This window comes from Propithecus coquereli, unplaced genomic scaffold, assembly GCF_000956105.1.
Source record: "Propithecus coquereli isolate 6110/MARCELLA unplaced genomic scaffold, Pcoq_1.0 Scaffold590, whole genome shotgun sequence".
Classification (NCBI taxonomy): Eukaryota; Metazoa; Chordata; class Mammalia; order Primates; family Indriidae; genus Propithecus; species Propithecus coquereli.
The window spans coordinates 70,897-142,350 of NW_012151841.1; the positions used below are offsets into that span (position 1 = coordinate 70,897).

Consider the following 71,454-nt stretch of genomic DNA (forward strand, 5'->3'; position numbering starts at 1 on the left):
CACCCATAAAAGGAGACGGCAGCCCTGTCTCGCAGGGTGAAAGTAGAGCATGTACGCGAACACGCCAGGGGCGGACAGCGACGCTCAAGTAGGTGTCCGCATTGGGGATGTGACCCCGTAACAGGGGGTGAGGGAGGGCTTCCCCGGAGAAGTGATTCTTGTGATGAAACCTAAAGGATGACCCTCTGGCGAAGAGGTTCAGTGACAGAGAATGTTCCATGTACCTCCCAAGCCTGCCAAGGCAAGGGGCATTTTGGCCATTTGAGACCCGCTAGTGGGAGGGGTCCAGAATGACCCGGGCTGCTCACAGCTGCCAGACTTAGCTTGGAGTGAGCCCAGGGCCTCAGCCCTCCCCACCTTCATCTCTGCAAGTACACGGTGCAAGGAGTTCAGCCTCTGTGTCCTGTTGCCGCTCCAGTTCCTCCTGGCGCTCCCCCCAGCCACTTCCCGGGAGGTAAATTTGTGTCTTCCTTGGTAGCTGTGATTATTTAGAAATGAGGTCAAAATAAAAAGGTGGCTCGTTTTTCCCTAGCATTTGCTGGTGTCTCTGACGCTCCAGCAGCCTCTCCATCCGTGTCTCTCAGGGCTCTGTCCTAACTCTCCCCACGCTGCCTCTTCCCTCACCTGGGTCTGGCCACCTGGGAGGGGAGGACAGAGGTCATCAGAGTCCTAGAGGGAACAGGAATCCGAGCTCTGGGGCAGGGACTCCCACATAAGGGCAGCCTGAGAGCTCCCGAGTCAGGAGATCTGGGGTCTAGGAGTCTTATTTACCGAAACGCCAGGGTGACACTGAGGCTGCGCCAAGTTTGGGAGCCTTAACCTTTGCGTTCAGGGCCACAGCTCACCCACACGGGCGGGGGTGTGGAGGGAGGGCGGGACTCCGTCCGGGAATCCCTTAAATCCTTCCACCCTCCCATCCTGCTTTTCTCCCCCGCTTCCCACGTTGGCAAAAGGCACTTCCAACTACCCAATTTTTCCTGGTGTCACCCTGGATTCCTCCCTGTCCCTTGCCTCACGTCTAACAGCAAGACCCGTCAACCTTACATTTAAACACACCCAGAACCCACCACCCCCACAGCTACCACCCAAGTCTGAGCCGCCAGCACCTCTCCCCCGAATAGTGGCAACGGCTTCCTCTCTGGTCTTTGGGCTTCCACTCATGCCAAGCCCACTCCCCACCCAGCAGCCGGAAGGAACTCTTAAAAATATGAGTCCGATCATTTTCCCTGTCCTGCGTCACCCTTTCCACTCGCCGCGCCTGTGTGCGGCTGGCTCCGTCTCGTCCTCCAGCTCCTGGTTTAAATGCTGTCTCATCACAGGCACCTCCTCTGACAGCCGCGGCTAAAGGCGGCCTCCCCTTCTCACTTAGCCTTTACGTCTGCACTTTCTTGGTTTCCTTCGCAGCATCTAATCACAATTTGTAATTATTTGCTTGTTTGTTGTTTGCTTGTTTGACAGTCTGTCTCCTCCCTCTGGATGCTGGGGTCTCTGGGGTCAGAGCCTCGTTTGTCTGTTTACTGATGTCTCCCCAGCACCCAGCGCAAAGCTGGCACAGAGTGGGCAGTCGACATGAATTCCTAGAAGACCAGGAGGGCAATATTTGATTGGCTCAATTCATCATTTCGAGTCAGGCTGCTTAGGTAATGAAAATGCGTGCCCTTGGCCCAGATGACCATGCCATTGTCGGGGTGAGCAGGTCCAGGAGCCAGCCGAATCTGGAAGTGGTTGTGTCTGGACAGTGCAAGGATGGTGTCCCCAGGACACTGGTCCAGCCACCTCCTAAGCCTCTGGCCTGAGCTAGGATGAAGCAGCAAAACAGGGAGAGAACTGGACCTGCCTATTCCCTATGCCCCCATTTTACAGATGAATAAACGCCTCCCCTCCCTTCCCCCACTTCGGGCAAGTCCCCCCAGCCTTGCCCTGCAGACCTCACCCCTAGGCTCGCAGACTTCCCTGCAGCTAATGAAGGTCTCTGAGGGGACTGAGAGGTCATTGAGTCCATCCACCTGCCTCTGAGCAAGTCTGATAACCCAGTTAGAGAACGTACTCCCACCGTGTTTCCTAGAGACCCCACCCTCTCTCCCCACCCCCAGGTCTAGAGAGAGGTTTGGTGAGGAGGAATTTGGGACTTGGACACTTGGACTTAGGAGGTCTGAATAACCTCCCTTCGCCTCCCGGGGCCTCAGTTTCCCTTTCTGAACAACCGCAGGGACCTGGAGGCTCTGGGGGCTCTCAGCGGCCCGCACGGTCTCTCTGGCCCCTCCGCGGAGCGCCGGCGCCCCCTGCTGGATCGAGGCGGGCGCGCAGGCCGCGCTCTCCGCCCCGCGTTTCCGTTCTCTGCACCCACCTCCTGGCGGCGGGCGCCTCTGCAGGCGAAGGGCTGCCCCCGGGGGTCTGCTGGGCCACCCGGCACTGCAGATGGCGGATGCACACACACTCAGAGACACAAACACCCACCGGCCTCAAAGATTCCAGACCCGCCCTAACGCGTGGACAGAGCTTGGATGTGCGGGGCGGGGTGTCCACATGCATGTGTGTCCTGGAGGCCCCTCCTGGGGTGGGAAGGACAAGGAGAGAGGCCGGCTTGCATGGACACTCCATGCAAGGGCAGGCCAGGTCCTAAGGGAGATGAGAGAAGGCGAGGATGCCCTTGCACCATCTCAGCATCGCAGGAAGCCATCAGGGAAAATCTGGGCGTGAGTTAGAGCCCCCTGGTGTGCCCTCCTCGTGCATTCTCCTCTGGTGTGGGCGATCTTCCCCTTTGGGAACCTCAATAGGTTCACAAAAGTGTCCAGGCTCCACTCCCCAGGGACTTCAGCGGGTGCCTGCAGCTCGGGAGGAGGACGGAGACGGACAGCACATCCCTGGCCTGGAGCCCTTCTGCTTGGAAACCAGGCTCGCTGCCTTTTAATTCATTCAGCGCGGACTTGCTGAGCACCTACCACATGCCATGCACTTACTGGGCACTGCGCAACATCCTGTGGCGAGCAGAGTCCCTGTCCTAACTGAGCCTACCTCCCTGGGGAGGCTGGACCAGAGAAAATTAAGCAAATAGGTAACATAATGCCAGTTGATAATCCAGCACTTCCGCTGCCAGGTATCCCAAGAGAGATGAAAACATTATGTCCCTGTGTTGACACTGAGACTCGCACGTGAATATTCACAGCCACTCTAGTCCTAAGAGTTGGAAACTGGAAACAGCCTAGATGTCCATCAACAGGAGGACCGATAAGCAACCCAGCATATTCGTATCGTGGAACACGGTTCAGCAGTAAGATGGGACGAACTACAACACACAGGAACACCTGTAGGAATCTCAGGCACCTTATACTGAGCAAAAGAAGCCAAATGCAAAAGAGAATATGCCCCTAGCACTCTGGCAGGCCAAAGCGGGTGGATCCTTTGAGCTCAGGAGTTTGAGACCAGCCTGAGCAAGAGCGAGACCCCGTCTCTACTAAAAATAGAAAGAAATTTACTGGACAACTAAAAACATATAGAAAAAATTAGCCGGGCATGGTGGCGTGTGCCTGTAGTCCCAGCTACTCGGGAGGCTGAGGCAGGAGGATTGCTTGAGCCCAGGAGTTGGAGGTTGCTGTGAGCTAGGCTGATGCCACGGCACTCTAGCCTGGGAAACAGAGTGAGACTCTGTCTCAAAAAACAAATTATTTCAAGTATGTGAAATTCTAGAAAAGGAAAGCTAAGCTATAGTGCACAAAGCGAATCACCGAGTGCCCAGGGCAGGAGGGAGCCTTCTGACCATGCTGTCTGGGATGACGGAAATGCTGATTGCATGGCGTTTACCAGGGCATAGGTATTTGCCAAAACTCATCAAACCGTATACCTTAAATGAGCATATTTCACAGCATGTAAATTACATCTCAGTAAAGTTGATTTTTAAAAAGATACGATGCTGGAAGCTGTAAAGACAATAGGATGAAGGAGAAGAGGGTATATTTATGATGCCTCTCTGAGGAGGCGATTTTTGAGTTGAGACCTAATGAAAGGAGGGCTCTGGACTTGAGGATATCTCAGGAGAAGCATGCCAGGCAGTGCGAGCAGCAAGTGCAAAGGCCCTGGGGCAAGATGGCCTCTCCCTCCACACCTTGAATAACAGAAACAAAGCTTGTGCTGGCATGTACCCAAGGCTGCCAATTTCTGACTTAACTAAAACAATAAAAAATAGGGCTGTCCCCTCCCTCACCCCAATTGTGGTTTTCTGGTTGTGCTCCCAAAGACTGCTGGAGGTAGTAGGCTACTAGGGCCCACATCAGCTCTGGGTTTCATCTGGACAAGTGATGTCTGCAGCTCCAGAGGAGGCTGGGAAATAGGGGTGACCCCAACATTTCTTGCATCTTTGTCTTGCTTTGGGGTTCCCATGAAAGCAGACCCTGAGGCAAATATTTAGGTGCAGGGGGTTTCTTTGGGAGGTGGTCCCAGGAAGCACAATTTGAGAGTGGGGACACCAGCGAGGGAAGGGAAGGAAGCCTTAATGGGTGGGTTCCTGCTGTGGGCAACCGGGGCTCAATCCAGCTGGGACCCCGCTGGCAGATTGTGCCGAACACACCTCAGAGCTGTCCCACCAAGAGGATGACCTGGGCCGTTGGCCCAACTCCCATCTTCTGCTGGCCCAGGGCGAGTCCTGGGGCAGGTGGAGGCTGAGCTGGCTCTGGCCAGAGAATGCCGTTGGGCAGAGAGATGCATAAAGCTGTTGGTGAGTATGGTGCTATCTGCAGGCCACTTCTAAGATGGGCCAAGGCAGGACACCAGCCACATCTGCTACAGCCTCTGACTGGGGACACAGGAAGGAACCTTTCTGCCACAAGAGGTCTGCAAATTTTGTTTCACTGCAATAAATAAGAACCTGAGTCTTATAAAGAGAGGGGCAACTACTCTAACGTGGCCAGCCCCGGCACCTCCTGGTAAAAGCAGCCTGGTGCCTTTAAGCCCCAAGTGAGGGCTTCCCCCTATTCCTTGCCCACTTCATTCCCACATCCAATCAGACTCCCAGGCCTGTGGATTCTCCCCTCCTCCCTGTCCCACGGGCCCTGGCCTCCTGCCTTCCGGCCAGCACGCCCCAGTCAATCCAGCTGAGCCCAGAGTGGTCCTTCAGAGAGCCAATCTCGCCATGCTCCTCCCTCACTCTGTCGTTGCTGTGGCTCCCACTCCCCTCTGCAGCATTTACCAAACTTCTGCCCTGCTTTCACCTGTATTTATTATTTACTTAATGCGTTTCTTCAAGTTAACTTGCTTTTTCGATTTATATACATTTACCTTTAAAAGGAAACAAAATAATATACTATTTTTAAATCCCTGTGAAATCATGAGTTTGATGTCTCACCTGAAATCATCCAACCAGGCAGTCCCCTCACCTCCAGTGGCACTGACGTCACCCTCAGAATCAACCCAGCCTCCTTAGCTGGGTGTTGAAAACCTTTTGTATCCAGGATTCCACCTGCATCTCCAGATGCACACCCCAGGACTCTACACACACACACACACACACACACACACACACACACACACACACATACACACACGCAGCCAGAGCAGCAGCATTTATCTGCTTCCAAACTCTTCCATATGCTATTATCTCTGCCTGTCATTGTCTTCCCACATTTTTATGTACCCAGAGCACTCCTATTCATCGTTCAAAACCCAGCTCACATGGCACATGCTCTCGAGATTTTATTCCCACTCCGGGCCCCCAAAAGTGTTCATTTCTTCTTTATCTGGCTCCCCACACCCCTCTGCTCACCTATCTGTTACAGCAAAGACCATGTGGTGCCACTAACACCTGCCCAGACGCCCTCCTCCCCTGCTTGGGAGTGCTTGTTTTGGGGGAGTAGGGCCTGGGGTATGTCTTATTCATAAAGCATCTGAAAAACAAATTTATTGAGCACCTTCTATGTGCCAGGCACAGTGAAGGGTCTGGTGAGTACAGCCATGAGCAAAACAGACCCAGTCCCTCTCTCCTAATCTCGCAGCCTGGTGGGGAAGAAAGACTTTAAATGCTTGGACAAACAAATGGGTATACACTTTCCAAATTGTGATCAGTGCTATCAAGAAAGTATTCTGGGTGTTTTGAGAGAGAAGCCTTTTGGATAGAGAGGGGAGAGAAGGACTCTCTCTGAGGAGGTGACATTTGAGCTGAGTCCTGAAGGATGGGAAGGAGCCTGCAAGATGCAAGCCTAGGGACAGTGCTCTGGGCAGAGGAAATAGCCTGTGCAAAGGCCCTGGGGTGGGAAAGTGGTGGGTTCTTCAAAGAGAATGGAGGCCAAAGAGGTGAGGAGAAGAACAGGAGAGATGGCAGTGGCCAGATGACTCAGAGTATAGCAGACACTTGACAATGCCATGGCCATCGGTGATCACATACCCTGATGGCTTCTCATGCCTCTGCCCAAGGGAGTCACCTGCCCACAGCACTGAGCTTGGCTGGATACAGAGCACAAGCCAGGAGAGTTAAACCCCAGGGCTGATCCTCAATCAATGAGGGTCAGAATGTAGAGGTACCCCATCTTCCACTGGGGCCAGGACTAGGGCATAGAAAGGAAGTGCTGAGGGCACAAAATGTGAGGTACTCACTCACACAGTTGTGCAAGCGCAGAATCAGCACCTGAGAAGGAGGGACTTCTTAAATGTTTTTATAACAGCTTTGCTGAGACATAATCCACGTACCTCAAAATCCACCCGTTAAAATATACAATTCAGTGATTTTGAGTATATTCGCAAAGTGGTGCTTTTCTATATATATTTTAGAATAAACTTGTCTATGTCTACAAAAAATTTTTCTGACATTTTTTGCAGGAATTGCACTAAACATACTAAGTGTTCCAAACATGCTAAGTGTTCTAATCCAAGAACGCAATGTCTCTCCATTTAAGTCTTCTTTGAGTTCGCGCATCAGTATTTTGTAATTTTCAGCACACAGATCCTATACGTGTTTTGTAAGTTTGTACCTTAGTATTTCATTTTCTTTAGGGAGATTTTATGTGGTATTGTTTTAATTTGGGACTTTCATGTGTTTGCTGTTAGCGTCTAGAAACAAAACAAAGTTACTTGATCTTAGAAAATTTTTAATGTGAGAGTCCATTTTTGCCCGGGACATTGAAAGTGGCAAGAGGATGGTGAGCTCATCCTAAAAAGGAGAAAAAGACAATTTATCTGTAAAAACATAACTTTTCTGGAGCTCATCAGAGAACTGAGGTCACCAGACAACCAAATGAATTGAGTTCTAAAGGGTAATAGTCCCCTAGAAGAAGAGACAGGACCTGCGGCAAAGCGGGTTCACTGAGCCGGCCGCCACTTCAGCCCCTGCATCTTAGGATGCACTTTAGTGCTCGCTCAGGTCTGGTAAGATACAGCACTGACCGTGGTGTTATGATACATACTAATATAATGTAATATAATGTAGGTTTTTGCCCAGGGTTCCTGGCTCATAAGTCCCATAGCCCTTGTTACCGTCTTTTGTTATTATGTTGGGACAATTTATGCCTCAGGAGCACTAAAGGAAACAGAATCTCTCTCTCTTTCCGTCTCTCTCTGGCATTGTCCTGTCCTCTTTCACCTTGCTCCACCTTGGGCAGGTGAAAGACGACAGGAGACTTACTCTAATCCGACTGTGGGCTAGAAGATCCTCATCGCAGAGAGGGTCCTGCCCAGACGCCGGAGGAAAGCAAGCTGCACAGAGAGGCCACGAGGCATCTAGACAGGCCTTGCTGGGTGTCCTCACTCAGTCTCTCAGTATGAGATCATACCCTTTTTGTCCAATCATGCCTATGTAATGAAGCCGCCATAAAACCCCAAAAGGACTGGGTTCAGAGAGTTTCTGGATAGCTGAACACCTGGAGGTTCCTGGAGGGTGGTGCCCAGGGAGGGTGCAGAAGCTCTGTGCCCCTTCCCTTGTACCTCACCCTGGGCATCTCTGCATCTTTCGCAACATCCTGTATCCTTTGCAACATCCTTTGTAAATAAACCAGTGAGTGAGAGTAAATGTTTCCCTGAGTTCTGTGAGCCGCTCCAGCAAATTAACTGAACTCAAAGAGGGGTTTGTGGGAGCCCCAACTGGAAGCCGGTCAGTCGGGCTTGTGACTGGTGTCTAAGCAGGTAAGGCAGTTTTGGGGACTGAGCCCTCATCATGTGGGATCTGACACTATCTCCAGGCGGATGGTGTCAGAATTGAATTAGAGGACACCCAGCTGGTGTCTGCTGCTTGGCGTGGGGGGAACAAAGACCCACATTTGACCACAGAATTCTTCTTCTGTGTTGATGATTGTTGTAGTTTGAGAGTTTTCCCAACACACACACACACACACATACACACCAAGTTACACGAAGCAGATTTATTACTTACAGGTGGGCAGCAAGGAACAGTAGAAGCCTAGGATTCATGATGAGCCGGTCCTGCAAGGCTCAGGAAATCTGCCCGAGGCAGATGGCGTCTCATCTGTGCCCTCCCCACTTGCACTGCAGCTGAAAGACCCCAGAAAGCAGCTTCCCTGGATTCTATACCCTGGAGGCAATACAACATGTTGGGCTAAAGTATTGAAGGATGTCCTGCTTCTAGAAGGGACTGGAACAGAGCCCAGGCTGTTCCAGCCAGTTCCTTCTTATCTCAGGATGTTGCGTTTCCTGGATATTCTAGTTATTCTTGAGAACTACAGGTGAGAAAAGAGGGAGAACTGGGTAGGTCCAAGGCCACCCAGAGAACTGTTCTGCACCCACAGATGGCTTCACCCTTGGCATAACACAGGAAAAAGAGGCAGCCACCATAAAAGCAAGTGCTATGTTCTGAATATTTGTGTTCCCCCCAAAAATTCATATGTTGAAACCTAATCACCAATGTGATGGTATTAAGAGGTGGTGGCCTTTGGAAAATGATTAGGTCATGAGGATAGATCCCACGTGGATGAGATTAGTGCCCTTATAAAAAAGACCCCAGAAAGCTAACTCGTTCCTTCCACCATGTGAGGACTCATCTAGAAGGCACCATCTATAAACCAGAAATCAGGCCCTTGCCAGACACTGAATCTGCTGGTGCCTTGATCTTGGATTTCCTGGGCTCCAGAATTGTCAGAAATAAATTTCTGTTGTTTATGAGCTACCCAGTCTATGGTATTTTGCTAACAGACTTAGACAGCAAGTAAAAAAAAATGACTAGAATTTTAGGAAATTCTTAAAGGCTGAGTATAGCCTCACGTGACATTCGGAATCCCAGGGCGCTTCAGACACAAAGGGAGTCCGTACTCTTTTGCAGACTCTTCTCCACGGGCCACCATCAGGTACTCATAAAAAAGACTGGAAGTAGGATAGGAGTGGGTCTCCCTTCACAGCACATGGAACATGAAACCCCAGGCACTTTCTGGAATGTTCTCTAGAATCAAGAAAAAGCATTAAGCCACTGGAGGAGGAACGAGAAATCTTTTATTCCCAGGTCCCAGGCAAAGATGCACTGCTTCTGGAGAAAGGGTAAAAACCATCTGACCCCAAGGGAGGCATAGGAAACTTCACTGCCCCTAATCGAAGAAACTGCCATTGAGGGAGAGGTATCTACCCCGGAGGGAGAGGCAGGAATCTCCTCCACTCTCTATTTTTAACACAATTCTTGGGCTAAAGTGAAGGGAAAAGTAAAAGCTGGAGGAGGAATGGGGAAACCTGTTCAGGCCCAGGATTCTGTACTGATACAAAACAGAGATTGCCCACCATTGCTGATGTCCCCTGTAGATGTTTGGCAGATTTTGGCTGCCACGAGGGGAGAGACAGGAATGCTGAGAGAGCCCCACTCATTTCTAGGCTCAAGGACACAGAGTTTGCCTAAGCCTGAGATCAGAGGCAGCAAGTATTCTCCCACGCCCGCTACACGCCCCACGTCGAGTAACAAGCATAGCAGTCCACGGCTGGGAGAAGCGTAAGCACACGGAAAGATATCCTCTTTATGGTGTAGGTGTGCAGGGTCTGCTGAAAGCCGAGTGTGGAATAAGAACGCTGAAAAAAACTCTCTGGCAGTCCAGCTTTACATTAAGCACAAGGTAGTAGCAGCCCACAGCTGGAGGAAGTTGAAGTCTGTGAAACACTGAAGGTAACTATAGCAACAATAAAACCGATACCACAGAAGTGTGCCTATTTCTGGGCATAAATACCATTTGCTTCCGTTTCTCCTGTCGTTTCACTCACAATATCCAGCATTTAATGAAACATTATGAGACACGCACACACAAATGAAAAAAAAAAAAAAACAATGCAATCCCTTTTCAGGAGATAAAGCATTCCACAGAACAAGACGCAGAAATAACCCAGATGTTGGAACTATCAGGGAATTTAAGTACCCACGAGTAATATGTTAAAGGAGCTAGGGTAAAAGGTACACGATCTGCAGGCAAGGACGGGAAATATCACAAGAAAGATTAGAGTAGGGAGAGAGGGAAGTGACCGTGGGACTTTACATTGGGATTCAATGCCAGCCCTGCCACAGTGTAACACAGCACCAGGCAGAACCCTGAAGTCCCTAATTCTGGTCTGTTGCTCCCAGATGGCACTTCTATACTCACCCTAGGCCAGAAGGGAATCTGCCACCCCAGCAGGACACACCCAAGTCCCAGCCAGCTTCACCACTGCCAGACTAAAGTGGCCTCAGGCCTTGAATAAACATCAGCAGTGGTCAGGCAGAGTGGCACACAGGCCTCAGGCAAGCCGTGATACTGTGCCGATCTGGGAGGCTGTGGGTTTCAGGTGCAACTCAGGGCAGTGCCAGCTGCGGTGGCCTCTGGTTGGGTGAAAGAGAGTCACGGCATAACTAGAATTAGGGGGCCCTGCAGTGTTGAAATGGCAGCAGGGACCACAGGCTTAGGGAACTCAATAGTCAGTTCCCTTTGAATTTTTAGAAGGCCCTCTGAAGAGGGACAGGTACAAACAAGGCCAGACTGGAAAGACTGGAATAAATACTTAACTCTTCAATGCCCAGACAGTGACAAACATCCACAAGCATTAAGAAGATTTAGGAAAATATGACCTCACCAAATGGACTAAAGAAGGCACTAGTAACCGACCCTGGAATGACGGAGATGTGTGACGTCTCAGACAGGGGATTCAAAATAGCTATTTCGAGGCAGCTCAATGAACTTCAATAAAACACAGACAAACAATTCAGAATTTTGCCAGAAAAACATAACAAAGAGATTGAAATTTTAAAAAGTCAAACAGAAATCCTGGAGCTGAAAAATACAACTGATGAACTGAAAAATTTGTCAGAGTATCTCAACAGCAGAATTGATCAAGCAAAAGATTCAGTGAGCTAAATGGCAGGCAATTTGAAAATACACAGTGAAAGGAGAAAAAAGAATGAAAAAGAATAAAGAATGCTTGTGAGATCTAGAAAATAGCCTCAAAAGGGTAAATCTAAGAGTCACTGGCCTTAAAGAGGGAGTAGAGAAGGAGATAGAGGTGTTAAAAGAAATAACAGAGAACTTCCAAAACCTAGAGAAAGATATGAATATCCAGGTAAAAGGAAGTCAAAGATCCCCAAACATATTCAACGCAAGGCATATAATAATCAAACTCTCAAAGGTCAAGGACAAAAAGAGGGCTAGGCATGGTGACCTTATCTATCAATCTTTTTGAAAAGATAAACAAAATTCTTAAATCTTTAACTAGACTAAGAAAAAAAGAGAGAGGACCCAAATAAATAAAATCAGAGATGAAAAAGGAAACATTACAACCAATGCCACAGAGATACAAAGGATCATTAGAGACTATTGTGAACAACCATATGCCAACAAATAGGAAAATCTAGAAGAAATGGATAAATTCCTGAAAGCATACAGCCTCCAAAGATTAAAACATGAAGAAAATCTGAATAGACCAACAATAAGTAGTAAGATCAAAACAGTGATAAAAGTCTCCTAATAAAGAAAAGCCCAGCACCTGATGGCTTCACCACTGAATTCTACCAAACATTTAGAGAAGAGCCAGTTCTATTGAAACTATTTTTAAAAATTGAAGAGGTGGGAATACTTCCAAACTCATTATACAAAGCCAGAATTACCTTGATACCAAAACCACACAAGACACAACAAAAAAAGAAAACTACAGGCCAATATCCCTGATGAACATAGATGTGAAAATCCTCGACAAATATTAGCAAACTGAATCCAACAACACATTAAAAGGATCATTCACCATGATCAAGTGAGTTTCGTCCCAGGGATACAAGGATGATTCAACATAAGCAAATCAACAAGTGTGATGTATCACAATAACAGAATCAAGAAAAAAAAGAACATATGATCATTTCAGTAGATGCTGAAAATGCATTTGATAAAATTTAAAATCCTTTTATAATAAAAAACCTCTCAACAAATTGGGTATAGAAGGAACACACCTCAAAACAATAAAAGCCACATATGACAAACCCACAGCTAACATCATACTGGATGGGGAAAACTTGAAAGCCTTTCCTCTAAGATCTGGAACAAGGAAAAGATGCCCACTTTCACCACTTTTATTCAACATAGTACTGGAAGTCTTAGCCAGAGCAATTAGGCAAGAGAAAGAAATAAAATGCATTCAAATTGGAAAGGAAAAAATCAAATTGATCTTGTTTGCAGATGACATAATCTTATATTTAGAAAAACCTAAGGATTCGACCAAAAACAAAAAAATTTAGAACTGATAAATGAATTCAGTAAAGTTGCAGCATATAAAATCAACATACAAAAATCAGAAGCATTTATATATGCCAACAGTGAACAATCTGAAGAAGAAATAGAGAAAGTAATTCCACTTACAATTGCTACAAAAAAAATATACCTAGGAATAAATTTCATCAAAGAAGTGAGAGAGCACTACAATGAAAACTCTAAAGCACTGATGAAAAGAAATTGAAGAGGACATAAAAAAATGGAAAGATATCTCATGTTCATGGATTGGAAGAATTAATATTGTTAAAATTTCTATACTACCCAAAGTGATCTACAGATTCAGTGCAATCCCTACCAAAATATCAATGACAGTCTTCATAGAAATATAAAAAAAATTCCTAAAATTCATATAGAACCACAAAAGACTCTAAATATCCAAAGCAATCCTGATCAAAAAGAACAAAGCTGGAGGCAAAACACTACATGACTTCAAAATACGCTACAAAGCTATGCTAACCACAGCAGCATGATACTGGCATAAAAACAGACACATAGACCAATGGAACAGAATAGATACATCCAGAAGTAAATACACACATGTACAGCCAACTCCTTCTCAACAAAGGCACCAAGAACATACATTGGGGAGAGGGCAGTGTCTTCAACTAATAGTGCTAGGGAAACTGGATATCCATATGCAAAAGAATGAAATTAGACCCCTATCTCTCATCATATATAAAAATAAAATGAAAATGGATTGAAAACTGACACGTAGACCTGAAACTATCAACTATTAGAGGAAAACATTGGGAAATGCTTCAGGACATTGGGCTGGGAAAATATTTTCTGAGTAGACCTCAAAGGTACGGGCAACGAAAGCAAAAATAGACAAATGGGATCACATCAAGCTAAAAAGCTTCTGCAAAGGAAACAATTAACATAGTGAAAAGACAATGTACAAAATGGGAGAAATGTTTAGAAAATATTTGCAAACTATCTATTCAACAAGAGATTAATAACTAGAATATATAAGAAACTCAAGCAACTCAATAGCAAAACATCAGATAATCTTATTTTACAATGGGCAAAATATTTCAATACACATTTCTCAGAAGACATGCAGCATTTTCTTTCTGGCTGAGAAGGTGGTGGACATTCAGACTGACCACCTTTCAAAATAAGAAGAAGGTTCTGTTGGGAGAAACTGGCAAGGAGAAACTCCTGCAGTACTACAAGAACATCAGTCTGGTCTTCAAGATGCCCAAAAAGGCTATTGAGGACATCTGCATTGACAAGAAATGCCCCTTCACTGGTACCATCTCCATCAAAGGGTGGATCCTGTCTGGCATGGTGACCAATATGGAGATGCAGAAGACCATTGTCATCCACTGGGACTATCTTCACTACATCCACAAGTACAATCACTTTGAGAGGCATCATAAGAACATGCCCCATGCACCTGTCCCCCTGCTTCAGGGACACTCAGATAGGCAACATTGTCTAAGTGGGTGAGTGCCAGCCCCTGAACAAGTTGGTGCACTTCAATGTGCTGAAGGTCTTCAAGGCCACCAGCACCAAGAAGCACTTCCAGAGGTTCTGAGATAGGACATCTACCCACTCCCCAAAATGAAATAATTTTCCCATTCAAAAAAAAAAAAAAGAAGAAGAAGACAACATATAACGGCCAACAGGTATATGAAATATGCTCAACATCCCTAATCATCAGGGAAATGCAAATCAAAACCACAATGAAATATCATCTCACCCCAGTTAAGATGGCTATTTTCAAAAAGACAGAAAATAACAGATGTTGGCAAGGATGCAGAGAAAGGAGAATGCTTGTACATTGTTGGTGGGAATGTATGTTAGTACGGCAACTATGGAAAACAGTATGGAGGCTCCTCAAAAAAATTAAAATTAAAACCAACATATGATACATCCAAAAGAAAGGAAATCAGTATATTGAAGAGATATCTGCACTCCCATGTTTATTGCAGTGTTATTGACAATAGCCAAGATACAGAATTAACCTAAGTGCCCATCAACAGATGAATGGATAAAGAAAATGCAGTTTATATGCATAATGGAATATAATTCAGCCATAAAAAAGAATAAAATCTTGTCATTTGCAGCAACATGGATGGAATTGGAGGACATTGTGTTAAGTGAAATAAGCCAGGCACAGAAAGACAGATTTTCCATGTTCTCACTCATATATATGAGATAAAAAAAAAAATTTGATCTCATGGAGGAGGTAGTGAGTAGAATGGAGGCCGGGAAGGGTAGGGCAGAGGGAGGGAAAAAGGAAGTTTAGTTAAAGGGTGCAAAAATACAGTTAGATAGAAGAAATAAGTTCTAGTGTTCAATAGCACAGTCTGGCACCAATAGTTAACAGAATTTATTGTATATTTCAAAATAGCTAGAAGAGAAGATTTGAAATGTCCCCAATACAAAAATTATAAATGTTTGAGGCCCCCAAATTACCCTTATTTGATCATTACACATTATATGCATGTATCAAAACAACACATGTACCCCATAAATATGTATAATGATTAGGTATCAAAAAAAAAGACTTTTTCAGACACATAGAAGTGAAGAGAATTCATTTCTACCAGACCTCCACTACAAGAAATGTTAAAGGAAGTTCTTCAAGCAGGAGATGTAAAATACCAAATGGATACAAATGCACCTACACACACACACACACACGCACAAAAAGATGAAGAGTGCAGGATATAGTAAGAGGGAAGGTTAATATAACATATGGTTTTATTTTTGATCTTTTCAAAAGATGACTCTCTAAAGCAAAAACTAGTAACAATGCACTGTGAAGTCTATAACATATACACAAATAAAATGTATGGCAACAGTAGTACAAAGGATAAAAGGAAGCAAATGCAAGTAAATTGTTCTGATTATTTCATTACATATGAAGTGATACATTTTTGAAGGTAGACTGTATTAAGTTAAAGATGTACAATCTAAATCCTAGAGCAATCACTAAAAATTTTTAAAGGGAGGTATATATAACAAGCTAATAGTGGAGATAAAAAGGAATAATAAAAAATACTCAATTATTTCAACAGCAACCAGAAAAAGAGAAAAAAGAGAAAAGGAAATAGATTGCACTAACAGAAAACAACCAGCAATAGGTTTAAATTCAGCCATATTAATAATTACATTAAATGTAGGTGGTCTAAGTATCCCAATTAAAAGACAGAAATTATCAAAAACTGAACAGAAAAGAAATCCACTTTTAACCTTTTCAAATAGGTTAAAAGTAAAAGGATGGAAAAAGACATATCATGCAAACTCCAATCAAAAGAAAGCTAAAGTGCTATATTATTATTAGGCCAAGTATATTGCAAGACAAGAAAAATTCTTGGGAATAAAGAGGAACATTACATAATGATGAAAAGGTCAACTCATCAAAAAGACAAAATAATCCCAATACCCAACAACGGAATTCAAAATTCATGGAGCAAAAACCAGTAGAATGAAAGAAGAAATAGACAAATCTATACTTACATTTGGAAACTTCGACACTCCTCTCTCAGTAATTTACAGAACAAGTATTCAAAAAATCAGGAGTATTATTAGACCTCAAAAACACTATCAACCAACTTGACCTTATTCACATTTATTGAACACATCTATCCAACAATAGAACACACAATATCTTCAAGTGCCCATGGAACATTCAGCAAAATACATTATGTTTGGGACCATTAAACAAATAGCAATAGGATTAAAATGACTTAAATCATATAAAGTATGTTCTTGTGCCACAAAAAAATTAAACTAGAAATCACTAACAGAAATATATATGGAAAATCACCAGCATTTTGAAAATTAAAAACCTCACCTCTAAATAATTCATGGATCAAAAAGGAAATCATATGGAAAAATAGAAAATATTTTAATTGGAAAATTAAAACACAACATACCAAACTGTGGGAAGCAGCCAAGGCAATACTTACAGTGAAATAAATAGCATTTCATGACTTTATTAGACGAGATTGGGCACATTCAGGGTGGTATGGCCGTAGACTCATTACTTTTTTAGAAAAGAAGAAAGATCTCAAAGCAATAATCTGATCTTTTCCCTTAAGGAATTAGAATGAAGAGCAAATTAAATCTAAAGCAAGCAGAAAGAAGGAAATAATAAAGATAAAACCCGAAATCAATGAAATAGAAAACACAAAACCAGCAAAGAAAATCAGTGAAACCAAAACTGGTTCTTTGAAAAGATCAATAAAATTGATTTTTAAAAAGAAAAGAGACACTCATTAATAATATTAGGAATGAAAGAGGATACGTTAATATAAATTCCAGACAGCAAAAGCATAATAATAGAATATTATGAACAATTTATGCTCATAAATGTAATAACTTAGAAAAAATAGATAAACTATATGAAAGACACAAACTATCAAAGCTCATTCAAAAATAAATAACCTTAGTAGTCCCATTACTATTAAAGACATTGAATTCATAGTTTTAAAAAAACTGCCAACCAAAAAACCTCAGACCTAGATGACTATGCCAGTGAGTTCTACTGAACATTTAATGAAGAACAGCCAAGATGGCAGACCAGAGACACCAGCAGCCAGAGCATCTCATTAAGGAGAAGTTTTAGACGAAAGAGAAAAAAACAAACAGACAAACATAAATCGGATGAGGGTCTGAAGGAAGGGTACTTGAACCTACAGGAGATTCTACGGAAGAGGTTATGGAGCAGAACTGGAAGGGGAAAGGTATTGGTGGAGATTAAGCCATGAGAGTTTTGGAGACCAGTGAGAAGGGTAGGTGGAGTGGTTAACATCCCCCTCCCTCACATCTTGGACTATTGGTGGGCTCCCAAGCCATTGGAGAGACCTTCTGCCCACATGAGCCCAGAGACTGCTGTCACCAGTGAGTGGGGAGCTTCTTGTGGACAGGGCACCAGTCTCCTAGCACCCCCAGGGCGCCTCCCGCCCACAGACCCGAGCCAGACAGCAGGCGCCATACTGCTTCTCTATCCACCGTGGGCCTTCGCACTCCCCAGGGGGCTTCGGCTCCTCAGGTTCTGCCTTCCTCATCCCCACACAGACATTTCCCAATTCCAGCCTAGGCTGCAGGTGCCACAGGGGTCCAGTGGGTCCCAGGAGATCTGCGTGACTCCAGAGCTTGTTCACTCTGGGTGGACTGCCTCCTGTTCAGAGGGTCAGAGATGACCAGAGTACAGAATTTCCTCCACCCTGACTCTTTTTCTCCCCTTCCCTTCCCCTACCCACAGCTGCCAAGAGAAACAATTGAGCCACCACACAGAGGCTTCCACAGGGAGTGGGGCTTAGACCTTTCCTTTGGGGTACTGCAGTGGACTGAGGGGTGCTTGGACTGTGAGCTCCCTGCCCACTGGCCCTCCTTGCTGCTGCTTACCTGGAGGCCCCATCAGAGTGGGACATGCCCCAAGGCAGAGGGACATTGAACCAGCCTGGGCACCCCATAGGTGACTTAGCATCTTTCTCCCTGGCATGGTCAGGGATTGATCTCTGAGGCCCCAGGGACAAGCCTGCAGGCCAGATCCTGTACACCCAGGTTTCAATCACTTGCCCAGGGGCACAGAGGGGATATTTGAGAATTAGTCTCTTGAGGTGTGGGTGCCTGCAGGGGCAGACTGGGGAAAAGCACAGTGTGGGTCCTAGCTGCAATGCACTCATCAGGCACCCCCTCCTCCCATGGGATGGCCACACTCCCTGCTCAGGCTGGGATGCTGGGCAGGGAACTTCCTGGCCCACAGCACAGTAATGGGGAAGGTAGGCTGCCTTGAGGTCCTGCCTGCCAGCAGAGGCCCAAGAGAAACCACAGAATAGGGGAGGATGGGAAGGAGCAAAGCCTGCTCCAGACTGCCACATTGCAGGTCTCAGACAGCCCACATACAGACTTTCTGATTGAGTGGAACGATTTCAGCCCCTCCCTGGCAGCTTTGCCCAAGGCGGGGAACAGACCTTTGACCCCTGCCAAAGCAGATCACTTGCTAGCGTCTGTGGAGCTTGCAGGCAGACTCACTCAACCCAGACCCACCCAGCCTCACTCTCCCACCTGCCTCTGCCGAGGTGGAGAATAAGGACTCACCTGGAAGTTCCAGGGCCCTACCCACCACCTGGGGCATTAGAGTGCTTCTCCTGAGGAACTAGAGCTGGTCACAGGACCCAAAAACAACATCCAGCTTGTTCCTTCCAGCAAGCATGACCTACTGACAGGGAGGTCAATTTGCATACCCTTTTCAGCATTAACTGACTCAATCATACAGGGTGTGGCTGATTCTCACCCACAAGCACCACCTACTGGCTCAGAGATTAAACTAGGCATGTCATTATCTAAACAAAAGAAAATCCAAAAGTAAGAAGTAACAGCTGCACCAGATGAGAAGGAATCAGCAAAAGAACTCCGGAAGTATGAAGAATCAGAGCAAAAGGACACCCCACAAAAGGGAACACCAGCTCTCTAGCAATGGATACCAACCAAAAGCAGAACATTGAAATGACAGATGAAGAATTTCAAATACGGACTTTAAGGAAGCTCAATGAAATGTAAGTGAAAATAGAAACCCAACAGATAGAAACCACAAAAACAATGCAGGAAATAAATGAAAAAATCACTAAAGAAATTGAATTATTAAAGAAAAATCAACCAGAACTTCTGGAAATGAAAAATTTATTCAAGGAATTATAAGATACCACAGAAAGCCTTAAGAATGGGTTAGATCAGTCAGAAGAAAGAATCTAAGATCTTAAAGAAAATACCTTTCAATTAAACAAGTCAGTCACAGAGACAGAGCAGAGAAATAAGAGGAATAAGCAAAGCCTACAAGAAATATGGGATTATGTAAAGAAGCCTAACATAAGAATCATAGGCATCCCTGAGGGTGAAGAAGAAAATACACAAGAGCTATAAAACCTACTTGAGGGAATAATTGAGAAAAACTTCCCTGGCTTTGCCAGAAATCTAGATATCCAGGGTACAAGAAGCTCAAAGGACTCCTGGGAGAGTCATCACAAAGAGGCAAACACCACAACACATAGTCATCAGACTGGACAAAATGAACATAAAAGAGGTCCTCCTATGAACTGTAAGGCAAAAGCAACAGGTAACTTACAAAGGAAACCCCATTAGACTAACTGCAGACTTCTCAACTGAGACCTTACAAGCCAGAAGGGATTGGGGCCCCATTCTCAGTCTTCTCAAACAGAATAATGGCTAGCTTAGAATTTTGTATCCTGAAAAATTAAATTTCATATTTGAGGGGGAAATTAAAACTTTCTCAGACAAGAAAATACTGACAAGACCTGCCCTACAGGAAGAACTCAGAACTGCATTATACACTGATCAGTACAATAGACACCCACCAGTGTAAAATCGCCCAAAAGCTAAAGGTCAAAGGACAGATACCACAATGGCTCAAGAGATAAAGCAACAAAGTTCTACTCAACAGGATGAACAGAAATCCACCTCACTTATCAATTCTTTCAATAAATGTGAATGGCTTAACTCCCCACTGAAGACACATAGGCTGGCTGAATGGACTAAAAAAAAAAAAAATACAAGCCAAGTATCTGATGTCCCCAGGAAAGACATCTAACCCACAGGGACTCATTCAGACTCAAGGTGAAGGGATGGAAAACAATATTCCACACAAATGGAAACCAAAAGAAAGCTGGTGTAGTAGTTCTCATATCAGATAACATAGTCTTCAAATCAACAAAAGTTATGAAAGACAAAAATGGTCATTATATAATAGTAAAGGGAACAACTCAACAAGAAGACATAATAATTCTAAATATTTACACAGCTAACATAGGTGTGCCCAGATTCATAAAGCAAATCCTGCTTGATCTAAATAAAATGATCAACAGTGGCACTGTAACAGCCGGGGATTTCAATACCCCTCTGACAGAACTGGACAGATCCTCCGAACATAAAATAAACAAAGAAACAATGGACTTAAATAGAACTTTAGAACAAATGGGCCTAACAGACATTTACAGAACATTTTACCCAAAAACCACTGCATACATTCTTCTCATTAGCTCACGGGACATTCTCTAAGATCGATCACATCCTAGGCCACAAAATTTGTCTCAACAAATTTTTAAAAGATAGAAATTATACCATGCATCTTCTCAGAACACAGTGGAATAAAATTAGAAATCAACTCTAACAGAAACACTCATCTCTACACAAAGTCATCGAAACTAAACAACCTACTACTGAATGACTATTGGGTCATGGAGGAAATTAAGATGGAAATCAAAAGATTCTTTGAACTAAATGATAAAGGGGCACAAGTTATCAAAATCTGCGTGATACAGCTAAGGCAGACCTGAGAGGAAAATTGACAGCCATAAATGCTTACATCCAAAAGACAGAAAGATCACAAATCAGCAATCTAATGAATCATCTCAAAGAATTGGAAAAGGATAGCAAACCAATCCCAAACCCAGTAGAAGAAAAGAAATAACCAAGATCAGAGCAGAACTATATGGCAATCGATAACAAAAGAACTATACAGAAGATTAATGAAACAAAAAGTTGGTTCTTTGAAAAGATAAACAAAATTGACAGGCTTCTCACTACATTAACCAGAATCAGAAAAGAAAGGATTCCAATAAACTCAATCAGGAATGAAAAAGGAGAAATTACAACTGATACCATGGAAATACAAAATATCATCTCCAAATACTATAAAAATCTCTATGCACATAAACTTGAAAACAGGGAGGAAATGGACAAATTCTAAGAAATACACAGACTCCCTAGGCTTAATCAGGAAGAAATAGAATTCCTGAACAGACTAATACCAAGTACTAAAATTGAAGCAGCAATAAAAATCTCCCCAAAAAAATCCCAGACCAGATGGTTTCACACCCAAATTTTATAAAACTTACAAAGAAGAATTGGTGCCTATCCTGCAGAAATTACTCCACAGCATCAAGAAGGAAGGAATCCTCCCTAGCATGTTTTACGAAGCCAACATCATCACCTTGATACCAAAGACAAAAAGGGACACAACAAAAAAAGATAATTATAGACCAGTATCCCTTATGAATATAGATGCAAAAGCTCTCAATAAAATCCTAGCAAACCAAATTCAGCTGCTCATCAAAAAAATAAGCCATCACAACCAAGTGGGCTTCATCCCAGAGATGCAGGGATGGTTCAATATATGCAAATTTATAAATGTAATTTGTCACACAAATAGAAGTAAAACCAAAGACCATATGATCCTCTCAATAGATGCAGAAAAAGCATTTAACAAAATTCAGCACCCTTTTGTGATAAAAACACTTAACAAAATAGGCATAGACAGGACTTACCTCAAAATGATAAAAGCCATACACGACAAATCCACAGCCAACATCATACTGAATGGGGAATAATTGAAAGCATTCCCACTTAGAACTGGAACCAGATAAGGTTGACCTCTATAACCACTTATATTGAACATAATGCCAGAAGTCCTAGCCAGAGCAATCAGACAAGAGAAGGAAATCAAGAGCATTCAAATAGGGCCAGAAGAGGTCAAACTATCACCCTTTGCCGACAATATTAATATGATCTTATATCTAGAAAACCCTAAAGATTCTGCCAAGAGGCTACTGGAATTGGTAAGTTCAGAAAAGTCTCAGGTTACAAAATGAATGTACACAAATCAGTAGCATTCGTATACACCAACAACAGTCAAACTGAAAACCAAATCAAAGACTCAGTACCTTTCACAATAGCAACAAAGAAAATAAAATACCTAGGAATATATTTAACTAAGGAAGTGAAAGACCTCTACAGGGAGAACTACAAAACAATAAGGAAGGAAATAGCAGAGGACATAAACAGATGGAAAACCATACCATGCTCATGAATGGGCAGAGTCAACATTGTTAAAATATCTATATTACCCAAAGTGATCTACAGATTCAATACAATCCCTATTAAAATACCAACATCATTTTTGCAGATCTAGAAAAAATAATACTATGCTTCATATGGAACCAGAGAAGAGCCTATATAGCTAAAGCAACCTTAAGCAAAAAGAAAAAACCGGGAGGCATTAATTTACAAGACTTCAAGCTATACTACAAGGCTATAGTAACCAAAACAGCATAGTACTGGCACAAGAACAGAGACATAGACCAATGGAACAGGACTGAGAACCCAGATATAAAACCGTCCTCATATAGCCATCTGATCTTTGACAAAGCAGAGAGAAACATACACTGGGGAAAAGAATCCCTATTCAATAAACAGTGCTGGGAAAATTGGACAGCCACATGAAACAGGATCCGCACCTCTCACCTCTCACAAAAATTAACTCATGATGAATAACCGACTTAACCTAAGGCATGAAACCATAAGAATTCTAGAAGAAAATGTTGGAAAAACTCTTATAGACATCAGCCTAGGCAAAGAATTTATGAAGATCCCAAAAGCAATCACAGCAACAACACAAATAAATAAATGGGACCTGATCAAATTAAAAAGCTCCACACAGCCAAAGAAACTATCACTAGAGTGAACAGAAAACATACAGAATGGGAGAAAATATTTTTATGCTATACATCCGCTAAAGGGCTGATAGCTAGAATCTATACAGAATTCAAGAAAATCAGCAAGAAAAAATCAAACAACCCTATTAAAAATGGGCAACAGATATGAACAGAAACTTTTCAAAATAAGATAGACTAATGTCCAAGAAACATGAAAAAATGCTCAACATCTCTAATCATCAGGGAAATGCAAATCAAAACCACAATGAGATATCACTTAACTCCAGTGAAAACAGCTTTTATTAAAAAGTCCCCAAACAACAAATATTGTCATGGATGCAGAGAGATAGGAACACTCATACACTGCTGGTAGGACTGAAAACTAGTGTAACCTCTATGGAAAGTAGTATGGAGATACTAAAAGTAGAACTATTATTGGATCCAGCAATCTCACTACTGGGTATCTACCCAAAGGAAAAAAAGGCATTCTATAAAAAAGACATCTGCACTCTAATGTTCATAGCAGCACAATTCACAATTGCAAAGATGTGGAAAGAACCCAAGTGCCCATCAATACACAAGTGGATTAATAAAATGTGGTATATGTATACCCTGGAGTGCTACTCAGCCATAAAAAAAAAAAAATGGTGAACTACCTCTTGTATTATCCTGGATGGAGCTGGAGCCCATTCTTTGAAATGAAATATCATAAGACTGGAAAAACAAACACCATATGTATTCACCATTAAATTGGCACTAATTGATCAAAACTTACGTGCACATATGGAAGTAACACTCATCGGGTGTCGGGCAGCGGGGAAGGAGGAAGAGGAGTTGGGTAGATTCATACCTAACAGGTGCAGTGCACGCTGTCTGGAGGATGGGCACACTTGTAAGTCTGACTTGGACAGTGCAAAGGCAATTTATGTAACCAAACCATTTGTATCCCTGTAACATTTTGAAATTAAAAAAAAGAAGTAATACCAAGTTGACACAAACTCTTCCAGAAAACCTAAGAGAAGGGAGCACATCCCAACTTATTCTATAAGATCCATATCACCTGGATATAAAGCCAAGGACATTTAAAAAAAGTAAGAATACAATACCCTTTATGAACATAGATGCAAAATCCATAAGAAAATCAAATCTACAAAATATAAAAAGGATAATGCATTATGATCAAGTGAGTTTTATCCTGGGACTGCAAGCCTGGTTCAATCAATGCAAACTAAAATAATAATAATCATCATCATCATCATCTCAATACAATTTCATTTTTGTAAAATTCCATAACGCATATCAGTGATTGCCTGGAGACAGGGCCAAAGGCAAGAATGGATTTACAAAGGGACATGGGGGAACTTTTAAGTGTTGGTGGAAAATTTTATTATCTTTGTTGTAGTGATGGTTTCACAGACATATACGTATACCAAAAATTGAACAATTTGATTATGTGAATGTTATTCTAATTCAATTATACCTCAATAAAGTTCAAAAAATAAAATCATCCAACTGTATTCTTAAAGTGGGTTCATTTATTTTATGTAAAATATACCTCAACAAGTTGATTTTTAAAAATAACACAATTCATCCATGCAATGGAAACCCTAATGCTGCCCCCCCAAAAAGGGGGCGCATCTCTTGCACTGATCTATACTCTTTAGTTTTCGCCAATACCAAACTATCTTGGTTACTGTAGCTTTACAGTAGGTCTTGAAATCAAGTAGAGTAAATCCTTCAACTTTGTTTTTTTTGTTTTGTTGTTTTTTTAGAAACAGTTTGCTCTGTCACCCAGGCTGGAGTGCAGCCCAGGCTGGAGTTCAGTAGCCTAATCATAGCTCACTGAGGCCATGAACTCCTGGCCTCAAGCGATCCTCCTACTCTGGCCTCCCAACGTGCTGGGATTATAGACATGAGCTGCTGCGCCTGGCCTACTTTGTTTTTGTAAAAATTTCTTTGGTTATTTTAGGTCCTTTCCATTTCTGTATAAATTTTAGAATTATTGTATCAACTTCTACAAAAACCTTTTGGAATTTTGCTGGAGATTGTATTTAATTTATAGGTCAATTTGGTGAGAAATAATTTCTTAATGTTGGTTATGCAGTCTATAAACATGGTCTATCTCTCCATTTATTTAGGTCTTCTCTAATTTCTTTCAGCAATGTTTTTAGTGTACAGGTCTTGGACATCTTTTGTTAGATTCATTTCTAATATTTTATTTTTTTGATGCTAGTGTAATGGAATTTCTAAAATTTTATTCCCAATTTTTTGCTGCTGGTATATATGGATTTATTCATTTATTTTTATACAACTTACTTTGTAAATTTAAGAGTATAGCATATTAGAGCATAAGCTTTTCAGTAAGGACAAAGGAACATTTATGATCAATCCAAACATGCCTGTCACCTCAATGCTGCTTAGTTTTGGATGAAGATGAAGTCCTAAGCAAGAAAGTAATAAAATAATTCTAGTTTTTAGATTTTAAAAAAAATCCAGCAATGAGAACCTCTCCTCACATGTATATCCACTCAGAAAGTCCTCGATTCATTCAATAAATATTTACTGAGCACCTATACTATTTCCCCAGGCACTCTGCTAGAAAAAATGGTTACATCAGTGAATGCAACAGGCAAATATCCCAGCCCCCACGGAACTTACGTTGTAGAGGAGAAGACAGACAGTAAACAATAAACACACTAAACTAATTAAATTAATTGCATATGTATTACCAGGCCGTAAGTGCTGCAGGGAAAAAATACAGAGCAGGGTGGGAGGAATCTGAGCGTGGGGGTAGGTCACAGTTTCAAATAGAAGGGTCCAGGTCAGCCGTGTTCAATAGGTCATACTTGAGCAAAGACTTACAAGGTGTGAGGGAGGGAGTCATGCAAATATCTGATGGAAGAGCATTCCAGCAGGGGGAACAGCCAGTGCAAATTCGTAAAGGGGGAGCATGTCTGAAATCTTCAAGGAACAACAGTGAGGCTGGAGTGGTGTAGCGACGAAGTCGGGGGTAGCAGGGAGCCAGCTCCTGGAGAGTTTTATAGGACTTAGGATTTAACTCGGAAGAAGCAGAGGGACATTGAGGATTTTGAGGACAGTATTGACATGATCTAACTTATGTTTAACAAGATTACTCTAGCTGCTGGGTCTTGACCACGGCAGAGCAAGGCTAGAAACAAGGAGGCCAGTAAGGAGGTGTTTGCAATAACCCAGGTGAGAGAGGATGGTACCTTGGACCAGGATATTAGTGGTAGAAACAACGAGAAGTAGCTGGATTCTGAAGATATTTCAAAGGTAGAGTCACAGAGATTGACCAGATGTAGAGAAAGAGGAGTCAGGGATGACTCTAAGGTGTTTCGCCAGAGAAAATGGAAGGATAGCATTGCCATCAACTGACAGGGGAAGGACTTTCAGGTGGAGCAGATTTGGAGGCGGGGGTAAGAGGCAGGGATCAGGATTTCTGTTTTGGATATGTTGGATTTGACATCCAAGCAAAGGTATCCAGTAGGCAGTTGGACATATGAGTCTAGAGTCTAGAAGAGTGATATTAACCCCCTTCTCTGATAGGGGTGGATGCTGAAAACTAATTCCTTATTAAAATGATGCCATGACTTTTGTACAACAAATTTTTGTTTCTGGAAGCCATCAGAAGCAATTTGGAGAATCTGTGCTTCCACAGAGTGTGTCAGGTTATTTGTCAATGTCCAGAAAATGATGGGAGAAAGGTTCTTAGCCAGTCACAGCTGCTTTTCAGCTTGGGAAAATACTTTAAAAGACCTTTTAATTCAATCATTTAAGTGTCTCTTCATTGTGTTCAAAATACTTTCAGTGAGTTCTGCGGTTGAGTTTATAACCTGATCATGAGACCACAAAAAAGGTTTTCAGCGTTTGTCTTATGGTTGACAAAATGTGTGGGATTAGCACTCTTTCTTGTAGGACCCAGGGACTGCGTGGAATCCCAGAGGATGCAAGGGCAGCTACTGCTTCCTGAGTGTTTACTGTGTGCAGTGCCCTGCGTCAATTGCTACATCTGCATAAAAGCAGAGAAGCGTCACAACCATCCCAGGAGGGAAGTAGAAGTATCATGATCAGACCTAGTAGCTGAGGAACCTGATACTCCAAGAGGTAACGTGACTTGTCCAAGGTCACACAGTGCATGCGTGTTGGAGACAGGACCGAAATGTTCTGAAGGACCCCAGAGGTGTCCTTGAATTCAGGCTGCTGAGCTCTGCTGGCTCAATGCAGTGGGGACTGATTCAGAGTTGAGGGGGGTGGAAGCTCCAGCTTCCTACTCTGAGCCTTGGCTGAAGGTTGGGCCATCCAGCACTCCAAGACTTGGAGCCATTCTGGCCTCCTGGGTCTGGCGTCGGGATCCATGTCCCTGCTAGTCTGTAGTCCCCACAGAGCTCAGTGAAGTCGTGGACCCTTTCTGTCTTGCTTACTGCTGTATCTCTAGAGCCTAGCACAGTGCCTGGCTTATGATAGGTGCTCAACGAATGTTTGCTGTAGGGATGGATGAATAAAGGAACGACAGTTGGGACTCTGGAATTTAGGCCTCACAGCTAGTCCTTAGCAGGATCTCATAATCTTCTGGGAAAGACGTTTCTCCCTCCATTCCAAACTCTCCAGTGGAGACAGGGAGGTACTTTACAGATTATCCCAGCACGGGAGTCTGAGGCTCATTTATTCCCCCTAAAATAGCTACAGACTAGAGTTATGTTCTGTATCGGGGCAGGAATATGATTTATCATGCTTTCCCAGGACTCATCCAGAAACCTGGCATAAAAGAATTAAAAAGTCAGACTTCAGGTCCTTGTAGCCTGGGTTCAAATCTGTCTGCTATAAGCTGTGTAGCCTGAGGCAACTGACTCCATCTTTCTGAATTTTTGGTTCCTCTACCATAAAATAAGGATGATAACAGCCTATATTTCATAGGATTACATTAAAATTAGCTAAGACAGTTCATGTAACACTGTCTGGCACATAGTAAGAGCTTAATATATCATTATTTGTATCATTAGTAAATTGATGAAAGATTATTAAGAATAATAAGTTCCCCATATTACCACTAGGTGGCGCCACAGACTTGGCTAAAATAACATTTGCTTTCCCAAATGAAGAAGCCCCAAGAAGTCTGGAACAAAAGGGCCTTAGACTTAGGAAAACTCCCAAGGTCATGAAAGCAGGTCAGAGATTTGAACCCAGTTGTCCTGGAGCTTTATGGGGCATGGTTGGGAGGCGCCTTCCCCACCAGGAGTCCCACAGCACTCCCAGTCCCTTGGATACTTTTATTACCCATTTGTAATAACAAGTAACTATGAGTGCTATGTGACAGGTGCTATTCTAAGCATTTTACAATATGAACTCATTGGCTGGGCACGCTGGGTCACACCTGTAATCCCAGCACTTTGGGAGGCCAAAGCAGGAGGATTGCTTGAGGCCAGGACTTTGAGTCCAGCCTGTGCAACACAGCACACCCTGTCCCTAGAAAAAATTTAAAAATTAGCTGGGTGCGGTGGCACAGTGCTGTAGTCCCAGCTACTCAGGAGGCTGAGGCAAGAGGATCACTGGTGCCCAGGAGTTTGAGGCTGCAGCGAGCTACGATTGTGCCACTGCACTCTAGCCTGACTGTAGAGCAAGATTCTGTCTCAAAAAACAGAACAAAAAAAATGAACTCATTGAATCCCCACAAACAACCATGTGAGGTAGAGTCTAATGTTTTCCCTGCTTTACAGATGGGAAACTGAGGCACAGAGAGGTTTATTAACTTGCTCAAGGACACACAGATAGTAAATGTAGAATAAACCCCAGCACTCTGGCTACAGTCTGTGTTATTCCAGAGCTTACTTCTTTCTTTGATCATGTTGGTAACAATGTTTCTTATTACATTTTAAAACTTTTGATATCACATAGCTTCTTTGGTGTTTTAATAACTAACTACTGGTTCATTACAGGTTGAATTTCCTGAATCTAAGTCTTGGTAAGGAAATAATGCTGATTTTCCAAAAAAAGTAATTGTCAAACAAAGTGATGGTATAGGAAAGTAGGTATTGTGATTTCACAAAACATCGTTCTATTCATAACATAACCATTTCCTGATACTCTATCATTTAGCCCCAAATTTGCCATCCAATTCCAAATGAATTCCATTTGGTTACCAGCTAAATCAGAGGCTTAGGGGACAAATGAGAAAGCTTGGCCTGGCCTTTCAGTCATTCAGTCACCATTCATTTGACAGTTACTGCCTCCGGATTGAACTTTGCCGGTGGAGACAGAAGAGGCCTAAGAGGGATTCAGGAGAAATGAGCAAGATTGGGGGACTGTGGAGCAGGAGAGAGCAGGAGTCATGGGTGACTCTGGGTGTCTGGTGGGTAGGGGCAAGTTGGGGAGGCCTTGGCAGGAAGTTGAGGTCTGCTCAGCAAACGTTTAAGCTAGAAAGACCTTCCAGGTCCCTCAAGTCAGAGCCAGTGTCAGGGTTGTTTCTACCACCTAGAACTGAGCTCGGAGGGCAGAGCAGTCTTGTGGGCAGAGAGAAGCACCAGCGGGGCAGCAGCCGGCTCCATGTGAGTGAGAAGCCCTGGCCTCACCTTCTCCAGCCTTCTGGAGCCCCAAGGGGAAAAGGGTTGGCCACTGAGGTCTTGTCAATGCCCAGACCCGGCATGAAATTACTGGAAGATGATACCCCCCGGCCCCCAAAATGGACTTCCGATCCTTGCTTGGCAGCATACGTCACATGCCATGGGATGATAGGAACCCTTCCTTTCTTTTATATTTCTTGAGGTATAACATAGATAAAGTACATAAAGCCCCCTAGTCTTAAGGCATGGCTTGATGAATTTCTACTCATGTAATCACCAGCCAGATTAAGGTCCAGTCCTTTTCCTGCACCTCAGAAAAGTCCCTCTTTCTCCTTTCTCTACTCCCAACCTGACCCAGGTAATTACTATTTTGATTTCTATCACTATAGAGTAGCTTTGCCTGCCCTTAAACTTCATATGAATGGAATCGCACAGCATGTACTGTTTTCATGTCTGGCTTCTTTTAGTCCACATACCATACGTGAGATTAATTCATAGTGCTACATGTATCCATAGTTCTTTTATATTACTACATGCCACACGGTATTCCATTGGATGAACACGCCACAATTTGTTTATCCATTCTCCTGTTGATGGACATTGAGCTATTTCAAGTTTGAGCTTTGAATAAATCTGCTATGAACATTCTTGCACAAGTCTTGATGTAGACACAGGCACTCATCTCTCTTGGGTAAATTCCTAGGAGGGTAAATTCTAGGTCACAGCACAGGTGTACTGGATTTGGTACTTCCCAATTTATAAATTGCTATTTTCTTAAATAAATTCTTTATGTCTTAAAAAAGTAGCACAGGTGAATGTTTAGATTTAGAAGATACTGCCAGTTTCCCAAAGTGGTTATACCGAGTTCCTGTGCTGTCAGCAGCATGCAAAAATTTTGAGTTGTTCCACATCCTTGCCAGCACTTAGCTCCCTCTCTTTTTCTAAACAAGAGCTTCCACTACAAGACTCCTCTTTCCCTCCAGTGTTAGATACCAGGTGTCCCTAGCATGGATGTGTTGATCCCCTAGTCCGTAAGCAGCAGGATGGTGAGAGGCCACATCCCCAGGCCTGTTTGAGTCTCCGCTAGAGGAGGAATGGACATCTCCTTGACTTGGATGTGACCCCAGGAACTGGGTGGCCATGTTGTGGCCATGAGCATGAAACAAAAAGACAGCAGAGAGATGAAACTAATACGGGTCCTTGACGACATGGCCAAGCCACACCATTCATCTGCCACTGAGTGGCAAGCTACTTATTTTTTAAGCCAATTGATTTAGGGGTTTTGGGTTTTTTTGTTTGTTTGTTTTTTAACTTGCAGCATAGAGTCCACAAACCGTCCTCATTCCCAAACCCAGTGGTGCTCTTCTCCACAGCATCATCCCTGCTGAGCAGTCTACCCCACTGGCCACTGCTTCTCAGTCTCCTTGCCTGGCTCTTCCTCCTCTGCCCACTCTTCTACCATCCCTCCCTTGGGTTCTCATCCGGTGCCATGAGCTGTGTGCTGATGGCACCCACATTTCTATCTCCAGCCCCAGCCTCCCTTCTGAGCTGGGGAGCTCAGCTCATGTAAAACTGTCTATTCGCCCTGTCTGCCTACATGTTGCCCAAGCATGTCAAACTTAACTTCTCAAAGCCAAACTTTTGATCTTCCCTCTCAGTTTGTTCCTCCTTCGGGCTTTCTCATCACCTCGGTCAAGGCCCTTTCACCTCAAAGCTAAATCCCAGCTAGGTGTTATTGCCCATCAGCACTTGCCCAAGTCCAATCTTATGTCCTTTCCTTCTCCACCTCCCCAGGCCACCACCCTGTGTGAGTCACCATGACTTTATGCCTGGACAGCTGTAAAAGCCTCCTAACTAGTCTCCCCACACCCACTGCCAAGTACCTTCCAAGCCATGCAGCCAGGGTGGCCTTTTAAGAAACCCAAATTTGATACCATTGCCCTGATGAAAATGGCTTCCCTTGATTCTTAAGAGAAAAGGCAAATCTATTATGTAGGGCTACCTGCCCTATTCCTTGCTCACCTCTCACCCTCACTCTGCTCCTTCCCACCTCCACATCTGGGACAAGTTGTTCTTTCTGCCTAGAACATTTTCCCTCCTCACTTTTGCCCGGCACAACTCCTAATCGTCCTTGGTTTCTTAGCCTAAATGCCATCTTCCCAGGGAGGCTCCACCTTCACTTCCCACCCCACATTGGGACATCATTAATTTCTCATAACACTCTTTACTGTCCCTCGCAGCCCTTCCCATGATGCATGACTATGTACTGATTTAATTAAAATTATTAGTGATTATTAGACTGGCAGCGCCTTCAGGTCACCCATTCTACTCCCTTGCCTTTAGCACTGCGCTTGCACATAGTAAGCGCCCAAGGAATGTGCTTAATTAGCTAATGAATGAACACGCTGACTCATTCAGTGCCCATAACAACTCAGAGGTCGGCATTTCATCAGACGTCAGGAAGCTGAGAGTAGGGTGGACTTGCTCGCCTAAGGTACAGGGCAAGGGGAGGGGTCAGGATTCTGACCCAAGGCAGGTCCCAAGTTCAGAGCCCCGATCTTTCGCTCCTAGCCTTGGCCCCTTCATGAGAGGGCCAGGGAGGGAGTGGACTTCGAGCCACGGGAAGGTTTTCCCTGCGTTCACGGGCCACCCACGGGACACATCTTGATCCGGGACTCACCGACGCGGGACTAAACTACGCCCGCTCGACTCCCAGTGAGCAAAGATCACAATCTGCTGCATATGCATGAGGGGGTCCATGGGCCCGTGATTCGGGGCTGCCCAGCTGCGCCTGATTAGAAATTATTGGGGTTTGAAGACCTTAGTGCTCCCAGACATTTGTAAAAGTACACAGAAAGTCCTCAGAGGGTCTTCTGTGGCGGATATTAAGGGGCTATAGAGCAAGGGTGACCCTCCCACTTTGGGCTGAGTGATCAGGCGTTGCTGTAGGCAGCCCGATCCCCGAAGGGGTCCTCAGCCGGCTCAACTAGAAGACGAAGGGGGCGTCTCCCCGGCTTCCTGCGGCGTCCGTGGCAAGCAGAGGTGGAGGCAGGCTGCGGCAGCGACGGCTACAGTGGCAGCGGCGCCATGGCAGGGCTCGCAGGTACCGTGGCATCAGCCTGCTGGGGGCGGGATGAGAGGCCCTCAGTGCGGCCGCGCCGCCATGTTGTCCCTTCTGGGTCACCTTAGGCGTCGCCGGGTCCCCACGCTGGGATTTTCCTTCCGCACACACCAGGAGGGGGGAGGGGGAGCACCCCTGTCCGCCGTCAAGTGATTGCCTTGCTTGGCCCTAGCCTGGGCCTTAGGGGTATCTTCCCAGCCCAAGGGGGGGGCACTGGACTCCTAGGTTCTCGCTCCGGCCTCCAAGGTCAGCGCCCTCCCAGAATAAGGCAGGCAGAGCCGGGGGATGCGGGGCTAGGGAGCGCGACCCCCGCCTCTTCGGCCCCGGATCCCATGGCAGGGGACCCACCTTGTGGGAGGCCTGTCGTTGTTGCCACCACTTCAGTTGCATTTTTTAAATCAGAAGGCGTGGGGAAAAGAGTAGAAAAGGGTCTCCCGCCCCGGGTCCCCGCTTCCGTGTCTGGGGTGATAGGTTGACGCTCTGCTTCCAGTCGCGGGCGCTTCTTACTCCCTCTAAGTTTACCTGAAGTCGGGACACCCGTTCCCTTTCCTCCAATATGTGTGGGAAGTGGCCCTCAAGGGCAGCTGAAGGAACGGAATGCCTGGCACACTAATGGCTTGGAAAGGAAGAATGGGGGATGGGGGACGGGGGACAGTAGCTTTTTCCTGCCTTTTCCAAATCTTCCTTAGTTTCCTTCCAGGCCTCCGTGTCCCTTTTCAACGCTAAATGTTGGGAGACTGGGGTCTGTCATAGGAAAGAAACGGCCTTTCTGTTTATAGGTTCGGATCGTCTTTTATCCCCTTCAGGGAACTGGTGTGTTGGGACGGCTTCTCTGCCCTGCCTGACGTGGTCCAACCATCCCGTCAGCCTTCTGGACGGCAACACCAAAGCCGGCAGAAAAAAAAAGTTCCAGCTTAAGTGCCAATGTCAAATGTTAGATCTTGTTTGCTTGTTTGTTTTAAATCAGAGACTAATTAACGTTGAGCAAATCTATTAAAAGATGCCGTCACTGAAATCCTGGTTGGTTTCCAATGACCAGATCAAATCCATATCTGAAATTGGTCTTGTTAGAGTTCCTGCCAAAAACAGTTTAACTTTTATCTGTAATATGTTGTTTGAAAGAGGAATCTGGGTTAGGCTGTTTTTTCTTGTTGCTCTCCTATCTTTGAAACACATGCATTCCATTTCAAGCCTGTCACTGGGTGATATACCAAGGACCATGTGTTGCCTGCCTCTCTGACTTCCTGCTTTGGGAGTGCTCAGGAATCTGGATCCTGCTGGGGTTTGGGCCCTGTGGGAGGGAAAAGGAGGGAAGGGAGGATAAATGAGATCATTCCCAGAGAAGATGGTGACAACATTTCTCTGGGGCATATAGAGGAAGTCAGAGGTCACCAGGGAAAAAGAGACTGTTGTTAGACTACTGTTTTGTGTGTGTGCATGAGTGCACATGTTTAAATCTCTGGGGAAAAAGCTAACTGCAAATTCAGAATCTCCCTTTGGGGTGTTGGCTCCTGAGGAGATACAACGTGTTTTAAAATAGTGAATGGCTCACAGCAAACCTCCCCCATCCAACCCTCCTGTAATAAGCTGTTGCTGGCCCTACAGCTGAAGCTCATGAAACCTGCCTCTACCCCGCCCCAAGAACAGACATCCCTTCCCTCAGTCAAATTCAGATACTCCACAGATAGAGGTAACAGTGTCACATAGCACCCCACCCCTCTGAAGGTTGTGGTACCTAACACCCCACTGCCACCCCTCAACTTAACTTCAATTCTAGGCCAAGAAATTAACATCCTTCTCAGGGATTAGTCCCAAGGTTCTCACCTATTGCTGGATCCCACAAGACCATTCCACGCCCCTCACAAATCATTTGCTCTGTCCTTGGCCTTGTGGAGGCAAAGTCTTGTGAGAGCAGTGGTGGTTTAGGGAAAGGGGACATTTAGTGCTGTGACTAAGGGCTTTGCAATAAAACACTAGTCATTTTCAACACTTCCCATTGCTCTCTTTGAGAATAAAATGTTTTAATGGTATAGCTTGTGGAAAAACTTTATAAACAAGATATGTTTGGACCATTGCACAGGATGGAAAGTGAATGCATGCCTTTTGTCATCTCTGGTGGGTTAAGTTTGTTACCAGAACATGAGGGTTTGGGGGTAGAGGATGAAAGTGGGAAGTGGACATTGCGCATTCAAGCCCAGCCGTGCAAGTGCAGGCCACCAGGGCAGACCTTGCCTGGATTTCTGTCATCTCACCATGCCACACTCAGCCCTGATGGATGGATGGAGGAAAAGGGCTTTGCCAAGATCATCCGAAAAGCTCTGAGACTACCCGCAGCCTGCTGCCTTCTAAGGGGTGGGCACACGGGAAATACCGTGTCCAGAGCACTCAGACTTTCCATGCTGCTTCGGCTGCCTCCTTAAACTCAGCTACCTTGTCACTTGGGCTGATGTTAGAGCATCTGAGGCAGTGGGGCCATGGGCACACCCTTCGAAGGCTCTGAGGGGAGGGTCAGCCTTCATTGAGAACACATGTTGAAATATGTTCACGGTTCTGTGGGTTTAGTGTGGAAAAACCACAGAAACTCCCAGTCTTGAGGCCTGCCAAGATATGGGCTTCAGAAGGGAGGGATTGTGGGCATTGCCTGCTGATGAGTCAGTCTGGGGCAAAAGGAGACCTGCCTCACCTTCAGGCTATGGTAGCAGCTGTAGCCACACAGCCTAAGGAAGATGGAGTCTCAGATTGCACATCCTATCCAAGTCCTGATGAGTCCTGGTTGCCACTTGGACAACAGAGTGTTTCTAGTATGTTGGGGTTCCCTGGGATTCTAGAGGCCCTCTTACCGAGGGGAACTGAAGGTGAGGGGTGGAGGGTGACCTGTCTGGGTTCCTTAAGTTTATTGATGGCAAAACCAAGACCAGAACCAAGATCTGCACCCGTACCCCCATAATTCTCTGATGCTGAACGAAGTTGTAGGTGCCTTCAGGTGCTGGTGACTGGGCTGAGACACTTAAGAGGCTTAAGGGAGGGAAATATGATCGGGCTCAAGGGGGCAAGGTACTTCATGCTCCAGAAGTGTTTGTGACAACTGTGACTAAGGGATTTGAGGAAATGGCAGGAAGAGAGATTTATGGCCCTCCAACTGCCTCCCTTGGTGTTGATCCAGGAACAGGTGCGTAGTGACAGGGACACATAAAGCCAGAGACAAGGCTGAACAGGCGGCAGGGCCATTTGGTGAGAGTCAGCTGACCCCATGTAAGAAGAGCCCCACCTCACTGAGGAGTGGGAGAGGGAAGAGAAGTCTGAAGCCGAGCAGCCAGCCCACCACCCGCCCTGACGTGATGGCAGGGGAGAGCCCAGGGCCAGGGACCTGGTAAGCGTCCGTAAGAATAAGGAGGCTAGTGCTGAGAAAAGCAAGGACCCAGTAATGGGAGAGAGGTTTACGGGGCAGGGTGGGGCCAGGCAGGTTGCCCTTGGAGTGGCTTGATGTGGGCCCTGGAGTGTTAAGGTGGATGGAGGAGGTGCCACACCACACCTCTTATCCCATGCCCATTGTCGAGGCCAGTGTCCACCCTGCCCATTACTCATTTCCTTGGGGCTCTTGGATGGAGACCTGGAGTAAGGCTTTGTGCTCTGAAATCACCCCCTGGGGTCCCTAGTCCTCCATTTTGAGGGCTATTCCCACCATTTTACCTCTCCTCCCATCTTTCCCATGATTATCTGCCGTGTCCCCTATCCCAGGACCACAAGTGAAGGCACCCACCCATTTGGGGAAGGGGAAGTAATCCCTTATTCCGGGACAAGTGAAGTTGTCAGCTTTTCTTTTTGGGGAGGGGGAAATGGTCCTTTATCTCAGGACAGCATTGAGATGGGGCTGGGTGTGTTAGGAGCCCACTTTATTCCAATTCCCCCCCCATTTCCTCCCTCCCCCAAGTAGTGTGCCTACTCCACAATGGGCACATCAGCCCAGTCGTAGAAGTGTGTGTTGATGCCACAAAAGAAGCCACAAGAGACAACTTTTTGGTGCGCCTCCACCACCCCGCAGGGTCCTGGGACACTGTGCGAGATGGGGGAGGTACTTTTTTTTATTTTTTCCAGAGGCGGTCCCTGTCCTCCAGGAGCTTACAGTCTAGCTGGGGAGACACAACTAAAGCACACCTAAACAATTATTACAATTAGCGATTACCACAATATTGACCACAACTGCGTGAGACCAAGGAAAGCAAGATCAGTGAGGGGCCGGGGGCTCGGAGAAGGCGTTTTAGTTTTAGTAAAGATGGGATTCATTTACTGGTTGGATAGGTCCGAATCAAGTGACACATCTCTTTGGGGTGGGGTGGGCTTGGGAAGCAATGAGGGGGATAGGAGGATTGAGGGAGCATAGGCAGCAAGGTTGGAATGCATGTGCTGTAGGCAAGGGACAGTGAGAGGGCCCCACTCCATTTCTTACCCCTCCTCCCCCCTCACCCACGCCCTCCAGTCCCGCCACACAGGCACGCCGTTGGTGTTCTCTGCTGCACCGAGATTCAGGGCTTTGGCTGGCGATGTCGGAATGTCCATTCTGCTGGCTGGTGTGGTGTTTGGATCTCTGTGGTGCGGCCTGCTGGCATGGCCGTGGCTGCCGGGCTGGGATGGTGCTGTCCCGACTTGGTCCAGATCAGAATGTGGTGCCTATGCGCGGATCTCAGGGATTTGCTCCCCCATTCCCCCTCCTCCCCCACCATGCCCCGCAGTGGGATGAGGCAAAGGGGTTGGGAAGGGATCTGGTATTGTCGTCATTGTCGGTACTGCTTCTCCGGAGGCCTACCGGCCCCTCACTGACCTCGCCAAGTGCTCCTCTGGCAAGGGAACACAGGGGACCCCCCATTCCTGTGCGGCACTGGCTCCCATGCTAGCTGAGATACACAGGAGCATCTGATGATGCGGCCGCCCAGGGGTGGGAGCTGGGACCTCAGTTGGGGGCTCGCTGCCTGCGCTCCCCCAACACGTGCCGCCCGGTCCGCGACACGGTGTACGCCAGCTTCTGCAGGGAGTACCTGAACACCTGTGTGAGAAACCCAGGACCCGCCCTTAGTAAAGAGCACCCGCAGCGTGTCTGCGAGCTGCTGTGCCCGCCCCTGCCCCGCCCCCTGCCCCGCCCGCCTGTCCAGCGTGGGCTGGAGAGGCGGGCGCGAGCACAGCTTGTCCACGAGTCAGGGCAGCTGGAGCTTTTCCAACTGTGCTGAGCGCTGCATGGTGGCAAGCTGATTGGACCCACAACTTAGGTATACCTCACTTCTCGCAATGGGCTGTGTCCCTGGAGGATTTCGAAAAGCGAATCCTACCCAGTAAATGCAGCATTCCAGGAACACCTTGAAGGAAATATGCGATTCCTTTGGCAAAGGATTCCTTTAGCAGGGAATTTTTCCTGCAAAGGGAGCTTTTAGGGTAAATGATTTTATGGGCAAAGCGCTTTCTTCTGATTTCTTTTTACACAAAGCGCTTTTGCTTCTATTTGATTTTGCTTTACCATAAAGCGATTTTTCCTTTTTTGGAAGCGCTTTTTTCCCCTTCCATTTTTCCTGTGAAGGGCTTTTTCCTCTAATTGTTTTCTTCAAAGTGTTTTTCTCCAATTCATTTTTTTAGGTCCTTTGTCTAATTTTTTCCTGCAATGCGCTTTTTATTTAATGCGTTTTTCTACCAAGTGCTTTTGTCTGATTTATTTTCCTGCAATGCGCATTTTTCTTTTTATTAATTTTTCCTCTAATTCGTTGTGGGGTTTGAGAAGTGATTTTTATTTTTTTCTGAGAAGTGCCTTTTTCGAACTTATTTTTTGCCCCACCCCCGCAAGCATTTTATATATATATATATATATATGTATATTTTTTAAGAAAATTTCCCCGCAATGCGCAATTTTTTAAGGCAGAAAATTTTTGCTCTACGAGCTGTAAAGTCTCGAAACAGAAGCGCCCCGCCTCCCTCCCAGGGTCGAGTCTGGGTGTAGCGGGTTTTTCTTACCGCGTAGGTCGCTAAAAGCCTCGGTTGATCGTCCGCAGCGGTCGCCCGCCGCGCCCCGAGTCTTTGTTCCCAGCCGGGCGCGGGCGCACAGTTCTGCGCTAAGAGGACGGCGCAGGGAATGGACTGGGGACGCGCGGTGCCGGCGGCGGCACTTGGGCGGGCAGGGATCGCGGCAATCGGAATAGGAGGCGGCAATCGCGACGCGGGCTTGCGGGTTCAGGGGACACGCGCTGGGAACCATCTCCCACCCGGAACCCCAGCACACTTACCTGCAGCAGCACGCGGAAGATGTACCATCCGATGATGAGCAGCTCAGCCGAGGCTGCCGCCACTGCCGCCATGGTTCCGAAGAGTGCTGGGTGGGTGGTCGAGAGCGAGGGTTCGCCGAGGTCTGCTCGCCTCTCGGAGTCCGCTGTAGGGCGCACTGCCGCAGCTGCGGCGGCCGCGCCTTAAGTAGCCGCCCGCCACCTAAGTGCGCATGCGCGCTTGGCGGGGGCTTCGTGAGGAGGGGTGACTGGGGGCGATCCTCATTCGCCAGGAGAGGAAAAAAATAATCCATCTGCTCTTTCCGCACCGACCCCCGCCTCCTGAGTTCCATCTTAGCCCCCTTCCAGAAGATTCCACCGTGCTCGCTTTTGAATTTTCGTGTAAAATGAAAGGGTACCGTTACTCTGGGTAGAGCGTAGGGCTAGGGTAGGGGATGCAAACCTCTCGATGCTGCGCCCTTCTCTCTGAGCCCTGGCCTGCACGTTTGAGCCTAATCTCCGCTGCTGCCCTATACCCCACTTTAGGCATGGGTGGAAAACTGAAGTTAGGGAGGGATTGTCTGCCATGTAGAGAAAAAACGGTGCCCCTTTCAGGAGGCTTGGCATCACGGGCCCGTGCTCATCACTGTTCCTAATATTCAACGTGTGAGTTTTAAGCCCAGGTCCTCTCTGCTTCATTAGAGTCCCTGAGCGCGAAACGCTTCTCTGATTCTTGGCATCCCGCTTCTTGCGGTGGGAGGAGATCACGATCTGCAGGCGAGGTGGCTACTGTGGGGAGCTGAGCCAGGACACTGCGCTCTAGGCGCAAAAGCTGTCATCTCCGAGTATCTACTCTGGAAGGGATGCGGGAAGGATCCGCGCACTTTCTGTGCGCGGGAGGAATGAGCTTTTTTAGAAGTAGTCGGAATGCGTCGGGGATAGTTTTCGGCGGAACAGGTTGTTTCAACCTCTGTCTTCTGCTCCCCTCCCCCAGGCCTGGCAGGTCTGCCCTGGCCAGTGGGGTGCTTTGTACCTGCCCCTTGCGCTGAGCGGCTGGAGCGAGGAGCGGGGTTTCGCTCCCGCTGCGGGAGGATCGTGGCTACCGCAAGCGCTGTTTCCAGGCGAGGCGGGTCCGTTTCGGAGCGCCGGTCTTACGGATCCCTGGCGGATCGCGATCGCGGGTTTTCCAGGCAGGAAGACCCAAACGCCGTTTCTGAGCGCGGCCCTCGGCATACCAGTGGCCCGCCACGCACCTCTCTCTAGCAAGCTGCCTGACACAGGAGCCAACTGGCATTTACCCTTATGTGGATAGAAAATTAATTTTGATTAAAAGCTCATGGAGGTCAGGTTCTATACAGTGCCAGCACAGATGGAAGTGTAATGATCCAAGCGAGTTCAGTTTGGATGAAGTGGCATAGTGATTTTTCTCTGCATTGACTTTCGAAGAAGTTGGCTGGTTTTGGCAAAATGACGCCGGATTACTTGAAAAAAAAGCAAGCTCGGCCTAGGGTGCCATCTTAAAACAAAGTATTTGGTGGTGCTGCCGCCGCTTGCAGCTTCCTAGAGATCCTTTGCCTGTACTGGGGGCCCGCAGTGCGCCGCTAACTGCTTCAACTCGCCACTCGTTGCCTGAGCACCTACTGCCGCGAGAGATAATAGATACAGAACCCTGTCCTTACCACATGGGGGCACAGCACAGAGCCCATGGCCGTTCTGTGGCAACCACAGGGCGGTATTGTGAGGTCTGGGCCCCGTGAGGACGGGCCGCAGCCCCAGGAGGCGATACATGATCTCTGCTGGGCAGAGCCCAGGCAAAGCCAGTCCACTGTACAGACCGTGCCAGAGAGCCCTCTCCCCGAGCCCCCAGTAGAAGCCCAGGGGAGACATCCCAGGAGGCTTCCTGAACTGGTGACTTGGAGAGGAGTGGAACTTCCATGGGTGGGCAGGGAGGAAAGGGCATTCACATTTACTATTGTTAACCATGATCCATCTTCCCAAATAAGTATACATTCTGTTCCTGTTTTTTTTTTTTTTTTCCCAAATAAGTATACATTCTGTTCCTGTTTTTTTTTTTTTTTTGTCTGTCTGTCTGTCTGTCCTTTGTGTGTTTGTTGTGTTGACTTTTCTCTTCAGGATCCCTGCTGCCTTGGTGATCCCGGGCTGACAGCCAGAGAGCACAGCGGCTCAGCTCCTGCAGAGTGAGGGTTGAAGAAAGCGGAGGGCAGCCGCCTGCGCCCGCTGGCTCGCATTAGGTCGGTTCCTGCAGCGGTGCTTGGCAGCCTTGGCGAAGGCCCTGCCCAGCAGAGATCATGTATTGCCTCCAGTGGCTGCTGCCTGTCCTCCTCATCCCCAAGCCCCTCAACCCCGCCCTGTGGTTTAGCCACTCCATGTTCATGGGCTTCTACCTGCTCAGCTTCCTCCTGGAGCGGAAGCCTTGCACAATTTGTGCCTTGGTTTTCCTGGCAGCCCTGTTCCTCATCTGCTATAGCTGCTGGGGAAACTGTTTCCTGTACCACTGCTCTGATTCCCCGCTTCCAGAATCGGCGCATGACCCTGGTGTTGTGGGCACCTAACAGCCCACTCTGTTAGCTTTCCAAGGAAGCAGAAGACGGGAGGGGAGGCATTGACATAGGTCATAAAGCATTGGAGTTTCAAATCCCGCAGCCTCGCGGGTGCCACATTCCTGATGGCGCCTTTTTGGCCTGTGATGTTTTATCCTTATAATGTGAATAATGGCACTGACCGGTGCTTTTATTGTAGAGTCCTGTAGTCATGGGTGGTCTTGTGGTTGTGTGTGTTCTGTCTCCATCTTGGTCCTGGCTTGTAGGATGGCCACCCCCCTCGCCTCATTATGGTGAGGAGTCTGCACCCATCCTCGTCAACTGCCCCAGAGTAACCTAGGCAGATAAAATGCCAGTCTCATTGTCACCTCTGTGACCCCTCCTTGTCAGGGTCTCCTTCCTTCCCAGAATATTAGTGACTCCTTGTCCCTCTCCCGGTTTTCCTTCTCTTCTACCCCTTTCCTTTTGGGGGGAGCGCCTGTCTAAGACAGGGCTCATTTTTGCACTTATCTCGAATTTGAAGAGATTGCTGACGCCCAAGAGCCTCGCTTTTTCATGCCTGTTTTCTTGTTCAGCAGGCTAGACAGAAAAATGTCTTGACTGTTGTTCACAAATCTCCCAATATTTTCTCTCCTTCATTTTTAAGAAAGGAAGCAACAGATAGATGTTGCTCTTTCACCTTCTGTCTGGGCTCCTGCTTGCTGGCCCAGCCCCACTTCCTTTGCCCTTCCTCCTGTCTTTCTTAACTGTCCCAAGGAAGGGGGCCTCATTGTGTCTCCCGTGCATGCTCTGCGGGATTGAAGTATGGTGTGTTCACGTAGATCTAGCAGTCCCCAGCTGAGTGAATGGGAGAGTACTTGGGTGTTTCATAACAGCCATTAGGCCCTTGATAGGTGTTTAGATATTTTTTGATGTGCCCTGTGTGTATGTGTATGTGTGTATGTATGTACAAATATATGTGTGTATATTCCTTTTAAAGAAGCTTTATCAAGTGTATTCTGATTTTGAGGTTTAGCAGTAGCTAGCTATATATAGTAGGTGCCGCTACAGTTTTTATTTAGCATGAGGATTGCAGAGTGACCAGCACACTGGATTCCGAGGTGGTTCAGACAAGACAGAGGGGAGCAGTGGTCATCGTCCTCCCGCCAGGAGCTTCTCCGTTCCTGCGCATATAGACTGTGCATTATGAAGAATACACAGGAAGACTTTGTGACTGTCACTTGCTTCTTTTTCTGCGCTTCAGTAACAGTGTTGGCAAACGAGACTTTCTCCTGGCCCTGCCCACTGGGGATCAGCATGGTTGTCCTTCCAGTCTGAACCATCCATCTCTCTTTTGCCTGAGGGGAGAGGGAGGTGGGCCAGGCAGAGAAGAGAACTGGAGGCAGTCCATCTAGGGAATGGGACTGTGAGACTGCAAGGCCACACTTGTGAAATGTTTGGACTGCTGTTCTAGAGCTTTTCTTTCTGGTGTGTTCGTTGCACAGCTGTTTGAAATGTTTAATAAAGCTTTATAAACTTTACTTTGTGTTTTTATGTGGCTGCAGTCCATTTGGGTCCTGGTGTTGGATTTCTGAGTTAGTAGGGGGCAGGGGGACGCATGGAGGGGCTGAGTCCTTGGCGCCAGAGTACCGTAGCCCGAAAATTTGATCTGCTCTCTGGAGAGCAGATGGTGGGGTTAGGGGAGAGGGAGCAGGGGGCAGCCCAGGCGGTGAACAGGAGGGAGTCTGAAAGTTTTCAGAGATGAGACATTTGTGTTTCTCAGCTCCTGTGGCTTCTCGCCTGAAATTGTTTCCCTCCATAGGAGATTTGAGTAACCGATCCCTTGACAAACAACTTAAGACAGCTGGAGCTCTAATCATCAAGGATTTTTATGGTGCTGCTTTTGAAGTAAAAATAAAGTGAAACCCCTTATGACATTTCAAGTGGAAAAAGAAATAAGACTGGCTGTCCAACCAGCGGACTTAAAGCGATGGCTAGAAGTGCAAGAGTGGTTTGGTTCCATGTCTAGATGTGCTCGGGCTCCATGGCCATGACCTTTGAGACAGAGGGCTAGCTTGTCAGGGGCTGTGCTGGGTGTGCACTTCTGAATCTCTCTTCCTTTCTTCTAGAAAGCATAGTGGGAACACTGCCTGTTCGAGGCATGGGGCTCTTGTTAGGATTTATGGAGATAACAGTTGTGAAGGGCTTTGGTAATTTCATAATAGATCACCTGTTTTACCTACCTCGATTTTTAAATTATTGCTGTAAAGTTGTGTGTGGTTTTCTCCTGCTCTTTTAAATCTCTCCATCGTCACTTCATGCCTTTTTTCTTTTCTAGCGTTGCTTATTGATGCTTTTCTTTTCTTGATCAAAACTTGCCAAAGATTTGTGTATTTTAGAAGTATTTTGAAAGAACCCAACTTTTATTGATCATGTCTGCTGGATATTTTTCCTATTTGATTCCTTTGTGCTTTTGTCTCTGAATTCTTCTTTTCTGGGTTTCTGGATACATTTTGTGGTTCTGCAAAGTCTTGACAAGCTAACGAGTCATCCACATGGGAAGGATGGTTTATTCAACAAACATTGTACTGTACAATGTACCCTGTCTTAGGCTTGCTGGGGATTTCAGGGGCAAGACCCAGGCCTGACTCTCCAGGAGCTCAGGATTCTAGCCTAGTGGGAAGACTTAACAAAATAGACAACTGCAAATTCCAAAAACAAAACAAACAAACAAAAAAGGCTTTTGTGTTCCTCCTCTCCTGTGGAGGCACCTGGATGATAAATGAAGCCAAGATTATTGCTTATTTTGCTCTCCCTCAGAAAGCAGCTCTCTGTTTTAGGTCAAGAGGGCCTACGAGTCACAAACAGGCCTCCCTCTGAAAGATCTGTGGCCCTTTCCAGCAGGGAGCCTGCACCCCCCACCCCAAGGTGACTGCCAAATCAGCATTCTGTATGCCTAACAATGCTTCCGGCCTAGCAGAGCACCCTGCCCCCTGAACTGCCTTTCAAGAAAATGAAAAGTAGATACCTCTTTGGGAAAGGAGGAGGAGCACCAGGCCTTAGAAAAACCACACTCTGCGATTCCATTGGTCACTGCGGCTCCTAGCATGAAATGGTTGCCCACATGGTACCTAGTTACCACAAGACCTTGGGAGGCCTAGGTCTGGGCTTCTTTAGGAACTGGTCCATGCTCTGCTCTGGGCCTCAGTTTCCTTATAGGTAAAATGTGTTTGGAGCAAACAGTTTTCCCAGCCCTAATATCCTGGGAGTTCTTTCTCCCAGGGTCTTAGGGTCCTCTTGGACCCACTTGAGAAAGGCACCAGAGTTCTGAGTAGGTGGCTGTGCACTTTCAGGCTAGTCTGCATGTGCTTTGTGCTTAGTGTACCATGCGAGCCCAGATACTGCCCCTGTCAGGAAGCTTTCCTGGATTTCTTCCTTTTCCCTGGAGATCCACTTGCCTAGGGCACTTCACCCAGCCTTCTGCTGAGTGCTATTGTTAGACAGGCTTCCTCTTCCTTTAGTGACTGAGTTCCTAGATGGTGTGGCCCATGAGGGCTCCCCCTGCCTCCCAAGGGGGCCTACATTATTAATCATTCCACCAATATTTGTCAGAATCCCAGGCAAGACTAGGCCTTGGGACTACACAGTGGACAAAGTGGACAGTCCTTGCTAATGGGAAAGGGGATGACACTGAGCATCCCAGGGATATACAACTATGAACTGTGGCAGGTGCTGGAAGAGAGAGTCTAAGAGGGGATCTAATGCAGGCTGGGGAGGATCGAAATTCGGGTGGAGACCTAAAGGATGAGTATAAATGTTTGAGCAGTGAAGTAATAAATGAGATGTTATTTTTTACCATCTAATCAAGCATCCCTGTGCTTACAGATAAGGAGACTGGGCCCAAAGTAAAATCAAAGACCACCAGTATCTGGCTGTCCTAGAATCAGAACCCAAAAAGGCTTTTTGGGTCAGTCTGCTTAAAGCTAGAGAACTATTGGGAGATACCAAGGGAGTCTAAAGCTGAAATGCTGGTGGCAGACCCCAAAGTTCAGTTCTGAGAATTATTCAGTTTTCAACTGACTAGGAACCATCACAAACAAGGATCTGATGGGATTGGGGGGTGACCCAGTCAGAACAGCATTGAAGGTGGGATTCTTTCAGCAGGAAAAGGACAGCGTTTGAGTGGTAAGTAGCAGGGCCATAGAGAAGGCTGCCGCCCCGTCTAGATCACTGAGAATGGGAGAAGTGGGTCTAAGGAGTGACCAAGTGAGGAAGGGATGGCAGGAGACAGAGTGGGCTGGGGAGGGAGGAGGCAGTGAGAGATGACAGAAGGAAAGCCAATTCCTGTTGAGTAGTGACAGGAAAGGAGGCCAGAGAAGGGTTGTCGCCTATGTCCATTCTGTTGGCAGAGCCAGAACCAGCCTCCTAGCATCCAGTGCAAAACTCACTCCCCACCCCACCAAAACGTCACTGCTCTGAGAAGAGGAAAGAACTAAGAAGTGTTCTCCTCAGCAGGTGATGGGAGATGATCCTGACTGAGGGGCTTGTCCATCCTCAGCCCAGCAAGCCCCGCTCCCCAGTGTCTTTCTGAAAGCCCCAGGAAGGACAGAGTTTGGTCTGCCAGGCTGCAGGTTCAGGGGAAGGGGGAGTTAAATATGTTGAGCAAAACTTCAGTCGTAGAGCAGGCTCAAGGTGAAGAACAGAAGCAGCTGGCTAAGCAGCAGCTGAAGGCCTCAGGCTGAAGCCTTGGTCTCCCTTTGGGATATTGGGAAAGAGACTCAAGCCTTGGGTGGGAGATAGACTTGAAGGACCAAAGAACCCTGATGCGAGGCTTCAGGGAGCCCCAGGACTCATGCCCTTCCTTTGCGACTACACCTCCCTGAACCTCAGTTTCCTCGCTGTAAAATGGATACCATGCCACCCACCATAGCATCTGCCTCAAAGCAGAGTCTCCACATATGTTATTTCTTCTGTTCTGTGGCCCCTACCACCAGCCCTTACTGGGCTCAGGCCTCTTGGGATGTGCTCTGATCCTCCACTCTCCCACTCATTCATTCGTGGGAGGAGCATTTGCCAGGCTCCTTGCCAAGCTCTTCAATGCTGGTGCACAATAAGACCAGGCCCTCCTTGAGGAGCTCAGATCAGTAGGAGGGAGGGCATCAAGGCAGTCTTGTAGGCAGATAATTACAATACCGGGTCGTTAGGGCTTTAGTGGAGTTAGGCAGAGAGATTGCGTGGGAGACCATATGTCAATACCTCAGTGTGAAGTCCCTTAATTATTTTTCACATTCTCTGGAAAGACAATATCCTAAAAAGGAAAACGCCAAGACATAGATTTTTCCTGGGACGCCAAAGTCCTGGGTTTCAGTCCCCACTTGGCCACCAGCTTTCCCAGTGACCCTCATGGATTTCTCTCTCAGAGTAATCCCTGCCAGTCCAGCCTCCTCTCCACGAGGATCAGAGCAGGGATAACTTTGAGAGCACTTTGTCACATATGGGTTGAACATGACCCTTCTCCAAAGACTAATCCTCTGAGTGGTTCTGGCCTCTCACTTCTTTTCCTGGGTAGCTTGTAGAGAACTTGCACTTGGACAGCTTACCACCTCCTCCAAAGTGAAACCCTTTGCCAATCCCCTGTCCCACACTGGTAGAGGCAGCCCTCCAAGGAGGGGGCAGGGAGGCAGGAGCTAAAGCCCTGGGCCTCATTCCCACCCCTTCCCGTGTGACTTGCTCTTCTCTACTTACTCTCCTGTAGGCCTCTGTTTCCCCATTTGTAATCCAAGGATGGGGCTGGCCCAGGAAGTCTTTAACATTTCCAAAGCCATCTTCTGTGCAGCATCAGTGAACTTGATCCTTGTTACCCCAATCTTAGAGATATTGGTTAAAAGAAAGAAAGAAAATGTGTTAAGACAATTACGTATTTAATCAAAGGATCTTTTGCATTAAAAAATAAGCTTTAAATCTCTTGGGTGTAGAATTGTCAAGGATCTTAGCTTAGAGCCAAGACAGACATGGAAGGGTCTATGAGGGAGGAAGACAGACAAAGCCCTTCAGTGGTTCCCTGTTGCCTGTGTTCCTAACTCGTTAGCTTGGCCATCAAGGCTCTGCACAAGCCCTGAGGATAGGGGCTTAGTCTCTGTCCCTTGGCCGGGCACAGAACCTGCCTGACCAGGCCTGGTATTGTACATAGTACCTGCTGGTTGGCTGGCCTGGTGGGTAGATGGATGGATGGTTCAATCAATCAATTGCTAGACTCCCTAAGGAATTCGGTGGCCCAGTCTTTCCTAGAAGGAAGGGAATTCAGTTTGCCTCCCAAGTCTCTTGGCACCTCTGAAGTGACAGAGATTATTTTCCAGCCTCCAGACTAGTATTTTGAACAAAGATATGTGAGAAGAAGCTTGTAAAAGGCTCCACAACCTGGCATCCTGCCTGTGGCGACAGTCCACGTGTAGTTTGGGAGTAGCCCGGCCAGGTCGTAGACACCCTGTTAAGACATGGATGTAGGTGGGCTCTTGATCACTTGTGAGCTGAGGGGATTCCGCCTTCTCCCCTCTCCCTACCTGTCCCCCACCCCAACCCCATTTGTGGGACTTCCCAAACATCCCTGCACACTGGCAGGCAGGTGAGCTGGTAGCATTGCAGTGCATGGACCACGGCACGAGATTTAAAGTTTCACAGAGAGCCAACCAAAGCTCTGCTGGGAGGTTCTCTGACTTACCCGAAGGTTCACAGCTAGGCCAGGCCAGCCCTGGATTCCTGAGTCTGACCACAAACTTAGTTGGCCCTCTGCATTGTTCATCTTCCCGTTTCCCTCTTCTCCCGCCCTCATAGATCATGAGCACCCTCTTTAGAGTGGTAGTCTCAGAACTCCCTCCCACAGCCCACCCCACTGCAACGCACCATGGGAACACACCACCGAGATTCAAGTCCGTCCTCTGGCCCCGTTCCCTCGGACCACTTTGAGGAAGGATCCATCTCAGTCCAACACCCAGACTCTCAGCTGCAATACCGTGGGGCTAGACTGCTATTCACAGATGGGCTGGGCCATTTGGGGGGCCGATTCTTGGTAGTTGGCTTTTGGTTTTGTTTGTTTTTACTTACTGGTCAAATATGAACCAGTTCTCATTTCCACACTCAGAGCCATTTTTATGAATGCCATATGGTCCCGTTTTGTACTGCCAGGAACTGGGGATCACAGGCGCATGGCACAGCTACTGCGACTCCTGGCCCTTGCAGCTGTGCCCTTGACAGGCTGCATGTGCAGTAGCAGTGATGTTCAAAACCAGTAAGGTTGGACGGGGCCTCCTTACCCACGGTCATGACAGCACTGCCCCTCTAGTCCTGCCTCTCTGGCCCCTTAATCTTTCCCTTGTCTGTCTCCTCCTTTTCGTTCAGACCTGGTCATCTCTAGCTGAAGACTGTACCAGATGCCTCTTTGCTTTCAATCCTGTCCCTTTCGACCCATCGTCCAAATGGCCGCTTTTGGGCTTCCTTGCCAGCTTAGGTCATGTTCTATGGCTCTTGACTTAACTTTTGTCCTTCATCATCACCTAGAGTTCCTTCATCATCACCATGGAGTTCTGTTTGTTATCGGGGCAATCAGAGTGTTTCGCAAGCTGGCTCCCACCTACCCCATGTACTCCTACTCTGCTTGTCTGGGTGTCCAACCAGATGAGCCTACCTGTCCTCCCTGAAGAGATGGCCCCTTTCACATGAGAGTCCAGAAGTTTGCCTAAAGAGAAGGTGTCAGGGGAGGATTTTTGAGAAAGAATATGAGATCTCCAGTGGCAGCCACCACAAGCAAGAGAACCAAGAAACGGTCATTGGATTGGTCAGTTAGGAGGTCTTGTCCTCCATGTCAGGGTCAGCAGAGTGATAGAAGCAGACATCACATCACCGTGAGAAAAGGAGAAAATGAAAGGAAGAAGTAGAGATGAGGGGACAGATTGCTGCTTCCAGCTATGAAGGGAAAGAGAGAGATGGAGAAGTGGAAGTCCCCATTTGGACTGTTGTTGTTTTACTTAGCTAATATTTGGCAAGTGCTTTTCTGGATCAGCCCTGATAACATTTTACCAGCAATATCTCTGTGAGACCTCACAGAACATCCCAAGGTTGGCATGGTTATGTCCATTATACAGAAGAGGTTCCCAAGATGGCGGGCAGAGCTGGAATTTGTACCCTGTTCCATTGCTGTGCACAGCCTCACCTTCACCACTCTCCTTGTCCTCCCTGCAGCCACGAGGGGAAGGGCGAGGTGGAGAGCTGCCTGCAGACAGAGAGCCGGGCTAGAGGCACAAGGGAGGTTATGCGAGCTTAGATAGCACTGGAGGGCTGGAACACCTAACTTTTCAGAGGGGAAGGGGCCAGAGAGGAGAGAGGCTAACTATTTTTAAGAGTCAAATAGAAGGTATGAGCCTATTAAAAACCAGGGGAGAAAGAAATTGAATATTCAACAAGTGTCTGAGTGGGGTACCTCCTCTAAGCTAAAGAGCAATGAAATGACATCAAGAAGACAAAGGCCAACAGTGAACAGGAGCAAGTGATGGCCTATGTCCCAAGATGCCTGGAGTGGACTGAACTTGGATGGGCAGGTGGGGCCTTAGCCTTGGATAGCAAGTGTGCAAAGACCCACCCACCCAAACCTGGGAGGCTTAGCACTTGGTGAGTGACCTCATCTGTCCTCGGGCCATCACTAAGAGGTGCTAAATAAATATTTGCTGATGTGAAATAAGCGTCTGAAATGGAAAATTAGATCAAAGAGGAAAAATACCTTTGTTATGCTATTGATGATAGAAGGGGCCGGGCATCTCATCCTTTGGCCAGTTAGGTGGGACTGACTGGGGTATTCACAATTGATATCTACATGGTGGTCGGGACTAGGATGACCAACCCTTCCTATGGGCACAGTTCTGCACACTTTGCAAAGGTTTGGGGGCAGGGTATCTCACACACTCAAGGTATTCCCCATGCAGGGTCTTGAGTTTCGAGGACACCTAAATAAACTCATCCCCCAGTCTATCGGGTGAGTTTGCTTCCATCACGTTGGATTCTTGATGATCCCCATTTCTTAGAGAAGAGAACAAACTCCAGGTCTCCCAGCAAGAATTGGCAGAAATAGGCCTGTCCCCCTCTGACTCCGCTGTGTCTTTTACACACTACACCACTTACTTCCCTGATCAATATACAATTTCACCATGTAATCCTTTTAGAACCAGGGTCCAGATATGTTTATCATCAAGATTAGGTGGGCAGAGTCGGCAAGGATGCTTTCCACTCACTTGCTGGGTGACTGTGAGTCACCTCCCTTCACTGGGCCTTGGTTTTACCATCTGTGAAATGAGGCAGTTGGACTCTGAGTTCCCCGAGTTCCTTTCCAGCTCTAGCATCATCCTCAGATACCCTGGTGCCTAGAGCAGTAAGTGACCCCAGGCTGTGGGTCAAGTGTGCATCTTGGAGCATGGAAGAATTGTGATGATGGCCACAGCCCCCTGGAAGATGACCTTGGCAAGAGCTGGCTGAGATGATTTTTCTGCTGATGATGGAATCTCCTGGCAGAGTTTATACAGGTAAGCTGGTGCAGGTGAGGAGTGGGGAGGGGGCTCTTCTCTTGTGACTCCTGAGTAATATTTCCTTGCAGAGTTGGAAGCCTCCAGGACTGGCAGATGCCAGCTAGATTCAGCTATTCATATTGGCAAAGTAGGTGACCCATCTTTCTACACACTCTCCTGGCAGGGCTTCCAGAAAGGCTTTCTGCTCCCACCCCTTAAATGCCTCCCTGTATTTCATTGTCACTGTGCCTGGAATCATACCTTCCTGTAGCCTTCCAGTTCCCTGTCCGGTGGCGTGTTCTCTGGGAAGACTATGGCCATAAATGCCATAATCAGCCAGGAGTATGTTTATCTCAGAGCTAGAGCCAAGAGGGGAAGGCTTGTCCAAAATTGAGGCTCAGACTGTTGAATCACTAGAAAGAAAAAAAAGTCCATTCCAACCTCACCTCAGAGCACACACCCAAATGCAAAAATTATTTTAAAAGGTCAAAAAGGAGATATGAGCCCATTAAAAAACTAGAGAAAAAAGTAATTGAATATTTAACAACTGTCTGAATGCGGTAGCCCATTTAAGCTGAAAAAAACAACAAAATCACATCAAGGTGGCAAAGGCCAATCAATTTGACTACATTAAAACTAAATATTTTCAAAGTCAATATCACAAACAACCAAAAAGCAGAGTGGGTAAAATATTTGCAGATGCATAATATATAAATGAACACACCCAATAAGGTTGTAAGTCACCCAAACAGAGTTTTCAGAAAAGGAAATGGAAATAACTAAAAAAAATTTTTGAAAAAACATTCAACTTCACTAATAACCAAGGATCAACAATAAAAACAATAAGGAAATACAAGTTTTCACCAACAAATTAGAAAAAAAAGTTTAAGAATACCCAACGTTGATGAGGATACAGTGGAACAGGCACTGGTATATGCTATTTGGGGAATGTGAATTGGTGTACTCTTTTTGGAAAGTATATGGCAGAAGAAAGAGGAAAGTTTTAAGAGAGGGTAAATGGCCTATATCTTTATACAACATATATCGAGTGTCTATTTTGTGTCAGGCATGGTGCTAGTTTTTAAAATATGAAGGTAAGATATGATCCCTGCTCTTAGGTGTACAAAGAGATAAAAAAAAGACACACACAGATACTAAAATGATACACAAGAAGGAGCAGGCCAGAGATATGCTTAAGACATGGGAGCAGGGGCAGTGGGGTTGGTGGTACAGGTGTGAAGCTTTATGGGAGTATCTAAGGAGGTTCCTAGAAGAGGCGATCGGCGAGGGGAAGTTACTCGGGTAGAAGGCAGAGACAGGAGACAAGCATCATGGCTGAACTCGTGGGCAGTCGAGGTTGCTGAAGCACGAAATAAGAGTCAGGGCGTGGGCAAGGTGGAACCAGATCACACAGTGCCAGTATGCTTCGTTGAAGAGTTGGGTCTTCAGTTACAACAGGGAGCCACTGAAGCATTTTGCACAAGCAGGTGCCACGGTATGATTTCTCTTTTAGGGTGATTACTCTGGTTGCTTGGAGAAATTTGGAGGTATGAGGGCCAGTGAGGAGATGATCGCCTTGGTCCGGGTAAAGAGGGCAAGGCCTAGATTAGGGCAGAAGCCAAGAGGATGAAGAGAAGTGGTCAGATCCAGGAGGTAAAGTTAGGAGAACCTGCTGACTGGTTGCTGGGGTTAAAGAGAGTCAAGGATGTCTTTCCTGTTTCTATCTTGAATAACTGGGTGGATGGGAGAACACTCAGGAGAAAGAACAGCCTTGGGGGGCGGGAGAAGGATTGTTGAGCTCAATCTCAGACAAGCTGAGTCAGAGGTGGGCATCCAGGTGGAGGTGGCCTGCAAAGAGCTAGGCAAAGGGTCTGGATCCCAGCAGGAGATGTAAACGAGAGATTCGGGTTGGGACTGATGCTGATTGTAGCCATGAGCTTGGGTGAGCTGGTCCTAGGAGAATGTGTCAGCTGAGAAGGGGGGGGGTGTGTCCAGAAATGAGAGCCTTGCCCCTATTTAAGGGGTAGGTAGAGAGAAAGGGGAGCCCACAAAGGCAAAAAAAAAAAAAAGCCAGAGAGAGAAAAAAGCACCTGGAGGCTGTGTTGGCATGGAAACCTGGGGATGTGGAGCATTTCCAGAAGAAAACAATCAGCAGACAAAAGAGAGGCCAGCTAGCTGGGGGCTGAGAGCCCCCTGCATGTAGTAATCAGGGGCTGCTAGTCCTCAGCAAGAGCAATTTCCCGTGAGAGATGGAGAGAGGAAAATGGGGGGGAAGGGAGAGCAGGCAGCTGGGCCACCTGTCTGCGAGAAGCTGCTAGAGGAATGATTTGGGCCAGGGGACAGTTTCTGAGCTGGAGCTGGATTGAGATGAAATAAGGATAGATGTGATAGGGACAGTCCAAAGGGCTATCATCTAAAGTCCTCCTGTCTGTGTAAGTCAGAGGCAAGATCAAAGGACACGGGTGGCACGGAAGGAAAATGTGCATCAGTGACCTTGACTGGAGCTGTTGTCAAGTGGGAAAGTATATGTGCCCCTTGGGCGCTCACCAAAGAACAGGGGCATCTCCCAGCAGGCATAGATGGAGAACCAGGACTTGTGTTCTGACAAGGCCAGAGACAAGTTCATGAGTGACATTTTAGGGATGGATACGGGAAGAGGATCCTGCTGAGGAAATAGAACGAAAGGCCAGAGAAAAAGACCCAAAACGTGGGAGTCCTAGAAGCCCAGAGAGTAGAGAATTTCCAGAGGACAGAGTGGCCACTGATGGCCACATGCACAGAGACAGGGGAGGCAAGGGCATCCCCAGGACCTGGCCTGTGGGGACATTTGCCACAGCAACTCTGGGAGAAGGGGCAGAAGCCCCGCTGGGTGGGGCCGATCTCCAGTCCGGCTGAGAAGGCAGGAGGGAGGGGAACTGGAGGGGGCCACAAGGCCAGGAAGCCGCTGGGCTGGGCCTTCCCCAGGGCTCTGCAGGGGGGAGGCTGTGCACGCTGCCTTGGGAGAGCAGGCACAGGCCATGGAAGGGGCCCTGGAGCAGCAGGATTAAGTGTTGAGGTGAAGGGATTAGTTGCTGTTGGTAGAAAGGGACAGAAGTAAATCATGTACATTTACCAGGTAACCTGATCTCCATGTTCTCCGGGAGGCCTTTTCTCTGCCCTCTGGGTACCAGCTCCAGCTCTAATTAGCAGTGGTTTCATCCTGCCTTGTGGCTGGGGCCATGTCTTACTCGTTTTGTACCTTTTGGCACCTAGCAACAGGCAGCCGGCTAGGTAGGGGCAGAATAATTATTTTCTGCTTGAAATTCAGTGTCTGAAATGGAGGTTCAGAAATTTTTTTTTTTACCAAAAAGACTTGTGGCAACATCCAGGGAATCAACAAACAAGAAAATAAACGTCAAGGTTGAGGCTATCTGGGTTGCAGGAAATGCATTGGCACTCCGAGGTAGGCACAGTTCTTTATTTCTTTCTTTCTTTATTTTTGAGCCAGAGTCTCACTGTGTCAGCCAGGCTGGAGTGAGGTGGCACAATCACAGCTCATTGTAACCTGAAACTCCTGGGCTCAAGCAATCCTCCTGTCTCAGCCTCCCAAGTAGCTGGGACTACATGCCACCATGCCCAGCTAATTTTTTAATTTTTTATAGAGATAGGGTCTCACTATGTTGCCCAGGCTGGTCTGAAACTCCTGGCCTCAAGCAATCCTCTCACCTTGGCCTCCCAAAGTGCTGGGATTACAGGCGTGAGCCACCACGCCCGTCATCACAGCTCTTCATTGTTTATACCATGGAGTCATGGCCATTGTCTAGTGACCATAACCCCACCCTTCTGCCCCAGTAAGGCAGACAGCCACCATTACCCCCATTTCACAGGGCAGGAAACTGAGACCCAGAGAAGCAGGATTGAGGTAAGGAACGGTAAGAAATGAAGCCAGTAGGAACTGGGTCACAGTCTTGAATGCTACATTGCAGGGTCGCAATAGCAGTTCTACCTGGTGGTATCTCCCAGACATCAAATCATTCTAATTCTTCCATATTTGGGCAGAAGTCAAAGTCCAGAGAGAGCCTTGCTTTAGCTGACTGAGCTTGGGCCTTCGTGCCACCCCTGACAGGACATGGGTGGTGAGAGGCGGGACCTAGAGGAGGGGCCTCCATGGCTTCCACGTGGGAGAACAGCCCAGGTCCCACCACAGCCATGTGAGATGGGGAGCAGGAGCTTTCCCTAAAGGTAATAAGGGTCTTCAGAGAGGAATAAGGGATGCTAGAAAGCCAGAAACCCAAGATATCCATTATAGAAAGTAACCAACCCAGAGGCAGGAGATATCCAGATAAAAGAGGGAGAGGCCTGAACTAGACCGGTGGGGATGGAGAGAAAGGGAACAGAAATTTCTGATGGATGGAAACCGGAGATAATTGGTGAGTGTTCACTGTTAGAGTAAGAGAGTGGGGGACTCCCAGGTGTCTTGAGTGGAGCCCTGGGTGGATGGTGGGGAGGCCTCTGGGGTGGGAACAGAGTATGGAGAGCCAGTTTGAGGGGCAGATAGTGGACTCAGATGCAGCCCAGGGGTCCGGGACACAGCCAGGTGGAGCCCAGCAGGCGCTTGGATCCTGGTGTCTGAGATCCAACTGGAAGCACTGGCCCAGGGCCATCGCCACTCAGAGTGATGGGGACCCTGAGAATAAGTGAGATCACCAGGGAGAGAATGTAGGGAGAGGATGAGAGCAGGCCCAGGGCAGAATCGTGATTCACAGTGACATTTGAGGAGCTGATCAAGGTGTGGGCAGGCGACAAAGGAGAAAGAAAGAAGGGGCCTGAGAGATGCGACAAACAACTAGGAGAGGGAGTTGCCATGGCAACCAAGGTAGGGAAGCGTTTCAAGGAGAAAGTGATCAACACTGTCAAATGCAGCAGAGAATTCCAACAAAATAAAGACAGAATTTTTCCTTTGGATTTCATGATTAGTACGTTTTGGTGGCCTTAATAGGAACATTTTAGGGGAGCGATGGGGGCATAAGCTGGAGTAACGTTGAGATGTGAGGGGGATGTGAATCCATCATTAAGAGCCCTTTAAGGAGTCTGGAAGGAAGACTTTGAGACGTGATGGATGGGGTGGGGAGGTTGAGGCCAGGAAAGATGGGCATGTTCATAGGCTGACATCAACTTCCAAATGTGATAGGTGCCCATGGTTTAGTGACGAAAGTTTATACATTAAAAAAAAAGTTTATACATTCCACATATTCTAATTTAGCACCTGTTACGTGCCTGGCAGCATGCCTAGCACTGTGGATGCTTTGGTGAATGAATTAAAATAGCCAGATCCCTGTTTGTGTGGAGCTTGCATGGTAGTAGAAGACATAATCAAATAATCGCACAAATGTACAATTTCCAACATTGATAAGCACTCTGAAGAAAAGGTACTGAGTGCTGGAGGGCATGCAACAAGGGGACCTGCACGTATATGACTCTGGCAGGCTTCCCTGGGAAGGGATGCTCCAAACCAAGTTGTGAAGAAAGGGACAGAGTTAACTGGATACAGCAAATTGAGGGAAAGCGTTCCGGGCAGAGGGGACAGCCCGTGCAAAGGGCTAGACTCAGGAGGAAGGAAGGTGAGACCAGAGAGGCAGGTAGTTCTGGCTGTGCAGCGCCTTGGAGACCAGGATGCTGCACAGCACCTACATCCCGAGAGCGAGGGAAGCAGGGATGTGACCTGCCCTGGTACGTCGCTGTGATCTGAGACTCTGGCTGTTCTGTGGAGCAATCGCTAGAGGAGTATGAGTAGACTTAGGAAGACCAGTTAGGAAGCTTTTGTTGTCATGGTGGACAGATTTGGACACAATCCTCATATCTGGCTTGTCTTGGTGCTTGGTGGAGTGAAGATGTGTTCAGGACACCCCCTGAGCTTCTGGCTCGCCTTACTGCTGAGATGGCAGTGCCATTTTCAGAGCTGGGGAGCCCTGGAGAGGGGCCGAGTCTGTAAGACAGACCCCACGTCTAAAGGTCGACAGCTGAGACACCCAGGTGGAGATGGGGAGGAAGTGGCTGAATGCTCAGCTCCAGAGCACAGCCAGAGACATCACAGAGACCGGGTCAGGGATGATCCTGAGTGGACACGTGCATTGGGATGTTGACGGGTTTCCAGGGCATTTTGAGGCCAGGAGGATGGCTGAGGAAGAAGAGGCCAGAAATTGAGCCCAGAGACCATCAACATTTGGGACTGGAAAAGAGAAGGATCCTCTGAGAGTACTGAAAAGAAAAGGGAGAGCTGGGAGGTCTCTTGGCAGAAAGATGGGGTCTCTCAGCAGCAGGTGTGTGCAGAGAGGTCAGGACGACAAGGGCAAGTGGTGAGCCCCACCCTCATGCAACTGCACAATCTCCATGGCGCTCCGGAATTGGGCAGCATATCAGCTCTGCTGATTGGCACCCCACAGGGCCATCAGGGGACCCCCTGAGGGTCTTTGCCAGAGCAGTTTGGGTAGGGGTTGATTAAGAGGAGAAAGGAGGAAGGAGCAAGATGTAGGGCTTTTTAATTTTAATCTTAAAGGAGAGCAGTGCTGGCATATGAGCATTACGCGAGTAAGAGTAATTGAGCGATTAGAGATGGAGACAATTAGTGAAATGAGCTCCCATCGGGGCTGGGATCAACTGTGGAGGTGGACAAATTAGTTTGGGGCAATAATGTGTATTTGACTGAATGGGGCAAAATTAAATTATTTACCTTTTAGAGAGTAACTTGATCTCCATGTTCTTTTGGGAGCTTTTATCTGACCTGCGTACTGACTACAGCTCTAATTAGCACCAGTTTTATCCTGTCTCTTGGCTGGGATCGTGTCTTATTATTCTTGTGTGTTTCTCAGCGCCTAGCAACAGGCAGTAAGCTCTTTGGGTGCCCAATCAGTATTTTCTGCCTCGGAATCAAATATCAAGTCAACATTCAAACTTCTTCAGACCAAAAAGAATCTACGACAATTCTTCAGAAGTTACAATACAAGAAAGAAGCATTGTGGCATGAAGTCTTGGGTGGCAGGGGTTTTGGTGAGTGGGTCAAGAAGAAGTGGAGGAGTCTGGTCCCCTCATCCTTGTAAGCTCTGTGCCATTTATCCATGTTCACATTCATCATCTCACACGAACTTCACAGTTCCCCACAGGAAACAGAGTGGTGCCTCATTTCATAGAGGAGGTGGAAGCCAGAAAAGGAGATGTGTTATCGCCCTAGAGCACAAGCAGCAGGAGGTGACTTCAAACCTCAGGCCATCCAGCATGGCGGTCCCTCTTCCTGGGACCAGGTAGAGCTGGAGAGAAAGAGGAAGAGGAGTCTCTGAGGTCCGGTGGAGATGCTCTGCAGGCCCTCGCAGAAGGTGGGAGGTGAGGTCTGCCCGGAGCTCTACCGGATATTAAAGCATCTTCCCGCACCGCGCCGATGAAATCTGCAGTGCTAGAGCTGGATGTCCACTCTGTGTTTGCACCTAAAACATCTACAGTTGTTTGAAACGTTAAGTCTGTAACCCTTCTGAAATGTATCTTCGTGTGTGGTGTGACAAAGAGATCTAATTTGATCTTTTTCCAAATGAATATCCAGTTTGCCAAGCACTATTTATTGTCCCAACACCATCTTTTCTCCCAATCCCCTATGAATAGTTGTGCTAGTCTATTTGTCTATTTCTGGGTCAACAGCACATGTGAATGAGCAGAGCTTTGTAAAGTGTCTTACTGCCTGATAAGGTAAGCACTACGCCACAGCACCCCTTTATTCTTTTTTAAAAATTACCTTGTTCTTATTGTACATTTACTTTTTCCACATACATTTTATAATCAGCTTGTCAAATTTCCATGAAAAAAAAATCCCGTTGGAATTTTGAGTGAGATTGCATTGAAGGGGAAAATAATATCTTTTAAGTTATCAATTCTTCCCATCTGTGAATGTGGTATCTGTCTCCTTTTAATCAGAGTCTTATTTGTTTTGTTTTTAATGCTTTTTAATAAAGGTTGGCCACTTTTGGCATAAAGGTTTTTCACATTTCTTAGCAGGCTTGTTCCTGAGTACGTCGTTAGTTTTGTTGCTTTTTTGAGTGAAAAAACTTTCCCTTTTTTTTCATTTTGCTTTCCAAATTGTAATCAGTTTGCTAATCACTATGTTTCATTCACAGACACACCACAGAGTAAATGTGCTTTGTCCCTGGGCACACAAATGAGAACACAGCACATATGTAAATCAGGGCTAATTGGCTGGAAATGAATTAGAATTTTTGAATTAAATTTTAATTATACAACTAGTACATGAATACATTTTCCTTTAAATAAAATTAGAACGTTACAAACAAAGTCACTACTGGCCACCCGTATCCCCACTTTAAGTCCCGTTCCCCACTTTAGAGGTAGCTGCTGTTAGGCATTTGCTGTTTGTCCAAAATGTTTCCCTATGCCCACTGAAACATGTCCTCTGTTCTGCTGTTGTTTTTGTTCGCTTGCATAGACGTGGTGGTGTACACACTGGAGGTGCTGCTCCTCAGCTCAGGGCCCCTGCGGGACTCTCCTCGTGTCACCTGCGGCGGCTTGCTCCAGCACGCCTTTCGGCTGGCCGCTGGCAACGGGAACGGATTGTGCTACGTTTTATTTAGTTGTTTATTGACTGTTAAAATGCTTTCATCCTCACTACTGCACTTGACTAGTCTTAAAAAAAAAAAAAAGAAAAAAAATGCTTTCAGTGTTGTTCCATCAAGACAAACTTGTAAGAGCATTCTTGTATATGCCCCTCTTGCTCATGTACAAGTGTTTCCCCAGGACAGATACTTAGAGATGGAATTGTTGGGTCATAGGGTATACGTACCTTAAATTCTAATAGAAACTGCCAAAATGTTTTTCCAAGTGCCGTTCTTATTTAATCTCCTGCCAACAGTGTGTATACCCATTTTCCCAGACCATCTCCAAGTTTTACATTTTAAACAATATGATGGGTGAAAAATAGTGTCTTGTTTCGGTTTGTATTTTTCCGAATTACCAGCAAGGCTAAAAGTCTTTGTGTGTTTACTGTCTATTTATATTTCCTTCTCTAGATTGCTTTTCCATATCCTTTGCCCATTTCTTTAATTTTTCTAGGGCATTTTATCTTTTTCTTATTGATTTGTAGGAGTTCTTTATGTATTTTGTATACTAATGCTTTGTTATATGTATTGCAAATATTTTCTATATTGTGATTTTTGTCATTTAATTGTATGGTATCTTTTATCTTAGAAAAATTTTAAATTTTGATACAGTCAAATCTATCAAATTTAATTTTATGCCCCCTTTTTTTTGCAATCTTAGTTAAGAAAGCCTCCGTTACTCAAGGTAATAAGCATTTTTCCTGTATTTTCTTTTCTAACATTTATAGTTTACATACATATATTTTTAAGCCTTTATACCACATACAAAAAATAAATTCCATATACATGAATGTTAGGATCTAACTTTAACCTGCTTGCCCCCATGGATAGGTAATTGTCCCAATACCGCTTACAGAGTAATGTATCATTTCCCCACTAATACAAAATTGCTACCTTTGTCTGACGCTAAATCCCATCGCAGGTCTACGTCAGGGCTCTCTCTGGTCCACTGATCTATTTTTCTGCTCCTGGGCTTGATAATGCGCTTTGCTAACTGGCAGGACAAATCTCACCCTCTTTGTTGTTTTTGCAAAATTGCCTTGATCATTCTTGCATATTAGTCCCACCACATCAATTTTAAAATTAGCCTGTCAAGTTTCAGGAAAATTTCCACTGGGATTTTGTTGAGGTTACATTAAGTTTATGGATAAATTTAAGGAAAATTGACATCTTTATAGATAGAGTTTTCCTACCAATGCACATTGCTCTACTCTCAGTTTGGATCCTATTTTATGTCTTTCAAGAAAGTTTTACAGTTTTCTGTAGTTAAAGTCTTGCATATTCTTCATAAATTTATTCCTAAGGATATTATAGGTTTTGCTATCAACTGTGAACAGGTTCCACTCTGCTCTTAAACGTTTAGCCCTTGTTTTTCCGTACTCCACAGCAGCCTGTTTACTAATCACTGTGCTCGATTCGCAGACACACACACAAAGTAAACACGCTTCCTCCCTGGGCACAAACATGTGAGCACAGCCAAACACACAGAGCTGGCGTAATTGTCTGAAACAAATTAGAATCTTTTCAAATTATTCTTTAATTATACAAGTAAAGCATGAATACATTTTCCTTTTTAAAAGTAGAGCAACACAAATACAGCAAGTTCTCTTAGGCTATCTGAGATCCTGGTCCATTTTCCCTCCACGGAGGTAGCCACTGTTAGGAGTTTTATGTATCTCCTTCCACAGTAATACAGGGTGTCCCAAAAGTCACCATACATAGGGAAAATGGGAAAATGTAGCTGAATGTCTCTTTATTTACAAACTATTCATTACAAAATTGTATAAAATTTTTCCTTTATAAAATGTTGTAAAATGGAGACTACAAAGGAAAATTTTTGTAAAATTTTGATGAATATTTTGTAAATAAAGGGACATTTAGCCCCAATTTCCCATTTTTCCTATGTATGGCGATTTTTGGGACACTCTATATATAGAATTGATGTAGGTATTTTGAATAAATTATCCAACATTATAGGTATTGTACTGTATCCTGTGTTTTTCACTTAATATTGTATTTTTGAGCTCTCCCCATGTTGGTTCAGATAGCAGCTCTTGTTCACTCCTTTGAACAGCTATATCATACTTCTTGACATGAATGTCCCATGCTTCCCCTTCTCGAACATCCATAGCCCTTTAGTTAGTTTTTTCCTCTCTATTATGAAAAATGCTGCAGAGAACATGTTCGTACGTGCCTCTTCCTGAAATGTTTCTCTAGGGCAGGTACTGAAAGTGGAACTCTGGGTCCCAGGATGTCCACTGTCTCAGTTTTAAGATAATGCCTAGTTGTCTAAAACGCCCTCCACAAGTAAATGTGAATCCTCATTTTTCCAGACCATTGCCAGCTTTTAAACTTCACAGATCAGATAGGTGAAAACAGGGTTTCCTCTTAGTTTGATTTGTGTTTTTTGAGTGACTGGTCACACTGTGGTCTCCTAATGGGTTTACCGATCATTTTTATTTCCTCTTGTCCGGGTCATCTGTGCAAATACTTTGTCCATCTTTCTACCGGTTTATATATTCTTGATTATTAACTCCCTGTCTGCTCTATGCATTGCACATATTCTCTGCCATTCTGGCCCTTGTCTTTTAACTGTATTATATCTCCTATTACAGAAGTTTTTATTTTTATGTCAAATTTAGAATCTTATCTTGGTACACCAAGATCACAACCATTTTTCCTAATTTTTTCCTAAACTTTTAGTTTTCTTCCTTGCATTTATATTTTATGTCATTTTGCAATTTTCACATTTAAGTATTTACTACATATGAAGCTTACTTTTGATGTGATATTGGTGTTTAATTTTAATAAATTTCAAAATTGATAACCAATTTTTTTCAATACCATTTATTGGATAGTCATTTCCCCCGTGATTTAAAATCACTACCTTTGTCTGACACTAAATCCCACTGTGGGTCTGTGGTCCGTGTCAGGGCTCTCTCTGGTCCACTGATCTATTTGTCTGCTCCCGGGCTTGATAATATGCTTTGCTAACTGGAAAGACAAATCCCACCCTCTTTATTGTTTTTGCAAAATTGCCTTGATCATTCTGGCATATTTGTCCCACTATGTAAATTTTAGAATCAGCCTATCAAGATTCAGAAGAATTTTTGCTGGGATTTTAATTGGGATTACATTGAGTTTATAGATAAATTTAAGGAAAATCGACATCTTTATCATATAGAGTCTTCCTACCAATGCACATTGCTCTACTCTCAGTTTGGATCCTATTTTATGTCCTTCAAGAAAGTTTTACAGTTTTCTCTGGTTAAAGTCTTGTATATTCTTGATAAATTTATTCCTAAGGATATTATAGGTTTTGCTATCAACTGTGAACAGGTTCCGCTCTGCTCTTAAACGTTTAGCCCTTGTTTTTCCGTACTCCACGGCAGCCTGTTTACTAATCACTGTGCTCGATTCGCAGACACACACAAAGTAAACGCTCTTCTTCCCTGGGCACAAACGTGAGCACAGCCAAACACACAGAGCTGGCGTAATTGTCTGAAAACAAATTAGAATCTTTTCAAATTATTCTTTCATTATACAAGTAAAGCATGAATACATTTTCCTTTTAAAAAACAGAGCAATATGAAGATAGATACAGTCCCCTTTGGCTACCCTATGAAGTCCTCATTTCCTCCACGGTTTTGTGTGTCTCCGTCCATAGCAACGCTTGGTATCGATGTAGGTATTGTAAATGAATCACTCACTCCACGTTATGGGGATTTTCATGTAAGCTTTTTTTTTCACTCAATCTTACATTTTTACAGTATACTCATGTGGACATATAGAGCTCTTGCCCTTAATGGCTGCATTGTATTCATGTCCATGGACGGCCCATACTTTCATCTTCTCTGAGCTCCGCGGACATTCGACCGCTTCCTTTTCTTTCTTGGGTCACGAGCAGCGTTACAGAAACAGCCTCCTCTCTGCACTGTTTCTCTCGGGTAGTGACTGAGAAGCAGAATGTTGGGTGTCAAGGTTTCCACATTTTTTAGTTTTAACAAATGTTACCCAAGTGTCCTCCATGATTTCTGTACCATTTAAACTTCCAGCCAGAGGGTACAAGAGGACTCTAATCCCCACGCTGTAAGCAGTTGTTTTAAATATTTGCCAATCTCATGGGTGAAAAATTAAATCCTTTTTTAAATTTGTATTTTCCTATTTGCTAGTGAGATTTTCATACATGTATTGGGCATTTGTATTTTCTGTTTTCTGAATTGCCTGTTTATTTTCGCTCATTTTAAATATTAGGTTGTCTTTATCTCATTGATTTTTGGAATTTTCTAATATAATGTGGATATTAAACTCGTGAATATGTGACAAATATTTTCTTTCCGCTTGTCTGTTGCTTTTCACTCTTTGTAGAATCTTTTTTTAGACAGTTATTAATTTTGGCATAATCAGATTTATCAATCTTTGCCTTTTTTGTGTAGATATTATGTTTAGTTCTTCCCTGTTCCTAAGATTTAAACATTCTTTCTTATTTTCTAATACTTTTACAATTTTATTTTTATTTGGTTAAGTCATCCAGAGTATATCTGGGTGATTCACTAGAGATGCGATCTAACCTTTCTCCAAGTGGGTAGCCAATTATCACAACACAATGGATGGACTCGTTCCTCCTTTCTCCACTAATCTGCAGTAAAACTCCCCCATACACTGAGTCACTGTGTCTAGGTGGGTCGGAGGCCTCTGTTTTTTTCCACCAATCTGTTTGTTCCTTTTAATACCAGACTATTTTGTTTGCTATCCCACCTTTTGATATTTGTTAAGTAAAATGCCACATTCCGTTGTGCTTTCTTCTCAGCTATCTTAGCGAACCTAGTAGTGCACATTAACTCCCCCACATGAATTTTAAAACCTGCTTGTCAAGTTTTGTGAATTTGAAGACTAATTTGGAGGAAATTGACATCCATGCAACACGGAGCCTTTCAATCGGTGAATACAGGAGATCGCTACATTCATTCCGATCGTCTTGTGTGTCTCGTGTGTCCTTTGCTCAGCGCTATTGTTTTCTTCATAAAGAACTTGCCTGTTCCCTAATGGGGCTATTCCTATAGCTTTTATTCTTGTTGTGAATGAGCTCTCTCCACATTCCCTTTTCTGTTTGCTTTTGCTTGCTACATTTCTTTTTCATCCACTCACTAATCGCTGCACGCCATTCACAGACACACATAAAGTAAATGTTCTTCCTCCCTGGGCACAAATATGCGAGCACGGCCAAACACACGGAGCCGGCATAATTGGCTGAAAATGAATAGGAATTTTTTAAAATTAAAGTTTAATGACACAAGCGAAACATGAATACATTCTCCTTTTTAAAAAATGGAACATTGCAGATGAAGTTGAAGTCCCTTTCGGCCACCTGCTGCCACCCCATTCCCTTCCTCCTCCCCAGAGGTAACCACCGTAATAGGTTCAATGTGTACTTTTTGAGACTGCCTTTAAAACTTATGAATACATACATGGGGTACCCACAGGAAATACATGGCCTGGTTGTCTCAAATAATGAGAATTTTGTCGTTTCCAGTTTTCATTGATATTCAATTTTTGTATTGACCTGAATTTTATCGTAGTTACAGAATAGAATGTCAACATTGCCATCCATCACAATGTGAAAGTAAAGACACAGAAGTGGGAAGTAGCAGTGGAGGGAAGAGGGTAGGAAGGCTGACAGGGACAGTAGCAGGAGGCAAGAGCTTCTGTGGACACCTGGTGAGACAAGGAATGAAGGGGCAAGTAGATTTCTTAAACTTAAAAAGATAATCAATAGAGGTACTTAAAAACTGTGCTGGGAGAAGCAGGACAGAGGGGAGTCGTTTCCAAGTGACTCAAAGCCTAATCTGTCACCTGGGACATCAGTGGATCTTACAAATTAGAAAACGGGTGCAGCAGATACTCTTTAAAGAACTCCCATGACCCAGTTTTGACTTGGGACTTGCAAGGGGATTTCTTCATGAGGCTTCAGGGAACCACGTTCCTTCCTAATTAGAGATGCACCTGGGAGGCTTCTTGGCTGCCACCTTTCTTTCTGCCTAGGTGCTCGTCAGTAAAGACATGATGCTTGGAGCTGTGACAGGCATCTGTGACCAGGTGGGGACGGCCAGGAGACCCATGGCTCTCTGCTCACTCAGAGACTGGAAACCTAGAACCACTGACCTCTGAACTTTTCATTATTTGAAATAAATGTTCTTGTTGTTTAGCCACTCTTAGATGTTCTATTACATTCTAGTGACAGCAGCCTTCCTAACACACCCTAAGAGCTCTAAGCTGGGGAGGCAACCTCAAAGAGCAGAGATCACACACTCTGGGGTGAGAGTTTGGGAAGACAGGTGTGATCACGTTTTCATTTAGTCAAGTTTCTTTTCTTTGCCAGTGAAAGAAGCTCAACTCAAAACCAGCTCTGGCAGAAAGGAACTTAATTAGCTTCCATAATCAAACCATAGGCCAGGCTAGGATCAGTTGGCCTCCAGGTCCCCGGGAGCCAGGGACTCAACCATCAAACTGTCCCTCTCCCCGCTCCATGTCCACACATTTCTCTGCCCGCCAGCCTCCCTCTCTCAGGCCCGCGTCCCCCACATTCTGGCACTCCTGGCTGCCAGTGTTTCGCATCGCTCATGTTCATGACCACAGAGAGACCGAGGTGGGAGTGCAGGAGCTTGGTTAACAGGCCACGCTCAAGTCAGTGCTGCTTGTTCCTCACTGTTTTGTCTAATTCTGTCTTCAGCGTCCTCATCTGTGAAATGGGGATAATAACAGCACCAGCCTCAGACTGTTGTGAGGGTCAAAAGCGATGACACCTGTAAAATGCTTAGCCCAGACCCCAACACCTAGTAAGTGCTCCATAAACATCAGCTATGAGCTTCCTCTGTTTCCAAGTCCAGAAATTGAGAGAAAGGCTCCCACCGCCCAGCCTGAGTCAGAGCTCACACCTGAGCAATCACTGATGGCCGGTAAGGTGGGTTATGTAATAAGAAGGTGAATTCCTTTCAAAGCAAATAGGTTGGCATGCAGAATGATAACCAGGAGGGTTGACAATGTTCTAGCTAAAGAAAACAATGAATGTGTCCTGCCATCCCTCTGGCTGCCAGCAGAAAAGGCTTTGAAGAGGGCCCAACAGCCCGGAGGTGGGGAAAATCCCAAGAGACACAGCAGTTGTCCAGGTGAGAAGTGACACAGCCTGAGCTAAATAACAGTGCGCATGGGGAGGAAGTGGATCCGGGAGAAGTTTGGGAGGTAAAAATAGGGGGTCCAGCGCCAACCTCACAGGAGAGATTAGAGAGAATGAAAGGTCAACAATGGCCCCAGATGCGGGCCAGAAACAGCTACAAACAGAGCCTTGCCAAAAGGTCACTTTTTTATTACTCGACCCACCACCACCACCACCCCGTTCTGTTCAGTAGCACAAACTTAATCTTTGTCAGTTCAAGGTAAACACAGTCACAGCTGGACTTTTCCTAAGTCTCTCTTAAATCGATTCTTGGTCTACTTCCAGCTTCTCTGTGTCCCACTGCTCCTTCCCTTCTCCCTGCAGGCGGTCCATGTTCTGGGAGCTCCTGTTTTGCCCTGGCACCAGGGCCAGGGTTGTGCGTCTGATCCGGGGTTGCCAGCATCTGTCCCTGCCATCCACTGAGCCGAGGCATCCCTGTTGAGTGCCCGACCACAAGGCATTTCCAAGTCCATCAGCTACACTCCCCCACTTCTACACGCTCACTGTCACCACCATGTTATGAGACGCACAGGACCCTAGAGGACACCCTCAGGCCCATCGTCAGACACCTTCTCCCACCAGGGCTCCTCCACCTCTCCAGCCCACGCCAGGAGGTCTTGGTATCCCAGGAAACACCTGAGGAGCTAGGCAACAGTCCCCTCTGCTCTAGGACACCCCACATTTCCTTTGGGAGAGCTAATATCTACTATTAGTTACATCTCCATATGATTCCCTTCCTCCCATTAGCTGGTCAAACTTCTTTTCTTTTTTTTTCTTTTTGAGACAGAGTCTCACTGTGTTGCCCGGGCTAGAGTACCACGGCGTCATCCTAGCTCACAGCGACCTCAAACTCCTGGGCTCAAGCGATCCTCCTGCCTCAGCCTCCTGAGTAACTGGGACTACAGGCATGTGCCACCATGCCCGGCTAATATTTTCTATATATTTTTAGTTGTCCAGTTAATTTCTTTCTATTTTTGGTAGAGACGGGGTCTCGCTCTTGCTCAGGCTGGTATCAAACTCCTGAGCTCAAACAATCCACCCACCTCGGCCTCCCAGAGAGCTAGGATTACAGGCGTGAGCCACCGCGCCCAGCCCAAACTTATTTTCTTTTAGGCAGAAAGACAGCTTCTGTGTTCTTCCCTGTTTGCTGTTTATGGCATCAATTTTCCAGTTCTGAGTCCTTGGGTTCTTTTCTTTTTGCAAAAGCCCAGCTACTGCAACCAAACACCCTGTCTCTGCTGCAGGTTTCAAGAGACCATTTGAAACTACTGGCTGTCTTTCTCACTGCATTCGTGCCGTAGCCCCCAAATCCTTGCCTGCAGCTCTGACTGGAACAGGAGAGAGTGACCATGGGAGCTAGTCTCCAAAGATAGCCACCACCAATTCCTGCTCTCCCTGTATAGACATACTGCTTGCCCCATAAGGAGGAGGAGTGTCATTCCCCTCCCTGTGAACCGAGGCTGGCCTTAGTGACTATCTTGGCCTATAGAATGTAGCAGAAGGGACATTCTGGGAGTAGTGAGACTTGATCATAAGAAGCTTGCAGCTTCTGCCCTGGCCTCGTGAGATGCTTGGCCTTGGAACACTTCCTCTTGCAACCCAGCTGCCGTGCTGGGAGAAGGCCAGCCCGTGTGGTGACCCGCACGTGGGCTTTCCAGCGCACAGCCTCGGTGAGCGCCGACTGACTGCCAGCTGTGAAGGAGCCTTCAGGGACGTCAAGCCCAGTTGAGCCTTCAGATGACTCCAGCCCCAGCTGCCATCTAACTGCAACCGCACGAGAGACTTTAAGCAAGAACCACCCAGCTGAGTTCTGTCAACCCATCAGAACCATGAGAAATAAAATTGTGTTTTTAAGCCATTAAAGTTTGGGGTAGTTTGTTGTGCACCAAAACAGTGACAGGCAAGGAAAGGGGGAAGCACACCAAACATTATATAAAGTACTGTCCTACTACACAGCATTTAAGTAGATCATCCCAATCCAGTATTGTAAGTGCAGGAGTGGAACACAGACATACACAGAACTTTCCAGAAGAGGTGACCGTTGGTCTGATTTCTTAAAGATGAGCAGGAATGAGCAAGGTAGAAGGGACTGGAATAACATTTCAAGCAAAGGGAACAGCACAAGCAAGGCCCAGCAATGAAGCAGCAAGAGCGAGCTTGAGGGCGTTTGATCTTCCTGGATTGTGAGAGGAGGAGGAGGGACTGAAGAAGTGGACAGAGACCAGGCCCGCCAGGGACTTGGATGCCACCCATGTCAAGGAGTCTGGACATGACCCTGCAGTCAGCGGCACCATGCAAAGGTTTTACACCAGAGTGGGGTGTTCAGATCTGTAGTTTGGGAAGATCACTGTGGTGGTCAGTGTGAAGACTGCATTTGGAAGATGACCATCCCTAAATTGGTAGGGAGACCAATTTAGAAATTAAGGTTGGAAATGCATGATGACTGTTGGCTGTTGGGGTGGGAGACAGGGTAGAACCAAAGGCAGTTCCCATGTGTCTTGGGCCCCTCAGCAGATGGTGGAGAGGTGCTTGGGATGGGGACATGGCTTGGTAGCCAGTTTGAGGGAGGCAACAATGGCTCAGTCTCTGGAAAATAGTGCAGAGAGGCCGGGGCATAGCCATGTGGAGCCCAGCAGGCAGCTGGACCCCAGAGTCTGGGACTCAGGAAGAGATTCGACTGGAGGGACCAACATGGGGACAGAGGTGAATGGGCGAGAGCACCAGGGAGAGAGGGGAGAGAGAGAATGGGAGAGGGCCCAGGGCAGAATCATGAGTCACAGAGACATTTGAGGGGCCAACTGTGGTGTGGGAGGGTGACAGAGAAGAGAGAAAATGAAGGACCTGAGAGATGCAATGAACTAGGAGAGCGGTTGCCGTGGCAACCAAGGTAGGGAAGAGTTTCAAGGAGAAAGTAATCAACACAGCTCATTGCCCCAAATCTCTGAACAATAAGAAGCTAACAAGGTCCTTTGAATCTAGCAATCAGGGGACTATTATGAACATTGTCAGGAACTGTTTTGTGGGTGACGGGGTGACAGCTAGCTCACCAGGGGTGGTGGAGTGAATGGGTGTCAGAGCTGCAGCCCCCTCCTTAGAGAAGGCTGGATGACTAGGGGAGGAGCCGGGTGGTAGCAAGAAAAATGGGTGATCAAGGGGGGGGCTCTTGAAAACAGGAGAGACCCCAGAATTTTCTGATCTTGAAAGAAGGCACCAGCAGAGAGGGCGAGCACGAAAAGAAGAAAGATTTGTAAGTGAGCTGGGATCCGTCCTGGGAGCCCGAGCCCGGCCAGAAGGAAACAGGTGGGTGTGACTGGAGAGGCCTCAAGGGAGGAGTGCGAGGAAGAGACTCGCTTGGGGTGCCCTTTCCCACACTGAAAAAAGTAGAGTCAAGGTCAACTACACTATCCAATTCTGCAGGTGGTTAAGACGCGTAAGAAAGGAAAAGCGCGCATTGAACTGAGTAGCTAGGAGGTCATTTGGCGACTGTTCTGAACATTCTTCACCCACCCCTCCAGAGCCGCTCTCTGTCCTTCTCCATCCCATCCTGTGCCTGGTGGCCAAGCTGCACACCGCCCAGCCTTGCCCTCGGGCTTCTACAGACAGCGCCTGACTCGCCATAGTTCACCTTAGGTTTTTTGACTTTATGATGGGTTTACTGGGGAGTTGGATACATTTTACACTTATGATATTTTCAACTTATGGTGGTTGTGTCTGGATACAGCCCCATGGTAAGTTGAGGAACATCTGCAATTGAGTTTGGCCAGTGGGGGAACCAGGGGAAGACTGCAGGGAGCAAGGGAAGGCAACCCACTGGCTGCCTTCCCAGGGCTGTGGGTTGGCGGTAGCCGCATCCCTTTACTTATGGCCACAGGTGGGGTCACTTTACATATGGCCATAGGTGGGGTCTCTTCCTTAAAGCTGCAGCCTTCTGGCCAGTTTCTGAAAGCCCACACCCTCCCCTCGCCTCTTCATGCCCGGAAACGTGATGGTTTCTAGCTGTTGCCCAGCCCTGGGTGCCTCCTCGGCTCCGGAACCCAGCTGTACTCTGCGACCGGTCCTTTCGCTAAACCCGTCCCTGGTGAACCCTCTGGAGTGCACCGCCTGTCCCCCGTCCCAGGACCGTACCTGAATCAGTGAACGGGTTCGTCTCAGCTCTGTGGCAGGGTACACGGTGGCGGGCGAAAGCAGGCATGATCTCTGCCTGCGCGGGCTGCCAATCCAGTGAGGAAACCAGATGATAAGTCAACAGAGAAATCCAGGCCGGGCGCGTGGCTCATGCTTACAATCCCAGCACTTTGGGAGGCTGTGGCGGGAGGATGGCTTGAGATCAAGATTTAGAGACCAGCCTGAGCAAGACCCTGTCTCTACAAAAACTAAAAAATTAGCCAGGAAGGCAGCTCTAACATCATCAGGTTCTGTCC

At 46.3% G+C, this 71,454-nt stretch overlaps 2 protein-coding genes and 1 pseudogene across 3 annotated transcripts; 2 read left to right on the plus strand and 1 right to left on the minus strand.

The window, feature by feature from the left end:
- Positions 1-13,777: 13,777 nt before the first annotated feature.
- LOC105822012 lies at positions 13,778-14,232 on the plus strand (annotated as a pseudogene).
- Positions 14,233-32,706: 18,474 nt separating this feature from the next.
- Positions 32,707-43,180, plus strand: BLCAP (bladder cancer associated protein). The gene is made up of 2 exons (XM_012658953.1): positions 32,707-32,842; positions 41,233-43,180. Exon 2 carries the CDS (start codon positions 41,409-41,411, stop codon positions 41,670-41,672), a length of 264 nt encoding a protein of 87 aa, XP_012514407.1. The 5' UTR covers positions 32,707-32,842; positions 41,233-41,408; the 3' UTR covers positions 41,673-43,180.
- NNAT (neuronatin) lies at positions 36,875-39,325 on the minus strand. Of its 2 annotated transcripts, XM_012658954.1 has the most exons (3): positions 39,124-39,325; positions 38,128-38,208; positions 36,875-37,901 (listed from the first exon to the last, which is right to left on the minus strand). In XM_012658954.1, the coding sequence occupies exons 1-3, from the start codon at positions 39,193-39,195 to the stop codon at positions 37,809-37,811; spliced, it is 246 nt and encodes an 81-aa protein (XP_012514408.1). In that variant the 5' UTR covers positions 39,196-39,325; the 3' UTR covers positions 36,875-37,808. The 2 variants fall into 2 exon arrangements, with proteins under 2 accessions (XP_012514408.1, XP_012514409.1); XM_012658955.1 differs by lacking the exon at positions 38,128-38,208.
- Positions 43,181-71,454: the final 28,274 nt, after the last annotated feature.

Coding starts and splice junctions, on each gene's coding strand:
- NNAT (XM_012658954.1), bottom strand. CDS start 39,195: ATGGCGGCAGTGGCGGCAGCCTCGGCTGAGCTGCTCATCATCGGATGG. Junction 38,209..39,123: donor TCTTCCGCGTGCTGCTGCAG/GTAAGTGTGCTG, acceptor ATTTCCTTCAAG/GTGTTCCTGGAATGCTGCAT. Junction 37,902..38,127: donor AGCCCATTGCGAGAAGTGAG/GTATACCTAAGT, acceptor TTTCTCACACAG/GTGTTCAGGTACTCCCTGCA.
- BLCAP (XM_012658953.1), top strand. CDS start 41,409: ATGTATTGCCTCCAGTGGCTGCTGCCTGTCCTCCTCATCCCCAAGCCC.